Source organism: Dreissena polymorpha, chromosome 6 (assembly GCF_020536995.1).
Source record: "Dreissena polymorpha isolate Duluth1 chromosome 6, UMN_Dpol_1.0, whole genome shotgun sequence".
Taxonomy (NCBI): domain Eukaryota; kingdom Metazoa; phylum Mollusca; class Bivalvia; order Myida; family Dreissenidae; genus Dreissena; species Dreissena polymorpha.
Genome location: NC_068360.1, coordinates 33,573,725 through 33,637,251, shown reverse-complemented (window position 1 = coordinate 33,637,251; position 63,527 = coordinate 33,573,725). Strand labels below are relative to the sequence as shown.

General features: G+C 35.2%; 1 protein-coding gene and 1 long non-coding RNA gene across 3 annotated transcripts; one reads left to right on the top strand and one right to left on the bottom strand.

The window, feature by feature from the left end:
- Positions 1 to 20,240: 20,240 nt before the first annotated feature.
- Positions 20,241 to 23,173, top strand: LOC127834768 (uncharacterized). The gene is made up of 3 exons (XR_008028119.1): positions 20,241 to 20,363; positions 21,591 to 21,703; positions 22,614 to 23,173. It is a non-coding gene; the product is annotated as an uncharacterized LOC127834768 (long non-coding RNA).
- Positions 23,174 to 27,022: 3,849 nt separating this feature from the next.
- On the bottom strand, positions 27,023 to 56,864 carry LOC127834759 (solute carrier family 23 member 1-like). Of its 2 annotated transcripts, XM_052360792.1 has the most exons (16): positions 56,733 to 56,864; positions 55,046 to 55,115; positions 53,103 to 53,248; positions 43,973 to 44,083; positions 41,960 to 42,126; positions 40,495 to 40,625; positions 39,078 to 39,115; positions 38,377 to 38,558; positions 36,953 to 37,067; positions 34,519 to 34,672; positions 33,900 to 34,049; positions 31,324 to 31,427; positions 30,526 to 30,655; positions 29,602 to 29,745; positions 28,954 to 29,049; positions 27,023 to 28,370 (listed from the first exon to the last, which is right to left on the bottom strand). In XM_052360792.1, the coding sequence occupies exons 2-16, from the start codon at positions 55,083 to 55,085 to the stop codon at positions 28,069 to 28,071; spliced, it is 2,010 nt and encodes a 669-aa protein (XP_052216752.1). In that variant the 5' UTR covers positions 55,086 to 55,115; positions 56,733 to 56,864; the 3' UTR covers positions 27,023 to 28,068. The 2 variants fall into 2 exon arrangements, with proteins under 2 accessions (XP_052216752.1, XP_052216753.1); XM_052360793.1 differs by lacking the exons at positions 53,103 to 53,248; positions 55,046 to 55,115; positions 56,733 to 56,864 and adding an exon at positions 46,186 to 46,261.
- Between the last annotated feature and the right edge of the window lie 6,663 nt (positions 56,865 to 63,527).

The window sequence follows — 63,527 nt, the reverse complement described above, 5'->3', positions numbered from 1 at the left end:
TTTTTTGCTTGATAAAATGCTTAGAATATTTCGTACACGGTTTTGCACGTTGTTTAAGCTTTTTTAGATCTGTGGCGAGGAATTTGGAAAATAGAACATCGTCTGAACGTTTTTTGTTTGAGTACATCGTCTTAACGGTTTTGATTACATCATCTGAACTGCTTCTGTTTTTACTTTTGATGCGATGTTTGTCATAATAAAATTGTAATAGCATCTGTGATCAGCCAAACGATTTTTCGTCCAAATGAGGTTCCGTTCTATGATCAGAAAACACAAAATCCTGTGTTATTTTAATAAATATACTGAATTGGATGGTCGAGTGATCTAAGTCGCAGGCTGTTTACTCCAGGGGTCAGTGGTTCGAGTCCTGCTGAGGCATACCTTTTTTCTTTTTCTTTTTAAATTTTATTAATGATTTTTTACTGGAGCTTTTTTATATCCAATGTTTATATTTATCAATAAAAAACATTTAATGACACACTTCAAAACATGCCAAAATCTGTGAAAAGGCCCCTTTAACCGACATTTCTGTGAAACACCGACTAGATTTGTTTGATAAACTTATTTAACCTATTCTTAATTACGGTAGCGAAGGGGGATTGTCAACGCCGATGCTATAGAAGGCATTCATATGCAATTTTGTAAAAAAATCTCTGGGGTGTTAAAAAATGCACTCAAAATGATTTTATTTACGGCGAACTTGAGCGCCTTAACTGTCAAACAAATAGATTTTATAGTATTATACAATATTGGGTTAAAATATTACACACTTATAGTAATAAACATGGGCGTCCGCACATAGGGGCAAATGGGGTCGGTGAGCGAAAAAGATAGTTGAATATGGAAAAATCTATACGTGATTCCTAAATCGAACAATTTGGATCAGAATGACCCCTGGTTAGTTTCACACGAACATCAACTCCCATTTACATGTTAACAAGTCATGGATGCTGTTATTGCACAATTTATTAACTCTCAAAACAATGTTTTAAACATTATTCATTCGTGCGAAATCGAGGGGAGAAGTCAATCAATTAACATTTATTCAGTCCCTGAATAGGAAGTGAAGGCGTCGTGGGTCTCTGCCGAATTTCTTTTTTTTAATAAACATATTCTTTTCGGTGTGGATCCGATCCCTGTGAACGCTCATCATGCATAATCCTGAGAGCCTGTCGTTGGACATGGTGGATCTCAGCCATGTCTTGACTCGTCTCAGCGTGCTAAATGATCGTTCCACCGTAAAAGTGGTGGCGGGCAGGGTTAGTAATATTATCATGCCTCACGCACGGCCGGAAACAAATCCGTTTTTGACCTAGTCAACAAAATCATACTCACTCTGTTTGATGGATTCCCTCTTGTTCATGTCGTACCATGACATTGCCTCTTGTTCAAAATTATCAATTTGATAAAATTCGTCGATGGTTCGGACTATATCTTTATATTCTGTTCGATTTAAAGTTTTGATTAGGTTCGGATGGAGTTGATATAACATGAACGCAGGCATATTAGATTCTAAAAATCGGCTCTCTAGAGATTGGATCAGTGAGTCCATACACGGAATATAAATCGTGCGTCGATAGTATTCTTCACTGGTTCCACCAACATTTGCTCCGTGTACTTGACGGCCACATTGCCGTGGTATTGTCATTGCAACACCAATATCTTTGGCTGTTTTTAATGTGGACCGAATATATCCTCCTCGAAAATCGAATCCGCATGTTCTAGATGATCGGTGAACATTGATATCAGATTATCGACGTGTTTTTGAGACCGATCATGTCTTATTGAACAGCCTGAAGTGCTTATGTGATGAGCTCTAAAATGGACGAACATTTGGCTATTATGTGGAGCGTAATCTCAAATGTCGCCGTTCCACTTGCCGTCCATAGCTGATGATCGGTCTTTCGTCCTTTCGTATTCTTTTCCTTTTGCGCTAATATTCTAACTGACGGCGTATTTCAATTAAATGGTAAGCGAAGAATCGTATGCTTTTTTACTTTGCAGTCCACCTTGTTTCGCTTAACAATGGTGTGTTCGGAACTAGCCGTCTTCTCTTAGGGCTCTCTCTGAAGTACTTAAAAGGATCTTTTCACGTTTTGGTAAGTTGAAAAAATTGAAAAAAGTTGTGTCAGATTCGCAAATTTTCGTTTTAGTTATTTTATTTTTGAGGAAACTGTAATACTGAACATTTACCATGCTCTAATATAGCGATTATATGCATCTTTTGACGATTTAAAAAACCTGAAAATTTTTAAGCGTTGCAATACGAAACGATTGAATAATTTAGAGAGTTCTGTTGTTGTCGTTTAATTTTGTGAAACTACGAAGATTGCGTACCGGTATATATAGTATAAAATACGTCTCCCATACATATTTGGCAGGATGGCCGAGCGGTCTAGTTGGTTTTTACTCCAGGACTCCAGGGGTCACTGGTTCGAGCCCTTCTGCGGGCTACTTTGTTTTCTTTTTTTTAATTTCATTCTTGATTTTTTTACTGGAGCTTTTTAGATCAAATGTTTACATTTATCAATATAATGCTATTTAATGACAAACTCCAAAACATGCCAAAATCTGTGAAAAGGCCCTTCAATGATTGCTTTCACAGTTCCTATGGTATTACGTACGTAAGAAACTGTATTTTGATTCTATATGAGAAAAGTCACTATGATCAAAGGAGAAAAAAGGTAAAACCCACTCCAATACAGTCAATTTATTAATTCCAAATCCTAACTCGTAACCTTCCATATATACCTCATGATGCACCATGATCTGGCCTTATTCTAAAAAATTTCTGCCAAAGGGGAAAAACAACCTTGATCCCTCTGGGATCATTCATTAAAATACCTTACATTGTTGAATGATTGCGAAAGATATCCTTACAAAATGTTGGTTCTCCCTACTACGTGATTTGCTTGGTTTTTACGATGCCTGGTATTTTCAGGATGTCGCTCAAGATACTATATTTCTAGATGCTATTAAACAAAGATTAACATATCATTTTATCGAAAATAGGCACCGTCGATTGGTAAACTTGAGTAGAGCTCTATTTTATAGAAATATAGCAAATTTTCAAATTCAACCATATTTAGTATTATGCAATTTGAAAAAGTACAGATTTAGCTTATCTAGGTGACGATTATCTTCTCATAGATTAAGAATAGAAAGTGGCAGATGGTCTTAACCCAATCCTACACCAGTTGAACAATGGACATGTATTGCATGTAACCGTCTTGAAGACGGATGTCATTTTGTGATTGAATGCATCTTATACACAGATTTAAGATGTAAATATATGTCTTCATATTTGAGACAGAACAGATATACAAAAATATAGAACTTATGATTTCCGATAGTGAATCTGTGTTAAGAAAACTTAGTGCCTTTGTTCATGCCGCATTTTTAGTTGCATTAACTAACATGTGTCTGTCCATTTGATAAAAATGTACCCATCAAACATATTCCATGCAAGTCGTCTATCTATTAATGCTGTCGACCTCTTTCACTAGCTAAAATATGTAAATTGCCTTTGTTGTTTTTTTGTTTTTTGTATGTAAATGAAATGTACATATATTGTATACGTTATCCAAATGTTAAGTACCGGTATATAGTGCTAAAATTATTTAAAAATCGAATTGAATGAGTATCTTTAAACTTTTTTTTATATGATGCATACTTTGCATGTCATCTACCATGTATTTTTTGCGAAAAAAACACGTTATTTGTTCTGTTATAACAATGTAGCATGTTCATTCTACATCTCATTTAATGCATTTTTCTATAATTGTTAATTTTTACTGAATACAATGCACTATGGTATTTGTATTCCTCACCTTCTCCTGTATTTTCAGTAGTTTTATGTTAGCTCTTATCATCGTCTCACTATGGTTTTGTGCGACGAGTAAATGCACGTATTATTAGATGCAAATAATGATTGATTGATATTATTTATGTATGTAGTATGTCTAATATTCAACAACCTCGCTTACTCATAATATAAGTCATCACCAGAAATATGTTCATATTATTATTTACGTAAAATCGTTAGTAACAAAGTGGGTGTGTAATTTTAAGTGTACGAACATAAAATGGTTAAAACTCGGGTGGCCGCCTTGGAACGGGCAACGGTTTTGAGAGTAAGCCGAACCTCGCTCTTTCTCCAGAATTAATTGGAAACCAAACGATTTGAATCAATTGAACACAGAAAATCTGAACATTAATGCCAAAACGTGAAGCGCGAATCGATTATGACACACGTGTTTTTAGTGTACTAGTGTTTTAAGTATCAACAATATATTTAAACGATTAAGGGATAGGTTTTAAAGTTATTAGTATACAAAGAAATATGTCCCATCTAAGATATATTTGAATCTACTACGTTTGCGATTTTTCTGTACCTATAACTTTGCTCGTAAGTAATGATTATCACCCAGCCTAATTCTTCTCTCTAATAATTTTTTTTTAGAAATGTTAGTATATTGCTACCAATTACGCTTCATTGTGTGTCCGGTAAAGGTCTTGGAAAATTGTTTGCCACAAACCATACACAATATAAATCTGAAAAAGATTTGAAATAAAATTGTGATACATCGTTTATTAAATTTACATTAAACCTCTGTTGTTGTTTTCTTTAGAAAAAAACACACACTATATTTCTATAATCTTTGAATCATAATTGGGACTAACACATCGCCATTGACCTCTATATTACCTCTATCACAGTTCTCTTATATCTTCTGCAATAAATTATTGTTGAAAGTTTCACAGAAATGTCCTAATCTAAAACGAGTATATATACCAAGAATCGTATTTTCAATTATGTATTTTTACACAGTTCTGACTTTTCATTCGTTAATAACAACCAATCGCGCCATCGACCGTGGCAACTCTTATCTTGGATCATACAAATTTTGACAAGGTTTCGATGCGAAACTTTCAATTTTATGCGGCAAGACTTGGTGTTATAAACATGGTAGGTGATGTTAATGTTTTAAATAGGACTGGATGAAATTTATTGAATGAACGTACACACATTACGTAATATTAAAGGTTGCAAACATATTAAACAGTTATTTTCAATAAATTATTATTGATATATCGCAGTAATATATTTGCCATTTTAAGATATATTTTCTCATTTAAAATTTCGTAAATATAATAACTGACACAAGTTATTAACATTAATACGATTGCGTAAAATGTGCGAATGAGTTTTGCTTTTTATATCGGAAAGTTTACTTCTAAGCACAAATCACATAAAAAACTGTCGGAGAAACCCTCAAATGAAAATATGTGTTGGAAATGAACACACGTTACTGTACATAATACAACGAAGTCTGTTACTCACTGCTTTTTGTTCTACCACGCCATGTGCGACATGACGTAACTTTGCGTTCGCGTTCAAACGTTATTTGCAATGAACCTTGATGTTCTGCATCGCTTTGCGCCTTCTGCTCCTTGCATAATTCACCTATCTGCCATAACCGCGCCATTTATGACCATTATAATACTGATTGCTGTAACGGCTTGGTTTCGGTATAAAAATACAATATCTTGTGTTAAAACGCAAATACTCACTTTAAACCGAGCAAAGTGGCTAGGAATTACTGTCAGTATTGTCAATTTACTTGCTTGTTTAACGTCAATTATTAACGGGCGACTACAGAGTTTACGGTGTCTTTCACAATCGATACATTCAACTGCAGGCATCATTGTACTAGTATTTGTCTTTGCTGAAACTTTCATTTTAAACACGATTACGTGTACTGTCTACGGAAAAGACACTTGGGCTTCGATGAGTCTGTAAAAACCAGCCTGTTACAACCATCAACTCTATCACGAGAAACACAATGGTTATGACGGCTTAAGATAGTGTTACAAAATGCCTGTAAATCAAAAACAGACATGGACATGAATGAGAAATCTAATATACCCGCCCACCTTGTAACCAACCACTTCTAATTGGCATAGATAAAATATGCCTCTTATTTATACTTAAATTTACTACGCCAAATACGTTGTGTGGCTTTAACACGTTTCATCAAATAAGAAGCCGATTTAGTATATTTCACTTATTTAGGAAGCAAATAAAATAGAATGACTTATACAGCGTATTTAGTACGTTAAGAGGTTGTATATACATTCCGAGTGCGTTATTTCCAGTGAATGGATGCACAATTAATGGTAGAATTAGCCTTACAGATACTACTACTCATGTTTTCAACAATGACTTTAGAACATTGGTTGGTTTACTTAATAGTTTTGTTCGAGTTTCTAAATAATCTGAAAAAGAAACGTAATTTAGTTTTAGTATTTAATGATTAAACTTTATTTGATTAGCATACATATCATATTTACAGTTTTGCCCTTGCACTTTATATTGAGATTTTAAACCGTTTTGATAGCTATCATTGCTCGTAAAAGTTATAATCCAAGCCATACGTTGACTATGACGTTTAAATAGGGGTATGGTTCATGTGCAATCACGCTGTCCCTCGAGGCAGGCTGGTAACATAACTCTAATAATTTGACAAAGGTAATGCCCAAGATACAGTGATAGTGGTTTATTAAATTATTTGACCTTCGTCTTTGAACTTTTATCTAGGACATAGGGCCTGGATCTTGCACGTTACTCTACGTGTCAGCAAGCTTGCTAAGTTAGTCGAGTTATTTCAAAATCCATTATTGATTGACAAAATTAGGCTCCACACAGACAATGATCCGAACGTCAACGCGTCCACTTAAGGCGTGTCCTTGATACAGCAGCAAGGGTGTTCTTATTAAATACAGCAGCTAGCTATCGCGTTCTCATAGTATGACCAAATTTCAAAATGGCATATACCAATCAATAGTCTAAACTGATTTACAAACATGTCCGCATTTTTGCTGCCCTTAAAATGGACTGAACATAATAGGGTTGGTCTAAAGTAAAGTAAAGCTAGGTCGGGAAACAAGATACAAAACTATTGTTTATATATTGCCTTATTCAGAGTTCAGTATCAGGAAGGAAATTATTTTGTCACGTGATCAGTAGTTTCACTGTGTTCCACTCTTCCTCGCTGTTGATGAAATAGGAAGTTATGAAACCTTTGAAAGCCCACGATTCGATCATTAAATTTTTATACTTTGTAATTATTGTTAATTGTTTACTCCAGAGTTAAAGGGGCCTTTTCACAGATTTTGGCATTTTTTTAACTTATTCATTAAATGCTTTATATTGATAAATGTAAACATTGGATCGTAAAAGCTCCAGTAAAAAATCAAGAAAAAAAATTAAAAAAGGAAAAGAACATTGCCCGGAGCAGGTTTCGAACCAGTGACCCCTGGAGTCCTGCCAGAGTCCTGAAGTAAAAACGCTTTAGCCTACTGAGCTATTCCGCCGAGTACACATTCGTGACGTATTTTATACCTTATATAAGCAATCTTTGTAGTTTCACAAAATTTAACGACAAAAACAGAACTTTCCAAATTATTCAATCGTTTCGCGTTGCAACGCTTTATAATTTTTAGGTTTTAAAATCATCAAAAGATGCATATAATGGCTATATTAGAGCATGGTTAATGTTCAGTATTACTGTTTCCTCACAAAAATCATAACTAAAACGAAAACTTACGAATCTGAAACAACTTTTTTCAATTTTGTCAATTTACCAAAGCGTGAAAAGATCCCTTTAAAATTTATATGGATAAATTAGTTCCTTTGCTGAGAAATGCATATCGTATAAAAATGCTTAAGTACTAAAGCGCAACTGAAATACTGTGTGTTTGGACCAAAATGAAATTATAAGCCAATTTAATAAGTCAAATACGAGTTTTGTTCTAATATCGAGCTTTTACAAGCATTGCAATATAATGATAAATGTATGCATCAATCTCCAGTCTCTTATCGTAAATTGGGGGATCCAAAACATATAGATATATTATGATAGCATATGACTAAAATATTAATTTCGTTCAAAATCAAATACTTTCTTAGCATATAGTGCGGAGAATGTATGTTGTTACAAACATAAGTGTACACAGTAATCTTCAAAAAAGCTCTTTAAATTGACAGGGTTTTTTAACAATTATTAACTCCTTAGCTGTCGAATATGTTGTGATATGAACCGACGAATCTATTAAGCCCTACAGTTGAAATCGCAGATACACGTTCCAATCTAAAAAGTTTTCCATTCAAATATGGAGGAAACGCGCAGAATTTTGTTTCGCTTGAACACTTCTCATTGTCAATTGTCCAGCCGTCTATAATCTTACTTGTTAAGAAGAACACTCACAATAAATAAGTTCTTGTTTAAGTGTGCATGCATGGCTTGGTATGGAAGCGTCTTTGTGCCAAGTGTAAATTTAAAAAACAAACTTACTTCCTATTAAACAAAAATATCTTAATGACGACTTTGTATCTCGTAATAACGACCTTTTATCTCGTAATAACGAATTATTATTTCGTTATAACGGTTCAGTTTCGTTATGAGGACTATATATCTGGTCATTCCGACTTCTTATTTCGTTATCGCGACTTAATATCTGTTTATAACGTCCCCATATCATCATACATTAAAGTAAAACTGCCCAAACACGTGGCTGCAATGTTTTTTTAACAACCAAAGATCATTTTCGAAATCAGCCCGTATATACGCAATTCTTTTATATTTGAGGAATGTCAACGAGGATTGGGCAACAATTTAACTTCTTGAGTTTTCTAATGGTTTTACTTTAGCAACATAGGGACAACTGCCCGCAATGTTTTTCAATAAGCCGAATCATAATTAACTTGTTTAATAAATCATTACACTCTTTTGAACATGTTTCATTGAAAGTGCGCAAACAAACGTGATTTTTGCAGTAGAGCCTCTACCCAGGAGGCGGCACTTATATTATGAGGTGGAGCTAATGCTAGTGTCATGGAGGTTGAGCCAATACCAAGGAGTTGAAACCAGTGTCATGGAGATGAAACAATGTCATGGGGATGAGGCCATTGCTGGGTTTGTAGCCTATGCAATGTACGTGTGACAAATGCCAGTATTTATTTGTTGGCTCAAATGTCACGGTTCTCCAGCCAATATTGCGGGTGAATCCAATGTCACGTAGGCGTAGACAATGCCGAGGAGATGGAGCCAATGCCACGAAAATGAAGCACATGACACAGCGGTGAATGTGCCAATGCAATTGAGGTTGTACCAATGGCAGGGATGTCGAGTCATTTTCACGTATTTGGAACTGTGAAGGTAAAGGCAAAGGTTAAGGCATGATTTTATGGTCTTATTATGATACTAGCTAGACTCATATTCAACCGACGTTCACTTTTATTCCCCGATCACTTGGATATAAGTCGTCCTTTTACATTCGGCGCAGTATGCAGCCACGGTAAGTTGGCTTATTTTCCTCACAGATGCCTATTCATACTTCTGGTTGGAGAAAAGCAAGCAAGGGATTTTTTTTTGCTCAGAAAAATTCAGTGGAACTCGAATCAGGGACCTTCCGGTTCCTAGACCAGCATCCTACCACTAAACCGCAGACCCACCGATGTTGTATAGTGCCCGGTAGTATTGGGCATTTGACAGCTGACCATAACATACGTGCACGGCCAACTCGCCAGCGTAACATGCATTAACTTGCTAAGAAAAAATGTTTTGGAATGAACATCGCACATGCATTTATGAGCGAAGTACATGCAATTATATTGAGACTTGACAATAGTAAGAATTTCGACAAATATGGTTAAAAGCATATTTAAAATACACATGAATCAGCAGTCAATAATTTACGCCAATAATTAAGAAATAGTAAACTCCACCGAGGTCCCTATGGCATTATAGTGACCAGCCAGGCAACCACAAACCGTATATGGACCGAAGCCGAAGGCTAAGGTCCATATACAGTTTGTGGCTGCCTGGCTGTTCACTATAATGCGATTGGGACCGAAGTGGAGTTAATTATTTCTTATATAACACCGAAGAGTTTCCCCTTTACCATTGTACAGTGTTGTACGATTGTTTATGGTTTAGATCTAAAAGAGATAAACTGAAGAATTTCGCAGGAATAATGACGTCATTTCGTTACAAAATGACGTCATTTTACAGTAAAACAGTGCAAATTTAGTGGTGTGTAACCCCGAACGGTCCATATACAAAAAATAGTGACCGGTCCATATACTATTATATGTATTAGGTTCCTCTATCGCATTTTATAGACTGAAACAGGTCATATAGATATAGAAGGACCAATATCTCTGAGGTGTAATACTTAAGAAATAGTAAACTTCCCTGAGGTCCCTATGGCATTGGCTGAGGTCCATATACAGTTTGTGGCTGCCTGGCTGGTCACTATAATGCCATTGGGACCGAAGTGGAGTTTACCATTTCTTATATTACACCGAAGAGTTTCCCCTTTACCATTTACAGACCTGTACCATTGTTTCAGGTTTAAAAGTGATAAACTGAAGAATTTCGTTAAAAAATGACGTCATTTTACAGTCAAACAGTGCAAATTTAGTGGTGTGTAACCCCGAAAGGTCCATATACAAAAAATAGTGACCGGTCCATATACTATTATATTCCTCTATCGCATTTTACAGACTAAAACCGGTCATATAGATATAGAAGGACCAATATCTCTGAGGTGTAATATTCATAAATAGAGGCTTACAGACTTACATTTTTCAAACAATGTAATTGTTAATTGCTTGTATGTGTATTTATGTGTATAGATGTTGTTCTTGTATAAACCTTAGACTCCAACGGTATGACATAGTAATAAACATCTTATAATGCTATTTTCTAGTAGTTAATTTATAACAACGATGATTCTTTAAGTTCCATGGAACATGCAGGTTTAATAAGATTGTGAGTTGAAAGATGTACAATAAATTAGTAATATTGGCTTTATAAAACTGAAACTATCAGAATGTGTACACAAGAATGGATTTCCCTGTTTTTATTTGGATTTTTTATGAATGCAAGCGCAGGCGCAGGTAAAATTTAAATTGTTTGACGGTTTCATTTGTCAGTTATATGTATACAACAAGTCCTAATAACGAGACCCAAATTATCATATGCATGTTGCTAACTATGGACAACTTAACAAACAGCTTAACCTTTATAACGAATATTTTATGGTGTGCGTATATTAAAAAATAACAATAAGGATACGAAAAGTGTTCCATAATGTAGTAATGAGTGTGATAATGCGTGGAAAATTAAAAACTATACCCTAAACAAGTAGCATAAATCAAACCGCAAATATTTGGAGATTAAAGGTACAGAACAATATGCAAATGGAAGCCTGGTGACGTCAGCATGATCGATGTGCTTTGAACGTTTAATCCTGAAATATTTCTAGATACAATAATGAATAATAACATTTGAACACACATTCGATCAATTAGCAAACACTGGAAGCGAGAAAGTGTAATTTTTGTGTCAAAAATACATTACGTTATTTTATTTATCACACTGACAGCAAATCTCAGGCTACATGAACGGCTGAGTTTAAAAGAGTGGAATGTAAAACCTCAACAAAAACAAAAAGTGTGCAACCAAGGGGATTCTTAATTTATCAAAAGCAGTTGAAGTCTTAGCAAGTGAGTCTTTGATCTACTTTTTACACCATGAAATAATGCATTTAATGTTAAAATACTGATGATGACTCTTGAGATAGTTGCTATGATACACTGGGTGGAGAGGGCAAACATTTAGATGAGTCAGAAGTTGCAGTCAATTTTATGTCGTGTTTGTAATGTGGATTTGTATTTAATTTAGGGGACAAACAGGAAATCGAATAAAATAAAAGTATGACGTATTCTGAAGTTATGACATAAATGCATTGCGAAAGTTGTGGTAAATTTATGACTGCAAGCAACATTTTAAACACAATTATGTAGTACAATAAGATTTTTTATTATTTTGTTAACACAGCGAAATGGCTGGATAAAAATGATTTACACTTTAATTATTTCACTTGTAGATTGCTGATTTAAATGTTAAACTTTATAGTAATGCATAGAAAATGCACATTATTGTTTAAAGTTAGTTGTAAAGAGAACGATTGTTAAAATTTGATTTATTGTATATTTTTCATATTTTAATTTTTTAACAATGATGTTTTTCAATTATTTCAGGTACTATTTTGGTATGATGATTTGTTGTATGACATGCGTGTTTTTTTCGTCTTAACTGCTCAAACTAAACCTCATTTATAAAAGCCTTTTAAACCTCGGACCCACATCAAATTTTTGGCTGCCTTTTAATACCGTTCCTTTAAAAGATAGTTCAAAGTAGGTGTGACTTATCTATCAAATGTTGGCGGAGCTAAAATTGTGTTATCGGTCAGGGGTATAGAATACTTAAAAAAAATTGGTCAGCGTCTCTAATGCAAATGTGCACTAGTGGTATAGTAATATGTTTTAACATGAATACTATTTATCGATTTACTTAAATTTAATATCTGAATTGTTCAAATACAATTCAATTAGCAAAATTAATACAGAATTATTCTATGAGTATAATGTAATCATTATATATAATATAATGCAATTAGAGTATAGGCTTCAGTATAAAATAATAGAACAAGAAACCTGATGTAATCTAACTAAACTTTATGCAAATTGTTGCAAATCACGCTATTTCCCTTTGGTTCATATTCCATAGAATTAAATTATGGTTTGTGTTATTTTTTAATGATTCTATGCATCACTCTATTTATCAGCCATCACTTTTGTAAAACGCGTTTACGGTCTCTATTTTGGTAACACAATTATCAATAAAAGTTTTTCAACCACACTAGTGTACACTCAAATTCATTGAATGTGTTGGTAGACATTTTCAGAGACAGAACCAAATACTAGTATTATTTTTGTTCATAAACAAACTATAAACATATATAAATGAAGACGTGACTTTTATTAATAACACCTGTACTTAACGATACATTTAACCTGGCTATCGTTAATTTTCGTCCATCGGTCGACATTGTCCGAAATAAAAACTGGCAAAAGAGGACATACACAAGTTTTAGCTTCCGTGAAGGCGATATATATAAACTGGGATACAGCATTTAACCCTTACTGTAGTGATGCAGGCGATCAATGTGGGACTCGCAAACCGAGCTGTTCTTGCCTCTTTTTTACACGTTCACATTTGTTGACCGATTATTGTAAATGTTTCATGAATAATTTCAATTTTTGTAACTCTTACGTGTATATTATATATTGTTTTATTGTATTTTATATAATATTATATATTTTTTATTGATTTTTTACACAATTATATATATCATATAATTAAAAAAAGGTAATACAAGTTCATGTCTCATGAACTAAATAACAACCATTCAGTTGCTCTGTGCAGCCATCATCAGCCGATCGGTTCAAGTCGAATTACGGGATTTCTAAGTGTGAATATATACAGATGTCTTCAGATATCCGTATAATTTTGCAAGATATTTATTATCTAAATTTGAAATCGACCACGCATTTTCACGGAATATTTATGAGTACCAGATTACATATATTTTATAATATCATTGTATTGTCAACACTCTAGTTTGACAAGTATACTTTCACGAGCCTTTCTAAAGGAAGCTGTTGATTTCAACTATTTCATTATAATATTTAGATGTTAACGGTTTACCAGTGTTTACATATTTTCAATCACGATGCCAAAACGCGATATTTTTTAAATGACAATTACCAAATAAATTATACTGTAGCTGTATAAATATCGTGCAGGTTCCTATATAAATTTTCGTTTCAGTTGATTGTTAATTAGCAACATCTATATTTTATTTTATTAATGTAACTTATTACGATTACCGCCGCTTGATAATATCCGTCAATATAACGTGAGAAACCGATACGTTACTACGGAAGTTGATAATACCCGCTATTATCCGATTCCATTAGTGTAGTCTGCTTAAATGTTAATATTAACATTTGTTTCAATTTAGACCCAATCCAGATTCCTAACTCGGCAACCACTGTGACAACAAATGATTCGGCCGCTTTTGCTGCAGATAAAGTTAACGATGGTGTAGTGCAGAACGCGACTAAACAATGGGGTTCTGGCGATTGTGATTGTTGCAGCGCCCTACACAGACCGTCTTGGGTCCAGCTGACACTCGTGGAGAGAGTTATAGTTTTTGGACCAGTAGATGAGCTAGGTATGCAAGTTAACGGTGAATATTTTTTTAATCATTCTGAAGAGTTTAATTTCTAATTGCATGATTGTTGAATATACACTATCTTGTTGATGATTATGTCCGAGCTAGATTTGTCACACGTTAACAATACACCGGCACAGTTTAGATTTGACAACCGCGCCCCAATCGTGTATTTAAGTTGTTTCTATAACCTTTTTATACTTGAGTAACGCTGTGTATTTTGTTTTGACTGAACACATCGAAAAACATTGGTTGTCCCAAAGAGATATTTAAATTATTGTTTAAGGAATCTTATTTTTGCATAATTGACATCACGGATCAATTGTACACTTTTACGGAAGAGTTACAATTCATAAGATTTTCGGACCAAAACGTTTCTTTATTGGATAGACATTATTCTGCTTTTTATATATAAAATTGGTTGTTTGCAAACAGTTATGTATTGATAGCGTTCAATAGAATGAAAAAACAAACATTATCCACCGCCTGAACTAGAATGTTAGCACTTCAGAACACTCGCACATTTTCTTACTGATAGTGTCCTATGCATGTTGTCACCAGACTATCCAGTGACCAGGCCATGTTTTGACCAATAAATCAAGTCGATACTCCATGTTGTTACCAGTCCATCCAATTCCAGTCCATCCACTGGACAGTCAAAGCAAAGACCAGCATATACAACGACTTTTCCATGATTCATAATTAATTATCAGATGGTAAACGCTTAAACAGGCTTGAACTGACATTGATGTTGCACATTCGGTTTGACAGTTTTATTACTATAGTATATGTAGCACTGGAAGTCGGTTCCACATTCTGTGTTTGACAGTCCTGATAATATTCTTTGAACCTTTATGTCCCCGTATGGTGGCATATAGCATTCGCAGTCTCCGGTCATCAGTCCTGTTTTCTGTTCCAATTAAAGGAACCTTTTCACAGATTTATTGGCATGTATTGAAGTCGGTCATTAAATGATTTATATTGATAAATGTAGACATTGGATCTAAATGCTCCAGTAAAAAATCAAAAATAAAATGTAAAAAAAAGGAAAAAGAGTTACCCTCAACAGGGCTCGAACCACTGGCCCCTGGAGTTCTGGAGTAAAATTCTACCATTTACACCGCTCGGCCATCAGTGATTATACAATGAGTGATGAATTTTATACTGTATATAAGCAATCCTCGTAGATTCGCAAAACATAACGACACCAACAGAACTCTCAAAATTATTCAATCGTTTCGCGTTGCAATGCTTTATAATTTTCAGGTTTTTAAATCGTAAAAAAGATGGATACAATGGCTATTTTAGAGCATGGTAAATGTTCAGTATTACTGTTTCCTCACAAATATCATAACTAAAACGAAAAATTGCGAATCTGAAACGACTTTTTTTAATTTTGTCAATTTACCAAAACGTGCAAAGGCCCCTTTATGTCTATTGAGATGAAGCACACATGAATGTTTATGATAGCTATTATTATTTGTGTAGGTCTGTCAAGAGATTTGGACATGTGGCTTTGTTGGTTTGTTCTTAGAACTTATAATCATGTTATTTTTAGTGACTTTAAAAGATGCAACAGTACTTGATGGCAATGTGGGTGATTAAAAAAATGTCTGAAATGGGATTAAGTTACCATACCTGAAGATTTTTCATGTGATAAAGCTTCATCAAAACAGTTCCAAGCGACACGCCTGGCAGCTAGTAAAGATTCAGTCAGAACTACACACGACTCCAATAGTTCGTCTTCTACCAATATAGTAATGGTTGCATCTAATCTTTAGTTACACCCTTTAAGTTGGAAAGTTTAAAGCTCTTATTGAACAGAGACTTATTCCTTATTCCGAGTTCATACATTATTTAAACGCTATGCAGGCAAATTCGAAAGATTATTGACGGCTTCTTTATTTTTATCATCCGAGGAAAAATTACTTGCATGCCATATCCGAAGGTGTATGAAGCTAATCTGTAGCCTAAACTACGTCTTACAAGCTAGTTCTTTTTGCTATAGACATTGCACATATCTATGTGTCGTAAACATAGCATGTCAGATTCGTTATTATTTGTAAAGGGGCGAAGAAAGAGATATGCCGCTGAAACTCATTTTAAAATCTAGGCACGGGCTTTTTGCTGCTCTATTCGAAATGGTATTTACCCTTTATAGATCAGTATGGTCCAGAGTTAGATGATGAAGCTACACACCTTTTTTGACATGAAGCAGCTTATATTGCTAACTTTCGACCTCCTGCTGTTGACAATATACATGTTTTTGGTATATTGCCCCTTTAATCCCAAATCACATACTCACCATGAAATCCAAAATTATTGTGCCAAATCCAGGAATTTGTCAAAGAGCGGGTCTCTATTTTCGCAGTCGATGGCGACGTATAAGCAATTTATTCATGGGCTTTGGGCCATATTGAGAGCTGAGTCACTTCAACGTTTGTAAAGAACACAAAGCGGACAACTGCAAAAATACTTTGCCTTCTGAAGACATAGTTATGCTGCAGGAAGTTAAGAAATATGTGTAGTATTTTTATTAGGTGTAAATAATTCAAATGGGCGTATTCGTAAAGTCATGTTGCCATTAGCATCCTCTTATTTGAATTCAAATCGTAGGCGCTTAACGTCTTATTCACACATATATTAATTATTTTTGAACACTGAGGTATTTCACGTCGCAGAGTATGATTATAGCTTTTTTTCCCTACATTTCTCTTTAAAACATTAAAATGGACTTTGATTAATTGTCAAATTAAAATAATATTTTATAACCAAGTTCTTTGCATAACAACAGGAAAACATAAACTGAAGGTTTAAGCTATTCCAATTATATTTTTTATTGACAATAATTTAGTATGAAAAAATAAAACTATTTATACAATATTTATATATCAATAATTAACATCTTCAAAAATCTCTTGAATAGTGTTTAAGTCTCTCAAATGAGTACAGCGATGTTTTTATATTTAGGTTAAATATTATTTGAATATGTATCGTTTAAGTTGATGACTGATCAGTTGAAAATAATACAATCAGAATGGTCTCACACTTATACAAACTTAGATAAGACCCATTGAATGAACATGTTCTGCCTCTCCAAAAGCGCACAAACGATCTTGTGCAATTATAAGCGCACTTAATAAGGAACGCACATATTGCGAACAAGGAGTGTTCATCGAGCGCACAACAGCGCACAGCAGAATGTATTGTTCTTACAGCTATAAATGTCACTATTCTTTAAGTGAATTAAACGTGTTTTTTTTACTTCAAACTCATTTAAAAATTAGTCATATTTATAACAAAATTCTAAAATGTACAATATTAAAAACGACTTGACATTTGAGTGCAAAACTAATGCAGGAAAAAACAACAGAATTAAGTGATTATTTTAGATAACTGAACTATCAAAATACTCTATTAAGTGTAATGCACTCTTTCAATGATAAAAGAAGAGATTAAACGATAATGTTAATCTAATATGAGGAACATCAACATGGACGCTTTCACTGTGCACAATCTTTCAGAATTAAACTATATAATCATTTAGGGACACAAGTTACAATTGATTGTACTAATATCTTTAAACATGGCCGGTATATCACATTTTACACGTATACATGGCGGTAACATAGACATGAACTTACAATAATTCTAATAATTACAGTGATCAATCCACGCATGTATCAACTGGGGCAAGACTATTGTTTGAATTACAATTATTTTTCAGATCCGATATGTTTATTTATTGGATGAATGAAAGTATTTACTCACACTACAATTATGGTGAAATACTTTTTATAGTGTTAGCGTCATTCAATTTACTCCAGCATACTTATTATTTGTGTTAACTATTGTTGTCGAAAAGAGTAATTTGTGACTTGTGTACCAGTAGATATTAAATTCTTCTGCAACATATTTGGGAGATTTTTGGGTTTTTTAAGAGTAAAATATGAAGACGTGAAATGGTGCGAGTTAAAATGTTTGTACATTACTATTGAGCTGGATTATTGTCTTTCCAGCGCTGTAACCACCGGTTTTCACGATTGTTTATTTTAGTAGTATACCCCACATTCTAGAGTATTTTGAGTTGCCGAGTAAAAAGGTTGCGCATTCCTTTGTTTTGTATTTCGACTGAACACGCCAAGAACTAATGGTACACTAAAAGGCGTACTAAATTTCTTGTTCAATGAAATTTATTTTGAAATTATTTACTTTCGGAAATAATTATCAACGTTTATTTCCGTCAACCTCTTAGTACTTCAGTTACAGTAATGTTATTAAAAATGTATCCTACACTCATTATTTAATTACAGCGAGTTTCACTTTTGCCAGCATCGATCTGTCAGTGGGTCTTAGGGAAGAATTCCTTTCTAATGAACAATTTACTTCCAAGAAATGGATGATTATGGAGAAGCAGCTAACTCCTCAAAGAGAAATACAGATTGTGCGAGTTACGGGTAGTAACAGCGATGGTGGTTATATGATGTTGTGCGAAATTCAGATATACCGACAAGCAGGTAATGTACTAACCAGCTGATTTCAATTGCATGTATCGATTGATTAATGTTTAAGTGAGACATTAAACACTGTATACGACAGTATTTAGATTGGCGTTGTATGAATGACAACATATTTTAACATTTTATATTTTATTGCAAATGTGTTGGTATGATTTAGATAGCAAATTTACTATCCTAATGACCAAAGTGGAAATGGGTGAACTAAATAACTATAGCGTGAATAAAAATTCCATAGTTCAATTTGTGTCAGCTCCTTTTGCTTTTGTTGTTTACATTGAAGTCAATGTATTCGAACTTGTAATGATTTTAAATAATGCAGCTTGATTCTAAGATCAAACTTATACAATACATGTTCATAATAAACATATAGTGACCACTTCTATTTTACGAATGCTTTTTACGCTATTATGCCAATCTATTTCGCTCGACGACTTTCGCAGCTTGCGACCAAGATCATTTTGGTAAGAACTGCTCTCCCTGCCACTGTCTACACGGATCAAGCTGTGACCGTACTACTGGCTACTGTTTTGGGGACCAATGTGCGCCTGGGTGGACACATCGTGACTGTAGCGTGGGTAAGAAATTAAATTAGCAAATGCTACCAATTAAACTTTTATTTAAATTATATAAATTACTAATTGTTAACATACGCAACGCGCTGTATTGCCTCATGTACAACAATATATTTGTGCGGCTTATGCAGCTTGCGCCCCAGGCATGTTCGGTATGAACTGTTCCTCATCATGCCATTGCCTGAATGGAGCAAGCTGTGACCATGTTTCTGGCGACTGTCCTGATGACCGAATTGCGCCTGGCTGGACTCAGAGTAACTGTAGCGTCGGTAAGATTTAATATTAATCGATTACCGAAAAACGTGTTTAACGTAATTTAAGTTAAATTATTTAACTATTTCTATTCTTACTCAGTTTCGTATCCAGTACGGATAATAGTAAGTATACACAGATAAATCTTCACTCTTTCCTGATTTATTTCGCATTAGTAGGCGTTTTCTATAAATTGTCTAAGGTTTAATCATGTGACTTAACAAAACGATTGAATGTTGATATAAAAAATAGAAAAAATAAATAGTGAATATCTTACTCTTTATTTGTATAATTATCACACATTATGTATTACTTTCAAACCATTTAATTCGCGTAAATGTACTCTGTTATAAAGCGTTCAAACCCGGTTTCTACCAGCAAAGATGCTCCTATTGACCTTTCGCCTAATCTCTCATATATTGTTGATCACACTCATGTTAACCCATTTATGCCAAGCGTCTAGAAAAAAAATGCATTGGCAAACAGCGTAGACCCAGATGAGACGCCACATGATTGTCTCATCAGGGTCTGCGCTGTTTGCTTAAAGAAATTTCTGTAAGAAATATTCTAAACATAGAAATAAATATACTAGACATCCCTAATTTTGGAAATAAAGTGATCCAATTTAGAAGGATGGGAGAGTCCACTAGGCATAAATGGGTTAAAATCCTGTATGAACAGAACAGAACAACTCTTTATTTTCACCCAAGTATACAAGGTATACAATAAGGGCATGTGTGTTGCAGCTGAGGAGTGCCATTCTGAAAAAATATTACAACGCTTTATTAGCTGTGTCCACAGCCTTTGGCGTTGTTGTAGAGGCTGTAGCAGTATTTATTGTGGTGTTCAGCAGACGAATACATCGCCAGTAAGTTCACACAAATAAATTATTGCAAGTGATGTGCACAAATCCGTCACGAAAATACATGTAAATGAAAACGTGCAATGCAGAGACATTTGTAAATACAATTTTATTGCTAAGGATTGTTCATACAAATATACCCACTGTAACATTTTATAGTAATAATTAACAGGGTATTTATTTATAAAACACTTTAATATACATATTAAGGTATTATTTCAATTAACACAACATCATGACGACTTTGTTGAACGATATTAAAAGTAATACTGGTAGCTTTAAATACAGTACGTATAAATAGAAACCAGATTTTTATTTTAAAGACGCGTTTTAAATGTCAGCACATGTTTACATAGCTCTTAAGATATATATTTTCTTGTAATTTGTCTCACCTCTCAATAATATAACCATATTTGCAATAATTACATGTGTATACGTTAATTTACGTGGTTTTTAATTATTAGGCATTCTAAATGTACACTGTGCTATTTTGATTCATTATTAGACATAGTAAACTTGACCTAATTAACCCATTTAAGCCTAGTGGACTCTCCCATCCTTCTAAATCGGATCAATTTATTTCCAAATTTTGTTATGTCTAGTATATTTATTTCTATATTTAGAATATTTCTAACAGAAATTCCTTTAAGCAAACAGCGCAGACCCTGATGAGACGCCGCATTATGCGACGTCTCATCTGGGTCTACGATGTTTGCCTAGGCCTTTTTTCTTGACGCTAGGCAGAAATGGGTTAAATGTACATGATGTATCGCCTGAGGTCGTCACTTTATTGTTAAAAGGTACGGATACTTTTGTTAAAGCTTTCGTTTTGCTCAACAATGTAAATCGCGCCTTCAAACGTGCATGGCCTTGAAATCGTTGCATTGAATTTCATGTTTTTCATATCCAATCGTATTATCGATAATTTGATTGCTTATCTAAACATTCATGAAACAAATACACACCATTTGTTTCATTATTCATTAATATGCTACATATATGCTCAAAGATATTGTAAAATATTCATATTATGTCTTATAGAGCTAGCAAACGTGTATACACTTGTGTGTTCATTGTCGATAAATCAAATTGTCTAAATTATATCAGACGTGTCGAGTATTACATTACAAAGAAATCCATGTTATCACAATATTTAAAGTCCGGATTCGTTTTCAAAACATTTAATTTCGTTTGACATCGAAGAGGTTATGACTTACATATTTAATATTAAAGGTGTGTTGGAGGAACTCGTGCTAACATTGAATCGCCCTCTCACAATACGTACGACGACTTGGCACAAAGATCAATGAATCCCAGCCACTATGACTCCCTGCCAATGTCAACCAGTGAGTATAGCTTCTTTGTCTTTTAACACTCTTTATTCTTCCACCAAACGCTCTTACATTATATATACGTTTTTATTGATATTAAAAAGTCTTAAATGATAATAATAGGTACCTCCCTTCAACAAAAGTAATAGAAGTATGTTTGTCATGTTCATGGCACAAACTAATAAGAAAGAAAACAACCTGTTGTGAGAAAATAGTATTATATTACATCGTGGTATTGTATCTACAAAATACAACTTTATTGAAGTGCATTTTACATTTAATTCATAAAAATCTGTATATTATCATAGAGGTATTATATTATTAAATACGTATAAACCGAGGGAAAAATGAGCTGCACCATCTAGTGAAATAACTTCTATCAGCTCGAGGTAGTGACCAATTGTCAAACAGTTAAGCACATTACGCAAGTGTTAGACACAAGGCAAAACATTCTTTAAAAAAGGGACAAGCACCTTGCAATTTTCAATCGAAATCAAAGAATTGTTGGGGGCTAAAGTCGGGTTTCAGGGCCTCAAACCTCATACGTAGCCAAGAAGAAACAGCTATTTACGAACATGAATGCATAATACGGACAACACAATAGATACCAATAACGAAAATTGTAGTAATACTTTTAAATCTGAAGTGCAGACTTATTTTATAAAAAAAACAACCTGTTTTGGATCAAAAGCTTTCGTAAAACTGCGCTTCCTGCAAAATATGGGTCAATATAAAAGTTACGACATTATACGTACAGACTTATTTTATAAAAAAAACAACCTGTTTTTGATCAAAAGCTTTCGTAAAACTGCGCTACCTGCAAAATATGGGTCAATATAAAAGTTATGACATTATATTAAATGACAATAATTCATTCAATAAATTACAATAATTGTATGTGTAACATGAGTGTGTTTTTCTTCAGTTGGACAACAGGGACGTTAATAAAATGTAAACGAACGTCATCTCAATGAGTGATCGGCACTTACAAATCTGTGGACTTTTCCGCTCCCGGTGTAAACATTTTTTATAACATTTAGTAGTTTTGAAATGAGTCAGATTAAAATATCTTCTTAAAATATCTGAAATCTCGTTATCATAAAGCTGTGTCATCATATTTGTAATTGTTTACCAGATTATGGTCATTATACTTAAACCGACTAATAAAAGCCTAATACATTGAAACAGACGATGAACGTTAAGGAATAGAACAATTGCGAAGCTAATGTTCCGCGAGTCTGATGCCGACATTACTTCACGTTGCCATACAATTACATGTACCGAAACGCGTTTACTTTTTGTCTACTTGATTCACACATATAAATAATCGAGTTTTATCTAGTTAAATGTTGTTTAATCCAAATTCCATACAATGTGATTGTAGGCAGCTTGGCAATAATAATATTTGTATCGATGTAAGCATAAAGAACAAACCAAGGCATGAAATTGTTTTACCGTATATTATGTAAATATTCTCATAGTATCTACTCACACGTTTATTTTCTTTTGAAAGTAATTTATAGAATTATTGATAATTTATAAATTTATTTTACAAACATAATAGTTTTGTTAATTTAAGTTTGTTTAATCAAATTTCATGGCCTAGTTTTATTAATCAGTTTTCATTAACAAATCTTATGTATTTTCAGACTCTCTTTGTGTGTAAAACTGTTTCTGTTACTTAGTTTTAAAATGTTTGATACGTTAAGAAGTATTGATATTGTGTTTTTAATTACTAAATTATTGACTGAATTGTTAACAGGCCGAAGAATGTACAACAATTCTTAATATAACTATTTTTTATAAAACACAATGTATATTTTGTATCAATAAAATAAACATAAAGCGTATTAATACAAGAAGCAATTAATATGTCGGTCATTGGAAATAAAATCTAAAACCCATTTAGATCTATGTAATTTTCCTTATTTTGGAACTACTTTAGAAGTCATATTTAAACATCAAATGAAGTATTGTTTAATGTGTTAAGTAAAGAAAACTCAATATTATTGTTTAAAAAGAGAACTGTCTGCTTTTAAACACATTGTATCAATGTTTGTACACATATAATCATATTATTATTTCATATATTTATTGATACTTTTAGTGCGTCTATTCCTTCATGTGTAAATTTGTTCGTGCCTGTCCTATAGCACTTGCTAGGATCATTCGGGACCTCAATAGGTACATCATTTAGTGGCTGAGTGAGACTCAATGTTTCAAATTCCTTGTAAAAATTCCTGTAGTTCTTTATTTGTTTGGATAAGCACCCGTTTTGTAACATATATGTACTTAAAAATCAAATCTAAACATGTATTCGCTGTATAAATTAAATAAATTGCTAACATGAGTGATGTATGGTCATCTTAACCTATGAATATATCTCAGCCGTTTAGCGTTCTCAGTCTGGGATACAAGAACTTGTATTGCTCTCGTAAAATATTAACTGAGCTATTTGCTAATTATATTCAGGATATACATCTTTAGAAATGGAATGCGTAAGTGGTTGTTTTTGTGAACAATAGTATTTTTTCTTATGAAAATGTAATGAATAAACTATAGCGATTGAAGGATTTCAAAGCAACAACCGAACATAAAATAATATAAACAAAGAATGCCTTTTAAAAAGTTAATCGGCATTGAAATAATTACTGGGCATTTTGCCCTTCATAATAAATGTTCAATTACGGTTACGTGAACCCCGGACCCCAGTGTTTCGGCGTCACTAAGAAGACTTCCCGGATAACAGATTCATCAATCACCCTGCAACATATTGGACGAAGACAATATTTGAGATTAATGAACACAATCACTTGTGATCCTATTCTAGGATATTAGCCCATTTGTCGTCAGTTATACACAAGAACCCTAAAGACAAAAATATTCACGGAATCAACATTTTCAATTATTTTTTTCAGTAAGTTCTATGTGGACTATTTTTTTTAAAGCGTATTTTTTTTTAAAGTTATGTCAACAATAACGTCTGTATCAACAGTTTGATCTCTGCGGTTGGTTTATTTTTACATCAGATTCTCAGATTCATCATTTTAGCATCTGACGACGACTATCTGTTGTACATGTTATGTATTGCACAAAAACAACAAACATTATATCCATCGAATAATTTAAATATTCTGAAATAGAAGTATTCATCTCAGTCGAACATGGTTGTTTATTCAAAGATTTTTTTCTTCTGGGCAATATAAAAGAAAGCATCACAAAGCAAAGTTTATTGGTTGTGGTCATGAACAAAATAATACTGTACGTCCTCTATAAGGAACAAATAGCAAATTACTAAATTAGTTTTTCGAGTTGTTTCGAAATACATAACACGTATTTAGTATGCTATGTGTTGTTGTATGTTGTTGCTGTTTTCTTTAGCAACATATCACTTGTTTTGAATAACAAAGCCTTGTTCTAAAAAATAAGGTTGCCCCACTGCTGATTTCCCTGGTGTTTCATTGTATGAATTCAACGATAAGTTTTAACGCGAATACCATATAACAGTATGTTGTTATTGGACATGAAGGTTTCATGATACATATTTATTTTTTCAATTATTGTTTTGACGGCAACCCTTGAAAATATAACGCATTAGTCAAGTTAATCTACTTTTCATTATAACTAAATTATCGAGCTGAAAAGTCTTGTCTAATATGTTGCATAGGGTTTGTTGGTTTCACGATTTAGCAGTGTAAATGTCCATGCTACTTTAACCAACGAATTCAACATTACCACCAAGAATTTTTAAAATTACCAACACGTATTTTAATTCCGATAATCACAGGCCTACGGTAAATTTTGTAATTGCTCGTTGTACAGTTATCGAATAAAGCCTTTTTTGCTAGGAGAAACAAATTGAGCCTTGTTCTGAGAAAACTGGGCTTAATGCATGTGCGTAAAGTGTCATCCCAGATTAGCACAGGCTAATCAGGGATGACAATTTCCGCATAAACTTCATTTTCGGTAAGGAGGGACTTCCTTTAAACTAAAAATACCATAAAAGCGGAAAGTGTCGTTCCTGATTAGCCTGTGCGGACTGCACAGGCTAATCTGGGACGACACTTTACGCACAAGCATTAAGCCCAGTTTTCTCAGAACAAGGCAAAATTAACTATAAACATCTTCCTCATCACTAACATCATAATCAATGATGAAGTTCCTTTTGGTCCATGAAGTGGGGGGACCAAGGTCTGCAAGGTCGGAAGAGATACGGACACACGTTTGCAAAGCAAAATGTCTCTGTTTCTTGGCATTTGAACAAGCACAATGCTCACCAAATAAGAAAACACAATGAAATGTCATGATTAAAGTTACATCTATAAGAACAGTCAATAAGTTTATTACAACTTTAGCCTGCAAATGATCAAAATGAGCCTTTAATTCATCTTGAAAATATCGCATTTTCAAAGTCATTTCTTTCCAATTTGTTGGGACTATTATATATAATAGTATTTTCATTTACAAAATCCTACTTTATAATTTAAGAAATGCATTATTGATACTTACTATACCAGTGTTATTGTTATGAGTCTATTTATACTTTGCAAATATACCGTCAAAATGGCATGGAACAATTCTTTTGTGTCGTAAAACGTTCCGAAAATTGTGTGTTAACAACGTTATGCAGTTTTCAAATTATCTCTCTAACTTATCAAATTCTGGATTTTTAAGATCCTATTATACCCAATTTGAAGTGCTAATACAATTATAAATAATAAACATTATAAAGAAAATAAACATGGACACGAAATATGTTTGTTTCTTCACACAGAAGAACAATGCGCGAGTTTATCACAACGGATGCAACAAGGATTTGAAAACGTTCGTTATCTTAGTTATAAACATATGTTACTGCGTAGATTGTATTTACTAAAACTTGCATATGTAAATGCCATTAACAACCCATTCTTTTATCCCGGTTATGATTAGTTCTATAACTGTGAATGTTGTAGTATATTTCTTATCTTGCTATTCGATTTCAACACTCTGTTCATTGTTAAAACATTATTCGTGAATTGTAATCTATCAAAAATCTGTATTCAATATTTACCAAAATGATGTATACCGGCAGATGTCTGTATTCAAAGCTTAATTATTACAAATCATAATGAATCGAGTTGAAGCCACGTAGTCTATATAATATTTTATCATGCTGGTACCATACTGTACTACCAATCAGATACAAACATGACAAATCACAATGACGTCATTTGTAATAGTGCGTTATGAATTCAATAGACTAGTGGCTGCGGTATTTTATTCTTGCAAGTAACATTCTGCTAAACAGATACACAAATGACAAATCACAATGACGTCATTTGTAATTGTGCGTTATGAATTCAATAGACTAGTGGCTGCGGTATTTTATTCTTGCAAGTAACATTCTGCTAAACAGATACACAAATGACAAATCACATTGACTTCATTTGTAAGTGTGCGCTATAAACGTAATTTACTAATTGCAGTGATATTTTATAATTCATGTTAATAATGAAAACTGCGTATACTGCTTTGAAATATGAAACTGTATGTTTTAAATATGAATGTACATGTATTTGCACAATAAATGTATATTGTGCATGTATATTTTACACCGGTATAAAACATATACATACTTGAACTATTTGGCATATAACATGTTTACATGCAATAGTCTATGGTGAGAATACTATTTTGCACAACTTAAAGGGGTATTTTCACGTTTTGGCAAATTTACAAAGTAAAAAAAATGTTTTAGATTCGCACATTTTCGTTGTAGTTATGATATTTGCGAGGAAACAGTAATACTGAACCTTTACCATGCTCTAAAATATCCATTTTAGGCATCTTTTGACGATTTAAAAACCTGAAAATTATAAAGCGTTGCAACGCGAAACGATTGAATAGATTTGGAGAGTTGTATTGTTGTCGTTCTATTTTGTGACACTACGAGGATCGATTATATAAAGTATAGAATACATCACTGATTGTATGAGCACCAAATGGTTTTAGTGTTAGACTTTTACTCCAGAGGTCAGTGGTTCGAGCCCAGTTTAGGGTTACTTTTTTTTCTTTTATTTTATTCTTGTTTTTTACTGGAGCTTTTAAGATCCAATGTTCACGTTCATCAATATAAAGCATTTAATGACGAACTTCAATATCTGCCAACAGCTGTGAAAATGCCCCTTTAAAAACCCCAAAAAGCAATACAGCAAAACACAAACTTGGCACTACAACTACGTTATTGCAAATTACAGTCAACCCAAAATATAAACGGCTGACGTTTCAATCTCCAACACATGGTCCATTTAACCAAATTACACCAGTGACTATTGTAAGTAAGTATATCGTCAATCAAAACTTCGATAACTTGTTTTCTTTCTCTTTCATTTCCCCATTCACACCTTTGTCGTGCCGTTTTCCACACCTCCGTTATTGTCATTTTTCATTACCACTTCGAAGTCCTCAAGATGCAGGGGAGAACCTTTGCACGGGCACCGCACGCTATCGAAGCCGTCAAATGTTGGAAAGATGGGAACGTGCTTTCCCCACCGGAAGTTGCGTATAAGGTTCATTCCGAACGGCAGATCGTACGTTTTCATGGAGAGGTTCATATTGACCATATTTATATCTTCGCTATCATCATCGGTATCGCTCGGAACTTCTCGCCAAATTACAATGCCGCGTTCAATATCAGTCCCTTTTGGGAAAAAACAACAACAACCGGTAAATGTACAATCTATATGATAGTTTCGATCGGAGAAAAACAACAATATAAATATACATGACCATACCACGATATACGTACACATGTTCATTTGTGTAACAACTCTAAATGCTATTTTGATGTTCATTACCAAATAGTGTGCTAAGTAGCCAATAATGCAAATGCCTTAAAGCGCTACACAGATCGCCGATATTTACCAGCAAAGCAATATTGAAAATGTTGACTAGAACAATTGTTAACCAATTAGAAGGTTTACGATCGTTGACATTTCCATTTATAAAACCTGAACTGATGTATTCTCAACTTGTTCATGTTATGTCAATAACATTGGCGCACACAGTATGTGCCGCGTTCTGGGAAAACTTGGCTTAATGCATGTCCATAAAGTGTCGTCCCAGATTAGCCTGTGCAATTGGCCTAAACTGGATTTTCGTTAGGAAGAGACTTCCGTTATACAAAAAAGCAAACTGCACAGGCTAATATGTAACGACATTTAACGCACATGTATTTAAACTATTGATTAACTAGGCTCACATGTTCGTTGCCGGATGCTTACCGGGTATCACGTTGTCTAGAACAAGCGCTGAAAAGCATCCCATGAACATGTTGTTGGCTAGAAGGGCCTGTAGCACCTGGTCTAGGTCAGTGTAACCTGAAGAATATATGTGCAAGCTCATAAGAAATTTAGTGTAAAATACTGATAGGATGGAACTTTTCCTACCCGAGTAATCAGTCAGTACAGTAACGGTTCAATGGTATTTGTTGCATCTTTACATGTTTCTAATGCAGTCTTGTTTTAGCAAGACTCATTTTATTGAAGCTGAGACCTACGACAAAACCTGTAAAGTATACTTTATACCAGCCGGTTTTATTATGAAATGCTAGGGTTTACATGACCATGTTACGGATCAACTTGATTCAATAAAGTTCTATCAAATCTGTATATTTTCAAGTTATGAACTAAATGAGATAAGGGAAATTGCAGAACATTACACTTGTTTATGGATACACTTTATACAAACAAGTCTTCAAGTTTTACATCATGCAGAAGCAGTTGAAACATTCATGTAGTTACACGTAATACATTATGATTCTTAAGAGGTCATCGATTTGCTGGACTAAAATTGCTGGGCCAAACAGGATTAAGTAAGAAAAAGGTCGAGTCCCATTACAAATCAAATCTAGTTAAACGTATTTTACAAACCGGTTCTAATGAGGGCCTCATTCTTCATGACCCAGTTAGGAAAACTGAGGCCCAGGAAGAGGGAGATGCCGAATACGACGAGGTTCCGGGAGGAGTTGAGATCCACGTACTGGAGATTGGACGCGCCCACCGCCGTCAGGACACCTGCAAAGACACTTTTTTTATATATTAAACCCATTTATGCCTAGCGTCTAGAAAAAAGGCATTGGCAAACAGCGTAGACCCAGATGAGACGCCGCATAATGCGGCGTCACATCAGGGTCTTCGCTGTTTGCTTAAAGAAATTTTTGTAAGAAATATTCTAAATATAGAAATACATATATTAGACATCCCTAAATTTGGTAATAAATTGATCCAATTTAGAAGGATGGGAGAGTTCACTTGGCATAAAAGGGTTAATATAATAACAAAGTGCAAGCCAACATAAGCTGAACCGAGACGAGAACAACCGTATGAGACTTGTTCTGAGAAAACTGGGCATAATGCATGTGCGAAAAGTGTCGTCCCAGATTAGCTTGTGCAGTCTGCACAGGTTAATCTGGGATGACACTTTATGCACATGTATTAAGCCCAGTTTTCTTAAAACAAGGCTCATATGATAGTTGATTGTTGACAATTGCCGAACAGTCTTACATAAGACAATAGCATTGACTAAACATGCAACAATCACATCCAAAAATAAATAAACATGGTCATCGCCCTTGAACGGTCAATGTGTATTGGGATGCACAGTTTAGTCAATCAACTTGTGAAAGGCATTGCACTCGAATCAAACAATAAACTTAAATCTGTACTGTTTATAGCGATGATTTGGTCCGGCATAGAGATCTTTCGTCTGTTATAAGAATGCACAATAGCCTCAGTAAAAAGGCGAATTGAAAAAAAAGCTCGAAGAAATAATATGTGCCTTCATTATAGTTTTACCGAAAAGTACGAGGAAGGAAGCCCCGATGATCGGGTCCGGCATAGAGACGACGAGCGCGCTGAATTTTCCGAAGCAGCCGAACACTACCATGGTGATTCCCGCCACAATTACAACGCGGCGACTGCCAACCTACAAACAAAAGCATTATTAAGTGTAAGCCGCGTTCTGAGAAATTGGGGCTAAATGCATGTGCGCTTAAAGTATAGTACCAGATCAGCCCGTGTAGTCCCCACAGGCTCAGGGACGACACTTGAACTTGATTTTGGTATAGACAGACTTCTTTACAAAAAACAACAACAACAATATAAATGCGTAAAGTGTTTTCCCTGATTAGCCTGTGTAAACTGCACGATAATTAACACACATGCATCAAGCATTGCTTTCACAGAAAGAGGGACAGTATAGTTAATGATATTCAAAGATGTAAATCATTCATTGTTATGATCTCATCGCCGCAAATATCGCACGATAACAATGTAAATAAGCAAACAAATGGCTATAGAGTAATGCAATTCTGACTCGAAAAATTTGGTTCTCATGTTATCCTACCATAAACAATTACAAGCAATGTCCGTTTAGTTACATCGCTATCTGACAACGTTTTCTGTGACGTTTAAATAATTCTACACGTATATAAATAACTAAAGTTTTCTATAAGCAATGCGCATTTTGTTCATTTCGTTTATTTACCGGAAGCGTTCGCATTAAAATCTTTGCTTTGCACGTATGCAACAGATGTCCTGTAAGGACGATAGAAGTTCATTAGACGAGATAGAAAAATCGCTAAAATAAATTACCTTGGTGAGACTTATAACGCCTATATTTTGACTGCACGACGTCACTCCAAAACCCGTCCCGACGGCTGCCGATATAATGCAACCCACACCTTCCATAAATATACCTAGAAATATACATTATTGTAATATGTAGTGTTTTCTGATTGGACCGTCTTGGTGAATATGTTATATTAAGAAAATGAATGTCATACACATACTCATTAAGAATATCTCCAAATGCAGAAAACGGAGAGACCGATATTGATCTTTTAAAAAGTATTTCTTAAATAGATGATTCACACTTGGGTCACGTTTTTATTAACGTTCAATCCAATATTTATTTTTTGTCATTATACAATTTCTTCGGGATACAATCGAAAATCAGTACAAGTAATAGACTATACAAGAAATGTGCATCGAGTACCTTTAAAAGCAATAACACTATTGATAACGACACAGTTAGGTAGTAAACGTCTCATTAAAGTAGGCGATTGTTTGTAAGCGTTAGTTCGGTTAACAATAAACGCAAGTTTCGAATAGAAGTGTGCATTTTTTTTTAATTATTTCAACAACACTGTGATTGATTTATATCTTTGCTACGTAGAATTGTGAAATTTGTTTAAATCACTCCCCTGGGGTCCAAACTGGTCACTCTCGATCACTTTATGTGAATAGACTCATATAGTGAAGTAACTTGAAAAATCTTCTTTTACAAAACATCAAGGCCATGACGTGTACTGTTGTTCAAGTAACATAACAAAGCGGTCCTCTTCTTAGTCTGTTCCAACTATTACTGGGTTCAAAATTGTTACCGCCTTTGGTGTTTTGGGATGAAATATTTTGTTTTAATCTAAAGAGTATAAACGTGTACATAAAACCATCAATATGAACATAATATTACACCAAAGTCCCCCGATCATTAAAGCAATGTATCTATTGCCACCATTTACAAGATTTCTGAACATGGTCTATATTTCCAGGACACCACAAGGCAGTTAGACAGAGACACTACAAGGCAGATAGACCAACCCAATACTGTTTGAAACTAAATAGTAACAGTCAGGACTAAGGAGGGAATGCATAAATTAGGCATTTTTTGTTTGTGTTTCATAATTTTATTCGATACAAAAGGACCGGGGCTTTGATGAAACTGTAAGGCTTTGCAAGATGATTCTGGATCCATAATTTGGTTCAGTTTAGATAATCTATGCAAAAAATATTAGCGATTAAAAAACTATGAAATGTCTACCAATATTTGTTCTTAGTACTGAAGGCCATAGCTTAGTTAAGGCCTAGTATTAGTAAAAATTATCGATTGTATAAATTTGCATTAACTCAAACTCGGTTTTATACAGCAGCCATACACACAATCGCGGTTTTACCAAAAAAAATATCGATTTTATTTATCCAACATATAAAAACTCTCGGTTTTATTGATCCATCAAACAATCAATCTTGGTTTTATTGATTCACCAAACAATCACTCTTGCTTTTATTGATCCATCAAACAATCAATCTCTGTTTTATTAATCCACCAAACAATCAATCTTGGTTTTATTGATACACCAAACAATCAGTCTGGGTTTTATTGATAAACAAAACAATCTAATTCGGTTTTATTGATTCACCAAACAATCAATCTTGGTTTTATTGATACACCAAACAATCAATCTCGGTTTTATTGATCCACTATACAATCAATCTCGGTTTTATTGATCCACCAAACAATCAATCTTGGTTTTATTGATCCATCAGACAATCAATCTCGGTTTTATTGATCCACTTTATAATCAATCTTGGTTTATTGATCCACTAAACAATCAACCACGGTTTTATTGATCCACCAAACAATCAACCTTGGTTTTATTGATCCACTATATAATCAATCTTGGTTTATTGATCCACCAAACAATCAACCACGGTTTTATTGATCCACTTAGTAATCATTCTTGGTTTAATTGATCCACCAAACAATCAATCACGGTTTTATTGATCTACCATACAAGCAATCGTTTCTTTTGATCCATCAAACTATCAATCTTGGTTTTATTGATCCACCAAACAATAAATCATGGTTTTATTGATCCATCATACAAACAATCGTTTCTATTGATCTAGCATACACTCAATCTATTCTAATTATATTACAGAATGCCTATTCTGTCAGCAGACTGAACTATGGCTTAAGTTGAAACCTTTTTATTTTAGCTCGATTGCATCGACGGCCTCAGACTTATTGAACCGCTCTCGAGTCCTTTTTCTGGGCCTGGATCCAGTACTTGATGTCTTTGTGAGAGATCTAAAGAACGCTCCCACAGTGGGGATCGTACCCGTGACCTCCCGGTGGTTAGGCGGACATCTTATCCATTACACCACAATGCCTTAGAAAAGTGATCAGCACACGTAGCCAATTCACATGCGAACCATACCCAGTGCCCCAGATGATACCTATGTTTGTTAGTTGTTTTTTGTCCCCCCCCCCATTTTTTTTTGGGGGGGGGGGAGGGGGGTGGAGGGCTCTGAAATAAACAATAATTTAACTACCTAGGCCTTAATCAGCGCTCTAATATTTCTTTTTGAGACTTGGGTCTTATTACCTCTATTCATGGCGTGAGGCGGAGGCGGAAGTGCGCCGGCAAGTCGCGCACACGTGAAGTAGTCGCCGATGCTCTCGATGACGGAAGTGATCACGCCGGCGATCATAGCTACGAAGAAAGCCGAGTTGAACTTAGGTGTTCCGATGTTACCTGACACAGAAAAAACAATGTTTAAATGTTCAAATGACGTGAGAATCATGCAACAATTGGTTTCATAACAAATACCTAAGTCATTAAATACACGGTGTGCCAGTTAAAACAATGACACAATAATCCTGTAAAAATGGGAGTCAACAGCGGTGCCAGAGTAACGAGACTAAGTAATTTGGTAGTCATTACACTAATATGTTACGTTTAATAAATTTTTTGTATTGATACGTTATTCCGTCTTTTTGTTAAGAGCGCGTACAAGCCTAATTTAATCTTATTCTAATGTAGAAAACACGGTTAAACTAAGAATATTCCCTATAGTGACTCTTATCTCAAATAGATGACATGGTGATTTATAACGATGATTCTCTTCGTTTGACATTTGTACGTATGTGTGTGCATCAATACCACATTGGATCAGACCACTGCTTACGATTTGACTACCCCACATGCCCCTGTTGCCGCTAACCTGGATACGGGAATCTCACCCACGCAACCTCTTGAATGACGTCAAGGCGGAGATCCGTCCGGCCTTCGTAACCATAGTTACCCTTCTCCGGAAATGCGCCCGTCACCGTCAGGATGTAGCAGAGGAACCACATGATACACGTGGACAGAATGACCTTGAAACATGATTATGATAAGTAATCAATACAATTGATATAATGATATACACTTAATGCGCACGTTGGCAAAATAATATTTTAACAAATTTGATACTCAGTAAATTATATCCCCTACGAAATTATTATTAAAAATACTGGATTTAACTAAGAATACATTTAATTAATCTTGGTGTACGCTGATTTTGTTGATCTGCTTTACAATCTGATAAAATAACAATTTCATTAATTAAGTAAGAAAGTGTCATTTTTTTATATTTCCTATTGTTATAATTATTTCGGTTTAACCCATTGATGCTAAGCGTCTAGAAAACAGGCCTTGGCAAACAGCGTAGACCCAGATGAGACGCAGCATGATGCGGCGTCTCATCTGGGTCTACGCTGTTTGCTTAAAGGAATTTCTGTAAGAAATATTCTAAATATAGAAATAAATATACTAGACATCCCCAATTTTGGAAATTAATTGATCCAATTTAGAAGGATGGGAGAGTCAACTCGGCATAAATGGGTTAAGTTGATTGTGTCAATCTCGGCCAAATACAAATGGGTGAACGTTACCGAATCACCATAAGCCACAAACCGTGAGCGAGGTTTGATGTAATGGTATTTTTGTATTTACATTTATTGAACAAGCGGTACATTTAATTCAGTTCATTGTTTTATTGTAAATTATATGAATTTTGACAATTTTGTTTTTCAATGCAACATTATTCCGTTGCATGACGACACTGGGTGTTCAGAGAAAAACGAAATAAAAAAATAAATGAAGACCAAGCTGATGAACATGATATGACGTTTCATTCGAGAAAACAGAAAAATTCATACACATTCGAGTCATCGAATTCTTATTTGGTTTAAATGTGTTAAATCTATGCTCATATTTAAAAACGTTTGATTAATATACTTAGAATCTATGTCCATGTTGAATAGTTTGATCCGTTTTAATGCATCAGTTGTATTTAAGTTGATTAAATGAACCAGTATAGCCGTTGAAGTTGACTAGCGATAGCGTTCATTTGTGTGATCTTTCATTCATGTATGTGTGGAATACGGTACCACAATTTCTTGCTTTTTTGTTACACTACTCGAGAGCGACCTCTTTTCTCAGATTTTGTTAAAAAAAAACTCGAGAGCTATTTTATGTTTGTTTATAAGTAAATCAAAGTTGGATTTAATGCACTAAAGACAGAGAGCAAAGCATCACGTGAAATAAGTGACTCATTCAACACGGAAAAACGAAACACTCATTAAAAAGTCTTCATCGCAAATAAGAATGAGAACGCTAAAGTTTTGGTAGTGATTTAAAGTTTATTTTAACACGAAAATAAGAAAAACTAACTATATTAAGTACGAACTTCTGCGGACTGCACAGGCTTAACCCTTTCCCCGTAAGAAGCAAGTGAAAAGTGTCTATGTGCAAACAGCATAAAACCAGAACAGCCTGTGAGTAACTCGCAGTCTGTTCAGGTTTTATGCTGCTTGCTGCTCATCAGTATCTAAGACTAAGCGTTGGAAATGAAACCTTATTAACTTGAATCTAGTCAGAAAGGTCTTAAATTACATACAACTTTCTAAAGGATTACAATGCGTGAAAATACGTATATAAGTGGTGAACGGGTTAAATATCTTGGATGCAACTTCTCTCACACGCATTACGCATAGTTTTCACATTGCAAGACTCGATTTAACTTAAAGCTCCTTAAACATTAACTTGTCCTACATGAACTTGACCTACAATTTGATATTTGTGTGAACATTCTTAATAATGTACACGGACAGGAAGTGTACAAACACACATACATATGCAAACAAAAACCATTTTCTTTATATAACAGTCTATAAATAACTTTTTAGAAGCGCATTTTTCTCCCAACACAAAGTGTCTACATAATTAACTTGAATGAAAATATACTGCTTAAATGTTCGAAATATATCAACAAAAACAGCCATTTTTACTAACACATATATCGAAATCTCGCTTTTACCCAACTAGTGCATTATCAATACACAAGAAGAATCTCACTATTTGGATACAGAATAGAAGCCACGCACGTAATATTACAATCTATTTACATGTTGATGTTAGTCAAACAGGTTTAAATAAAATAGTTTGATAAAAAAATGCGAAACATAATAAAACAAAACACTGATAGTAGTATTGCACAATAAAGTAACACGGTGTCTATGTCATTATTTTATTACAAGTCTTTCGAAACAGTAGCTTGAAAGGGAACACATAACTTAGCTCAATACAAGTCTAAAATCCCTAAAAGAACTTACGGAAAACAACTTATGAAGGACGAATTCGATTTTATTGTCACTCTTTTTGTCGAACGGATTTCGGAATTTAAAGATTGGAATAATCTCTGAGAACAGGATGATCAACACAATCGTACTGAAAAACAAAAAAACAAGCATACAAGTACTATGACTTATTAGGACCGTGCATACAATTTTCAAAGTTATCAAAGAACTACGAATAATACGGGTATGTAAAAAAAATTAATATGAGCTCTCTTATTTTTTGTAACAGTCTGATAAACGCGGTTACAAGCATAATGAATTGTTAAGGATCGTATAAAACATTCAGCTTTTGTCCTATGAAGACTTCGTATAATAAAACACGTTAAATAGACAAATGTGTTTTGATTAACAACGACAAAGTGAATGGTTTTATTAAAGTGACATGCATTTCTCTTAAAATATTCCCTCGAGCAACGTATGCCTAACAATACATTCATTGCATTAAATCTTACCAGAAAGCTCTGTGATCGACGTTTTTATTGCACCGAGGAATTTTTTTCCCGTGCTGTATTAAGTGAGTGTTCTTGGGTGCACGTATTCACGTATTGTATGGTTAATATACGTTACACATACACACAAATACGCAAATATTGATGAAGGGAAAATAATATTGAAACAATACACGGAGTACTAATAGTGCAACATATGTTGATTAAGCTATTTATGTCTTCAGTAAAAAAATCAATACATTCTCAGTTCTGACGCTAACCATATTAAAAACAGTTATATTAGCACTTGGTGCAACACACGATGTCAACACTTCAGAGACAACTACGAATGTCCTACATACTCAATGTTTACGTTAATCCACATTGCAAGCAACTGTACTGATTAATAAAAAGACAAGTCTTTTAGCGCACACAAGAGAGATGCCCCAGTGTTTTCCGAATATATTCATTTTTCAAATAACTGTATTCATCACTGAGAAGAAAATTCCATTTCCTCAGCCAAGAGAGATATCCCAGTGTTTTCAAGACAGGTTGAAGCAACCATATCGCAAATAATTGTATTTATAACTGAATAGACAATTGGATTTCCTCGCCCAAGAGAGATACCCACGTGTTTTTCAGACAGGTTGAATCAACCATATAGCAAATACTTGTTTGTATCACTGAGCAGAAAATTTCGTTTCCTCACCCAAGAGATTTGTCCCCCCATTTCCTCACCCAAGAGAGATGCACCCCATTTCCTCACCCAAGAGAGATACCCCCCATTTCATCACCCAAGAGAGATGCCACCATTTCATCACCCAAGAGAGATGCCCCCATTTCATAACCCAAGAGAGTTGCCCCACCCTACATTTCCTCACCCAAGAGAGATTCCCCCCATTTCCTCACCCGAAGAGAGATGCCCCCCATTTCATCACCCAAGAGAGTTGCCCCATCCCCCCATTTCCTCACCCAAGAGAGATGCCCCAGTGTTTTCCTGACAGTTCGAAGCCGGTCTCGGCCACTGAGAGCCCCATCAGCATGATGGTAGGCGCCACGGTCAGCGGCCCTATGAACTTGAGAAGAACGCTCACCAGCCCCGTCACGCCGATCAACATCTCAAGAACCGCCGCCACCATGATTGAGCCAGTCAGCTGGAAACATGCTGAATAGTTTAGGACGAATATTTTCGAGACATGCTTTGGGAAATAAGTGTTTAATGCGTGTTCGTAAAGTGTCGTCCCAGATAAGCATGTGCAGTCCGCACAAGCTAATCAGGGATGACACTTTCCGCCTAAACTGGATTTTCGCTACGAAAAGACTTCCTTAATACGAAAAATGTCAATAAAGCGGAAAAAGTCGTCCCTGACTAGCATGTGCGGAATACACAAGCTAATATGGGACGGCGATTAATGCACATGCATTAAACCCATTTTTTTCAGAGCGAAGCTCATTTATTTTAAGGCAGATTAAATTTCTCTTACTGACATTGTATAGTCAAGTTGTCGTATTGCCTTAATCTTTCCATATCTGGAATGTTCTCCGTTTGTGACCGCTGCGAAAGAGCAAGATGAAGACGTATACATAGAATGTTGTTCATGGCAAAAAGGAAGAAGTATAAACTTTTGAACATTGACTAAATGATAAATGGAAGCGTGAGACAGTTTTCATACCAGGCTCATTCGTTCGGTATAGTCCACTGAGTTTGGAGCTGTGAAAGAAACGAAAGAGCAAAATGTCACAAACCTATTAAGATTGGTGATAAATACAGCATAAAATCAGTGTTACCGAACGCAGTTATTTGTCATGCACATTTGAATTAATCATCACGACATCTATATTATTTGTATGAGTTGTTTATAAGACCATACCATATTTGTATACATAATTATATATTTTACTGAATACAAAACATCAATTTTGTTTTACGTTTTTGTTGTTGAGGATACTAAAGCCCTGTACAAAACAATCTCCATTTTTTTAATTATTTGCTCTGCAATGATGCCCTTTCGAAGATTATTAAAATGTATAAAGCATTTATTTAAGGATACGTTTATGCAGAAAGCTTAAAATGTTGGAATATTGACGAACGTCTTTTTTTTGAATTTCGTTATTTTGTCGCATCCTTACAGGTATACACGTACATTTGCATTTGCGCGTAAATAACATCAAACACATGTATTGCCACGGTGTGCAAGCATAACTGAGATCTACTAAACATATACCATCATGCCAGTGTATGAGCCTCGCTTTTAGAAAATGGCGTTTAATTCGTGTGCGTAAAGTAAAGTCCGCACAGGCTAATCGAGGACACTTTCCGTTTGAATGGTACTTTTCGTTCCAGGAAAGTCTCTTCTAAGCAACAATCCAATTTAGGGTGAAAAGGTCGTCCCATATTAGCCTGCGCGGACTCCACAGTCTAATCTGGGACGACACTTAAAGCGCATGCATTAGGCCCGGTTCTCCAAAAGCGCGGCGCAATATTTGACATGTGATTTTAGCGCTGTCATACAAAAACATCCTTTTAATGAAGTTGTGCCAAATTCAGAATCATATGTTAAGTTAACACGGATGCAGACGGATATAACACTGCATTTAATGAATAAAATTAAACCTCAGTAAATTGATTGTTATGTAAACAGTAAAATGCGCATGCGTACAACATGATGCTGGCGTATGCTATCTTTCAATATGTGTTGTCAAAGTTTATACAGGATAATAAGAGTACATTATTAAAGTTAATTTCAAATTCCCAGATACTTTTTTTATGTCACTATACTATAGTTTGGTTATTGATATAAACATTTGAATATACGTTTTAACAATGCAACGTGAGAGGAATATTGAATGCTGCAAAGAGTTACATGTACTAAAACCTATATCATATGGAGTTGTTTTCGTTTAATGTTTGCTGATAATTAAACAGGTGACTACATCAACGAAAAGCCAAAATATCAAAGAAGCATTCGAATCAGTTCTGCGAGCTCACTCTGAACGCTTCGGCCAGTGGGCTACACCACACAGACGATCGCCGTTATGGCGGAATTGTCCGAGGCTTCCCGATTGCTGCAAGCTAAGCTATCGGCTTACGCTGTGTGAAGTTACTTGTGGCGTTGCCTGACGTCTCTGAAGACGAGGCGGGACAAGACCAGCGTTCAATTTTGACGAGAGCTAACATTGGAACGATGAAAGCAAATGCCGGACACTGAACGATAGGTAATCTGAAAATTATGAAATGTTTAGTGCCATACTCGCCTTTAAAAGAAAATGCCGGACACTGTACAATAGGTTATCAGAAAATTATGAAATGCATAGTACTCAAATCGCCTACAGCGAAACACAATATATTTAATAGGAAGACTCACAGCTTTTGGGTAATTGGATGGCGATTACTATTGGGTTACGTGGCAACACAACGTTGTTTTAAAGTGCAGAGTCGGGTCTTGGGATGCAAATAATGCAATGAAATAATTCGAACACAGCTGTTTAAAAAACTGGAAAAATGACGAATCATAACTACATATTTTCTTATAAAATGGTAGATCCATGCTCGTAAAAGGCTTATTAGAGTAAAACGTGTGATTATTTCGTAGATTCACTCTGCATTAATGGCATATTTTATATGATTCCAATCACTTAATCAGGCACAGGCTACTTGTGGAACATGATATCATGCAAACAAATAAAAACAAACAAGAAACGAAAATGCGCGTAAGGGCCTTGTAGCAGATGCGCAAGCTTGTTGAATAGTCGCAAAGCATCGTCGCAAGTTAGGACATTGTCGGCATGAAACAATTACTTCCTTTGAGCGAGGAAAAACAAAAGTAGATTTCAAGTATCTAAAAGTTAAGGTTTGGCCTGGGCCACACTTTCAAAAAATAATTAAACGGTATTTGACCGATGCAAAACGTTTATTAAAATTCAAAAGAATAACCTGAACAGAAATATAATCATTATCAGGAAAAGGTAATTGTAAAGTCAATATAAGGCTTCAAACAACAGGATATAATGGTTTTCGCCAGATGTATTTATATATACGGACCTGGGCTAAAAATAAAAAATATACCTATAGACTGTTGTCATGTACGATGACAAATGAAGCTGCCACAAATAAAAGCAATGGTGGATTGAATCATATTCATTTAGTAAGGATTTTAACACATCTGTTTAAATGGTTTTCAAATAATTGCCAAAAACAGGAGGGAACGCGACCTTGCTTTTGAAAAAAACAAACAAACACGTAGTGAATGTGAAAATATTGCATCTGATTTTATTTGGTTTTATTTGCAAAACCATTCGGCAAGATCACATATGAACACAAAATATGATGAAATTAATTCAGTGTTGTAATTTAAAAATGTATCCGACCTCGCTTCATCTATCATTAAATATGACAAGAAAACAAGGGCGAAAACCAGCACATAACAAATATGTGCCGACACAAAGGGTAACATTATATTTGGGACGCATTTATAACGAACCATCTAGAATCTTCAGTGTACTTTGTGTGGAAAACAAAGACAAATACGATTCTTCGGAGTATTTTCCTACCTACCTCACCCCGAATACCGTCTGCACGAGCGTGCATAGGCCGCACGCGAATATCATGTTGCCGAGCAAAATGGAACGCACGTGCATTGTTTCTGGAATATTTACGGCGCATATTATCGAGGCCATAAGGCCCGGAGTGGCCAGATTGGAGCTTAGCAGCATCAGGTAGTGCTGAAAAGAGAAAAAACAAGAGCTGTCTCCATAGGATGGCATATGCCCCCGGTAAACACTTTGATAGAAGTTTATAAGCATTTTTTGAAACCTAAACGCATTTTTCGAAACCTAAACGCGGACCCTAAGTTCAAGGTCAAGGTCAAAGGGGTCAAACTTGTGTGCGTATGGAAAGGCCTCGTCCATATACACATGCATACCAAATATGAATGTTACATCTGAAGCGACAAAGAAGTTATGAGCTTTTTTCGAAACCTAAACGCAAAGTGTGACGGACAGACGGACAGACAGACGGACGGACAGTGCGATCACTATATACCCTCCTTCGGGGGCATAACAACAACAACGTGGGTTGTAGTAACGAAGCGGATCGTTAAAGTAGTGAATTACATGCATTTAGGGATTTCGCGGTGAAATAAATGACCTTCATGAATATTTTGTATGTCGTTTAACATGACAATTGGACAATTAAAGAGCTTTCGCTTATTATTTAACTATTATTTAACTATTTAATAGTTTTTCATAGTTTTTGTTGCGTTTTGTGTCGTAACTATATAACATCGTGGTATCCACATTTTGGTTTTCGTGAATAAGATTCGTTTTTACAGAAATGAGTATTGTATTGTTGATTCCAAGTAATGCTACGCATATCTTAATATTGCCTGATATTAACGACTATTATGATGCTATAAAATACTATACCAGGCATCATTGTATCAATAGTATTCACACGCGTTTATTTAGTATTACCTCGTGACCTTGTTTTTGACCCTTGCTGACACAGTTTTAAACCAGAACTAGATATAAGGGGGGCTTATGTTCCGACCAATTTCATGAAGAATGGCCTATTCAGTGATCAAAAGGTAAATGTTAACGATGGACGATTGACGCCGCACGACGGACAAACGATGATCACAAAACCGCCCATCAGCATGTTGTGCTCAGTTGAGCTTAAATGCATCTGAGCAAATTTAATTATGACAATATGCAAACTATTGCTCAATATGTTCTAAAATTTCATTATTGTCATTAAAGGATATATAGCATACCATCTGGCAGCCGTTTTTAATGGACCGGAATTATTTTCATACTCAGCGAACATTTTTTTTAAACATAAGCTCTGAGCAAGTTTAATATTGATTGGACAAAACTGTTACATTTAACTATATAGCCAAATAAGAAAATACTGCCCACACCACCCTGAGTCCATGTTTGTCATTACACAGGAAACATATTTAATATTGACCAATATATTATTGGAAATGCTACTAAAATATGTGTAAATATTTCATCACTAAGCAGTAAATAAATATGTATCATTATTTGAGTGTATTTTTGTTAAATTTTACTACATATTACTCAATAAACGATAGCCTTAATAATTATCATCCACATTTAAACATACACCTATTTTGGAAAAATATTTTAATGGTTGCGACATCAAACATTGGTTTCCAAATAACAGACCAAAAGTGTTTTGATTTTTGATTTCAACTGAATCGATTTGAAAAAAATATCTGAGATAATATTTTCTCTTCACGTTAAGACGTAGATGGTTGACTGACTGTAAATTGGGTATGCGTGAAGACCGCAAAATAGAATATAATTCATTACATAATGACAATTTTGAATACACTCACACATTTTGAAATGTTAATGTAAAAATACATACATACTTTTTTTAAAAAACATATCTGGCGATTTATAATTTTTAAGAGTTGATTTGCAATAAAATGTGAAATCAATGATCCTACATGAGTGGTCTTACAATGTTCGTACCTGGAAATATATTGCTAAACAATGATTGTAAATTGTATAGTAATAAATGGTCCGATGATTTTCATACCTGGAAGCCAAGCAGGATGGTGGTGATCCATGGTGGGTTGTCATTGACCTTATATTGCAGCCCCGACAGAATAGCTTGCTGCATCTTCTTGCTTTTCTTTTCCTTCGGCGTCTGCAAAAGAAACGGTTTCCAGTATAGGAGAAAGCTCGCTATTTGAATACACCGTTGATAAATCTTTTTTTTTAATATGGGCCGTGCTCTGTAAAAGGGGCTTTAATGCATGTGCTTAAAGTGTTTTCCCAGATTACCTGTGCAGTGCGAACAGACTAATCAGGGACGACACTTTCCGCGTTTATGGTATTTATCGTTCAAAAAAAGTCTCTTTTTAGCGAAAATCCGGAAAGTGTCGTCCCTGAAAAGCCTGTGCGGACTGCACAGGCTAATCACGGACGACAGTTTACGCACATGGATCAAATACCCTTTTCATAGAGCACGGCCCATATTAATTCTTTGTGATTGGTGATGCGAACACTAACCGTCTGTTGAGTAAATTGTTTTGCAGACCAAACACCTGCAACCTTAAAGTGACTTCCCAAGTTGAATGTTACACTATACTTTTGGCGCTAACATTTATATTGCAAATTTAATTTAAACGCAATCAATGGGCTACTATTATTCTTTAATTTTTATGGTTTATTTAGAGGAAAATGCATCCTTTTAAAATAAAAACTGCAAAACTTCTTGAAGTGTCATGTTCAAAGATGTTCGTATAATAAAGATTATATTTAAATATTTATGTCCCCTGGATTCGAACGCTGGTTCCATGGAAGTAAAATCTTGTGCGCTACCAATGGGTCACGCTGGGTTTAATATTAACCTTCGAATTATACAAACTAGGTACGTACTGCACGAATGTTCCGAATTCTCGACAAAAAGCGTTACAAACGCTTTACGATTTTTACCAATTTCGAATGATGATTACACATAAATTAACCCACATTTAACCCATTAATGCCTAGTGGACTCTCCCATTCTTCTAAATTGGATCAATTTATTTCCAAAATTAGGGATGTCTAGTATATTTATTTCTATATTTAGAATATTTCTTACAGAAATTCCTTTTCAGCAAACAGCATCATGCGGCGTCTAATCTGGGTCTACGCTGTTTGCCAAGGCCTTTTTCTAGACGCTAGGCATAAATGGGTAAAATTTGTTTAGCAAGGAAAGTTATTTCGCTTCTTTAAACATACTATATACATTCTTTTTTTAAATCTAAGGCAATTATATTGAAAATCGTCATTTAACCGATTTATGAACGAGTCGTTCAAAAAACTGTGCAGTCACTTATATTTATAAACTTTTAAAGACGATAAAATGCTGTATTTTAAACCGTTTAGAATGACGTGCATGTCCACGTTATTTGTCCCATTATAGGTCTATCAGTGTAAGAGGTAGAAGAAGCAACTGCATATTGTAGTTCTTATTAAAGCTTCATAATTTTATATAAAGTTGAAATTTTGGATAGTAAAAAATGTTAAATTGTACGTAATCCGGATAGTGCCATCTATAATATCGCCCTTCTTCAAGGGCGACACACGACACACGAAGCGATACACGATATTTTGCGCGATACTCGACGCGACTCACGATATTTTGCGCGATACTCAAAGCGGCGCACGATATTTTGCGCGACACACGAAGCGACGCGCGTTATTTTGCGCGATACACGACGCGACACGCGAGAATGTACCACGAAATATCGCCCTTGTGTAAGTATCCATAAAGTCGATATATCGTGGTAAATATTGCGTGCCGCGTCGTGTATCGCGTAAAATATCGCGCGTCGCTTCGTGTGTCGCGCACAATATCGTGCGTCACTTTGAGTATCGCGCAAAATATGGTGCGTCGCTTTGAGTATCGCGCAAAATATCGTTCATCGCTTCGTGTGTCGTTTGTCGCCTTGATAAAAGAAGGGCGAGATTATAAATTGCACTATCCGGATTCCATCAAATTATTTGTTAAATTCTAATAATCGGCAAATCAAATCCGTTGCAACCGTAGCAGTTAACACTAATATTTGCGGTATAACAGCGTTAAGGTAAATACAAATCACAACACGATCAAACAAATTTCTCTTCCTGTCGATAGTTAAGATTGCACTTTATTAGATAAAATGCACTGGGCTGTATCTAAATACGCAATGAACATGTTTTGTACAAACAGACATAGAACAAATGCAGTTAAACAACTCACTCAAACATAAATTGGCTTACCCGACAAGTTTCAGATAAGCTAGGCTATACTACCCTCCCGAATCCGATGCTACCGTCAGAACAATTAAAGCAGAACAAACCCTACGGACTAATTTTCCACGACAAGGATTGCGTGAGTTATATTGGGCGGTATCTTAACATCACGTGACTCAAAACTTGTGGTCACCTCCCTATTTCAATACGATTCTGTGTCAAAACACGTCTTCGCAAATACGTTTAAATGAATTAAAATCTATTAAACCCGACTATATACGATTAATCGAACGTAGGCATTCTTTTAAGACGAGCTATTTTCCTACTTAATAATATGAACGATATTAAAGACATGAACGTGCAAAAATTTATCTAATGAACATTTATCGAAATAAATATAACAATGGCACTATTCGAGGTCCCAGGCCAATTCAGAAATATGGAAACTGTACTAGGCAGTTTTATGAAGGTGTCAGACAATTTCGTCAACGCTACAGTGAATAGGCTACACTTCGTTTTTAAAACAGCAACAACAACAACAACTATTGACAGACTCTCGGTTTAAACCCTTAAAGGTCTAATCGGTCTAAATGGTCAAAACGAAATAATTGCGTATATATTTGCATGTTTGGAATTTGTATTGCAATTATAGCAAAGTAAACTTTTTTTGTATTTTAGTTTAATGACAGGTTCGAACTGCACGAATTGTTGATCATACCTAAACGCTCGCTAATTACTACCATGAGGTTTTACATTTCATACGTATTTCGGTATGCGCTTAGTTTAATAACATACAATTTGTCTCATAGAACACATTATGGGACTATTGTGCTTCTCGTTTTCGTTGCTTAAAAAAATGTCATTATAAAAACAACCCAACTACAGTAATCACTTTACGGCCGAGCGCCATAGTTATAATAGTTCGATAGACGCGTTTCATATTCCCTATTTTAGCGAGTGTCATCACGCAATAATTTATCGATGAATTCAAACCGAGGCTCGCGGTGATGTGCAGTTCGTTAGTTCTGACTACCGTCTGCATGTATATATACCGGTAATTTTACGTTAATTATATATAAATAATCATTAACTTTCCTTTTTTATAAACATAATTAAATAATACATTAAATGTTATTATAAATTTCATTATAAAAAAAAGTGTCGCAAATGAAAAACAATGCAATTTAGAATAGAATTCGTTCTGCGAGACTCGCAGCCGACGTTTTACTGCCAAACAATGTCTTATAAATCATAAACTGGTATGAACAAAGGGCCACTTTGTCAATATAATGTGTCCTTTTGGGTCCCAAGTTTAAGATGACACATGTCAATAACGTAATGAACATGGTATAATTAAGAAATAATTCGTGTACGTCATAGTTTTGGTGTCGAATAACCCACAGTCGGAAGTTTAGATGCGTAGGGATTAAATCACGAGTGCGAATTATTTCGATTCTAACAAGGTTTTAACTAAAGATTTATACAATGTATCTTATTGTTCTTGTGTACTATTTTATGTGAAGTTCCGCCCATAAAAAAAACTTTCGGCTGTTCTGTCGATCAGGTCTCCGCCCTCAATACTTTCATTCATGAAATACCGGATTATTACGCTGGTGGAAAAATATCGGCATGTCTTGTTTAGTTACAGCGCGTGCTTTCAGTGTATAAGCTCCGCCCATAATTATTGCAGAATAGCCCATAGCCTATTTTCTTCTTTGTTTATATGAAATTTGGCACGTGCCTTGTTAGAATACCAGTTAGTGCCGTAAGAGTTCACGTTCATTAATATGCATTACAGAGGTCATGGCGACTTTTGACAAAAAAATTGTTTACAACAACAAACAGCGATCTGTTTTTACATTCGACTGATTGAATGTGATCAATCATGACTTTGCAATGCAATCTACGCATAATTTGATTTGTTTTAACATTTAAAAGTGCAGTCAGTAGAATTGACCTTGTGTTTCAATACTTGGAAAAACAATGATTTACTAATTTTTTTTTTTTAATCAACAGTTTGTAGAGCTTAAAGTTGTTTTCACAAGTTGACATAATTATTGATTAAGGCATCGGCACGCCTGATTTAAACATTACATTATAAAAAGAACATATGGCCCATGGTCGCAAATATAAGACAGTTCACAAATGTAAGCAAGTGCAATTGCGTGAAATATGAACCCTGCCAATTCAAGTGATTCCACAGTATATATATGTGTCTTTTTCTGAGAAAACTGGGCAAAATGCATGTGCGTAAAGTGTCGTTCCAGATAAGCCTGTGCAGTCCGCACAGGCTAATCAGGGACGACACTTTCCGTTTTATGATATTTTTCGTTTGAAGGAAGTCCCGTCTTACCGAAAATCTTGTTTAGGCGGAAAGTGTCGTCCCTGATTAGCCTGTGCGGACTGCACAGGCTAATCTGGGACGACACTTTACGCACATGCATTAAGCCCAGTTTTCTCAGAACGCGACTCATATATGTTATGCTTATTGCCAAAACTTACCAGACCCAAGTTTTATTCTCTTTGCTTTTGCGCATTAATTCTGTAAACTTCAATAAAATAGACCATTATCAATTTGCTTTGACAATCGTAGAATTATTATCTAAAATAGTATCATTAATAAACAACATCATGAGTTCATCACAGTTACGTTTGCAAAAGTGGCTATATTGTGATCGTTAAATATATTTTTAATATAAACAATAATTGAAAAAAATATCAAAATATACAAAATTAAGTTCCTTCAAGTGTGAAACGTCATACAACAAATACAATGTAAAACAAATATTGAAACATTTATAAATTTTATCAACTTAACATTATGATGCATCCAAGTGTGCAGCCTCGTTCTCGATTCGTTTTATGAAGAAAGACAACTCCTACAGTACTCAATATCGGGATTGTGAAAAGGTTCTATTGGTGTACATTTCGTATACCAGCTAAGCATTAACTTTTTTTCTTTCAAAACACTCACAATTTGTTAATTTTCTTCATCGAAGTGTTTTAATTGCATGCATTCTGTTTCCAATGAAGCCACCGTTGCTTTCACCATACAAAAACTAAATATAAGTTATTCACGGACACAAACTTACCGAAAATATAATGATGATTGTCCAATGCGTTCGTCTAAACTCTTTAATTGGTACAAATTGAAATATTGTTTTTCATAAGTCCCAGGCGGCAGCCAGTTGTAAAAATTTACCTATAGCTAATGTATCGATGAATTTCATTAGTTGGCAATAACAACTATGTATGAGTATTGGTGTTGCTTCATTCTACAAATTCAATATCTTGTATACCGGTATATATATATAATTAATTCTACCGTTCATACCCCCACTCTCACTATATAACATGTGTTGTTGTTGTAAAAAATATAGGAAGTCTAAACATTGTACTTAATATTGTACTTTGTTATATTGCCAATATTGTATTTCTTATATACGTGGGTGAAAATAAAGTTCTGTTATGTTCTGTTGAATGTATCTCCTTTAGCCTATCAAATAGCGCAGTTTTTCACTTACGGTCAATGAAGCGTGCAGTTTAGCTGGCGAAGGTTAGATCGTCTGCACACATGCCTGGGGCTAATCACACAAATCGACAGCTGTTTATGGCCTAATTAGGGGCAAATGACAGGAAATACACAAGTGGATTGAAACTGTAAGGGGCTCATTTTTTTAAAATCGTATCTAGCCAGCCAGCTGGGGGGGGGGGGGGGCTTTAGCCCCCTAGCCCCCCACCTAAATACGCCTCTGAACTTTTGAACGAATTGGTCAGGAAAACAAAACATTTAATGCACTCCACTTAGTTTTCATATAGTTAACGATTGTTAGTTAAATTGACATTCTGGTTCCCCGATTAAGATGACACAGTGTACGCTGACACAATCAGATACAAAACTTGGATTGAAGATCAATAAAGGGATGGCAATCGTTAGAAAATCACTTTTACAGGCAGAAACGTAACGGCGATTTGTTTTGATTTGTATTTTTAGGAATCATCTCCTGTTTGTTTTTCTTCTTACAATCCAATCAAATATAAACAAAAATTTTCTCTTTGTACTCATCACTTTTGAACTGCAAAACAAAGCAGAATATCTCACTGGGTCAATGATATGATTGAAAATTAATTTTATGCATATGAATAAATTAATTTCTGTGTCATTTACCAACATGGGAAGTAACCGATGCACTAAGAGGCAAAGAGTGATCTTCCTTCATTATGTAGGACGTTTTCAATTTCGATTACCGTTGAATAATTTTTTAGAAGTTAAAGAATACCCGTAGGTTCTGAATGGCTACGAATAATTGTTAAATAATATAATACATACATTGCATATTCTTAAATACTAAAATTATAAATAATTTAAAGTTCACGATATTAAGTGATTCATATTTTCATCTTACATATAAATCCCATTTAAAATTCAATGATATTACATATATGATCGATCTTAGTAGTAAATGATTTTAGAATATCCCAACTGTATTAATCATTAGCGTGTCCCAAGATGTGTCAGTTCCGATTTTAGGAATTAAATTTAATAACAAACATGACTCGTTTAAGAACAGTTGAGACTTCTTCTTAACGACTGTTGTAAACAAGATAAAATATGCAATTCTTTGAAAATAATAACATTTGAAACCAGTTCCTTAAGATAGTTATGGTTGATTGAAAATGTCCTCTACGTTAATGACATATTTATACATATATTTATTTGATTGCTTGTTTAAATTTAGGAAATGAAATGTACCAATCTCGTTTCCCGTTAAATTACCACGGAAAATTTCGTTATAAAAATATACGGAAATAACAAATAAATTGCGCTGGTGAATAATAAATTGTTAATAATTTTATATAATATGTTTTTGTTATTGTTGTTTAATGGCAATAACCATGTCTGAACAGTTTAGTGTTTTACGATTAATTGCAAGTTAAGTGCTAGGCCAGGCACGCCTTCCCATTGGTTTAAACCATTTATGCCTAGTGGACTTTCCCATCCTTCTTAATTCGATCATTTTTTTTTTGTAAAATTAGGGATGTCTAGTATATTAATTTTAATATTTAGAATATTTCTTACAGAAATTCCTGTAAGCAAACAGCGCAGACCCTATGCGGCGTCTCATCTGGGTCTACGCTGTTTGCCAAGGCCTTTTTTCGAGACGCTAGGCATAAATGGGTTAAACCGCGTAATGCTTTTCATGGACCGTTCCAACGCGATGAGTACTGTCGCTGTCGTAAGATGCCGAACGTATAGTTCTTTCTTGTATAGGTCAACTTCCTAAAATAAAGGTCTTTTGGTGACTTGAAGTTTCAATATTCTTCACATTTTACACAAATAGTATTCTACCAACATGTATGGTTGCAGAGTTCAACAGAATGCCAAATTTGTATCGATACAAACCTAATATTCCTTTTATGAAATTGCATTTATTAGAATTATGATTTCAAGCCCTAAACGGCGAAACTGTGAAACAGTACAATTAGCTGAGATAAGACTATGGTAAATAACATAATGCCATAGTGTTTTTACCTATATTCAATTTGGTTCATGATAATTAATTGGTCCTCTTAATGCAATCAATGCAATATCACTATCAATGATAAAAAAGTATATCCGACTGTTCGGAAGAATTAACTTTATCTTTGCTGCTATTTGGCGCGTTCTCTTCGCAAAGCATGTGTCATAGCAACAGACACGCGTGCTGAATGAATTGAACGTAAGCACTGGAAAGATCGTTTGTTCCGGTGGTAATTGAACGAATAACAAGGAATATCGCTGTCTCGGCGAAATACAATGTAATTATGCTGATCTACATAAGTTTACAGGGCAGCCTTTCTAACCCGGCCCACATACAGTACCACATTGAAGCCCCACTCGAAATGGAAACGCGCGGAGTTGCAGGAACTGTCTCCAGTCGTCGATAGCAAAACACTTCCGAGCAATAGTGTGATACTGTTTATGCACATAGTAGATATTTAGCTGACATAAGGTTCAGCTAAATAAAAAATCATTATCATTATCAGAAAAATCTTAAATTTGAAGAGATCGACTTTAAGAGAGGTACAGTATTGCTTATTTGCATACGTGTTTGTTATTGGACTAAGTGCGTTAACTGAACGTTGACGTCATTGGTTAGTGTTATCTTTTCCCTTTTCCAGAGAGACCCTTAAGATATGTGTACAAGCTCTAATAGATATAAGATCACAATTTCTCACACAAGCCACGATTTACACAAATAACATTAAACGAAGTAAAATTTAGTATTTTGATTGATATAGGAAGAAATAGATAATTTAAGATTAATTTCAGTTTATAAATTCATTTGAAATAGCAAGCTAACAATCTCCAAAATAATATGAATATTTTTTTAAATATTAAACTATAACAATCAATAAGATTTCCTGAAATCCGCATGATATGCTAGAAGAACAACTATTACGAAACAACATAACATTATTTGAGTCCATTACGGGTTCACATGAACTAATCTATGGCACTTTGAAACAGCATACTATATTTGTAACCTGTGAGGTTGATAGTTGTGTTTATTGTGATACATTCTGGGGAAAGGGTCATTTAAGGCAAGTCATCAACAGGTTTAAGCGCCTGATTCTTTGTATTAACGTTTCCAAGGCAGTGACCCTAGCTTTAATCACTCCATTATTCATGACGTTGTTTGGTATGTATCTTGTCCCTTTTTTATAGGCAAGTGGTCATATGCATTAAATAAAAGTCTAGAGGACATTAATTTCTATGTTGAACATTCTTCTGGAGGGAAATTGTTCCTATATATTTAAAGAAAGGGTCCAAATTTAGATCTTCATTCAGTTAACATTTATTATTTTCTATTTCTATGTTTTATTAGTGCTCCTCGTTTTGGCTCAGGTCTACTTATTGGGTTGTATTTCATCGGCGTCTTACGAGCAGGTAGCACACTTACTTGTTCACCAGGTTTAGATTCCACGCATGTTTTGACGACTGCAGAGGCATTGCCCTTGTTGCTGTCTCCAGACTGGTCCATGAAACTTGAAAAGGCCCTGTTGTCGATACCATGTTGTCGCAAAGGAGACTTAAGACGATTGTCAACTTCAAGAAAATAACATTATGCTTCAACTTTCGCGAATTGGGTCTAAATGACTACGGTTCAACGTTTAACAAGTACAAAACGTTCTGTTTATCTCATATAAAACATGAAAGTACCTAAACACGACAATGGCGTTAATATAGGGGCCAATGCTTTCACCATACAAAAACTAAATATAAGTTATTCACGGACACAAACTTTTGAACGAATTGGTCAGGAAAACAAAACAAAAAACAAAACAAAACAACAATAACCCGTGTACATACTCGTTAAAATTTAATGTCATCAACTATTTTAAGTTTATTTGAATTTATTGAAAGGTTAGAAGTTTATATAATTTAAAGATTTGACAACATCTAATGGAGAAGTTTATGATGCAAGGAATACTTATAAATAGTTCACAGAACACGCGTCAGCTTATATTTATTGATATACAAAGTACCGTAAGTTCTTAAATATAATTCCAAAATTATTGAACGCCTTCGAAAGGAAGAAATACGCGAGCTCAACATCCATTTTTAAATTTTGCTTGACATCGGTCCACTGAACTAGAACTTTGAAATGACAATGTATAGAGCGCTTATATAGGCTGAATATAATAATTGTTTCATGATAAGAATAAATGCACCATTTTGTTAATAGAGCGCAATCACTAAAAATGTTTATTGTAATATTCAGTACTAGTGTTTTTTAATATAGTAGAAACTTTTATAGACAACTTATAATGATACACAATTATCTTGAAGTGTATGCAACAATTATTGGTGGGCATTAAACCATTGTTTAAAGTTTTCATTAACTGAAATTAAAAAAATGCGTTATTGAATTATTCATTTAATTCTCTCGCTGCAAAATAATCTCTATAAATCTATGTCAAAACCCATCATAGACCTCGGCGTAGGAAAATAGTACATACACAAAGGAGCGAAATAGCATTGCGAACGTGTAAATTAGAAATAATTAGGATTATATCTTATGTTTTCCTATGTTACATACGAAAATCAAATACATAAAGTTAAATGCACGATGTACTATACATTTGGATGGTCGAGAAGTCAGAACGAAATAGCCTTTACATCCAGTAGAGCCCGGTTCGTATCCTCGCAGCCGTTGGTTCAAGTATTTAAATTAAATTCTGCTATCGCAGTTTAACTTTATGTGTCGATGTGAACATATATTACCATATTTCATGACAAACGCAAATTGCAAAAACATCCGAATAGTTCACCTGAAACCATTAATCACGAAGTGGATTATTATGAACGTAATAACAACCAGAGTAACGATTATTTGATCACACACATCTTAAAGTTTTTAATTAAGAGCGGTGACAATATTACACTAAATATTTACATTGAGCTATTGGTGATAGTAAATTTCTTTTTCCTTCGATGTCTAGAGGTTTTAAAGGAAATTTTCAGCGGTTTTAAATTACTACATCATTTTTTCAAGTACTGAACAAAAACTTTTGATGTTTCTTTTAAACTTCTTATATATTTGATTTAAAATAATACAGTAAACGGTTGGGAGTGTCAAATATGTTGCGCTCAACATCTGTGAAATGACGTTTTCTTTTATAGATATTATTACGAGTATTCTTTTAAAATTGTAAACAAACGGCGGAGAAAAACATAAAATGCATACAGATATTTAAATATTGGTTTCGGTAGACATTATTGATCTTTAATTCAGCTCTTGATAATGGACTTTGTTATCTGAACAGTTGTTATAAGAAATATGATAACCTACATAAACAAACAATTATTTTTCCTCATAATTGTGATAAAACATGTTTTTACCAGGATCCGTCCGTCCATCCTTTGCTACATGTCCAGTCATAGCTAAGTTTGAAGGGCTGCGATTCAATATCTGCAATTAAACCGTTTATAAAATCAGAAACATGTTTGATAAAGTATTGTTAAAAGGAGGGTTAAACAACACATCATTGCGTTTTATATACGTATTTTTGCTCCGCAAACGATTGTCTTGCAAGTTGTGTTCATATTTCCATTAAAAACACGGAAACGGACAAGAATTACAACATATACTTCATTGCCTAAAATACAACATTTATTTGCACAAAAAGTAGCGTCTATAGTTCCTTCAATCAGCCTCTTTTACTCAAACTGGAACTCAATATTAAATTTGAGAATTGTGACAGTATAGATTTTATCGATAATTTATTTGCAATTGAACTGAACATGACCGGATATTTTATTTTTAATGGGAAAAACAACAGCATTTAATGTGTTATCATCTTGACTTTTGTCACAACAGTTTTTGCAAGATCCCGCATCGCTTTGTTAGAAATGTGGAAGGGCATATCACTCAAGAATGTATCAATAACTGAGGACGAAACGACCGACCGAACGAGTGACTCTGGTTACAGCGAGGGTATATTAATGTCATAGAAATGGGTTTAACCGCCCATGTCTGTCGTAATGAGTCTTCCCATGACATCTTTTGAAGAAAGGCATCGAATTCAATGAAAATAAAGATAATGCATCCTTCCTTAATTTACTGCATAGCTCTTTTTTCATTGCACTCGTCTTTTATTTAGTTGTGCACTCCTCTTTTTGTCTATCTCGTTCCCTCGATTTAATTAGTCGTTCTCACGACATAGCTTACTCGTTCCCACGAGTTATTAAGTCGTTTCCTCGAGCAGTATGTCGTGGGAACGAGATGGATAAAAGAGGAGTGTATGTCACCTCTATGAAACCGTAAAAACGGGTTGACCGTTAGATGAAACATTTGTTTGTTAATAAATCTTGACACTTGTTTAGTTCTAAATCTATCTACCTCCGTCATTTAAACGCTGATTTATTGTTAGGTACAGCATGTGTGTTTACCTATATATAAATAAAAGACTCCATGGTTCACGTTTACCAGGTATTTAACAATTATGTTCCCCGACTTTATAACACTACTTTACACTACTTTAACATGTCTAATTTTTCAACTGGATACATGGTATCATTTCAAAGTTTTTGATTGTCTTATAAATGCAATTAACAGCCTAATTACACAATGACAGTTGACTTTTTAAATGTATTGCCACCCAAAGCAAATGGAACATGTCTTTCAATCATATAAAGCTGAGAAATGACACATTCGAAATAGTTGTTTTTTTCATTCAAAAACCATATATGGAATTTTTTTAACTGTATTTTACATTTTCTTAACCACGTTGACACATGCATTTCCGATGTTTTGGTTAAGGTGCTTCAGTTTATAATAGAAATGGGTTTTAAGACATTTGCTTTGAAAAATATAAAAAAGGAATGGGTATTAAAACCTTCAGCTATATTTAAGATGCCGTAAAAATATACGACTATGTCATCACAACGTATGACATATTATATTCATAACACAAAATATAGTGTGCAACATTATACTTGTATAATGAATATTGTGTATGTTTTACAAACCGTATTTACAAAACATATCCCATATCGGTTATAGAAGAAATCATTTCGCTGCACTTACCTAAGTAGAAGCAAAATGGGTCGCGAAGCTAGACAAACGTCGAGTGTTTACAAAAAACTAATGGTTCATGCTAATTAACCGAACCGCCGAACGTTATATAGTAGCAAAATTTCGTCATCAGCCTACATAACACCTGCCAAAATAACACACGAATGACGGTCACGCATGACATGTTTCTTTCGCATGCCCTTTAACCCTTTAAACCGTCAGCTTGTGAGTTTTATGCAAACGTTTATTCTACCTCACAAGAATGTTTAACGACGCAATGCACTTCTGCATCTTTTTTTCTCTCAATGTAATGTCAATATATATCTGAAAGTTAAAGCAGTCGATATAAATAAAGAAATATTTATATATAAGTGCGATCCGTAATTGTCATTGTAAAATAAGTACAATTTAACGCTCTCCAAATTATTGAAACAAGAAATGAGTAAGCTCTGTGTTAACTTGTTTAAACCATTTATGTTTATTTCGGAAGGCAGTCAAGCGAAACATCGAGTATTTATGAAAACTCACTACCGACTTAATTTGTCAATGACATTCTACTGCACACACACACACCAATACAAATCCTTAAACTGCATATTTTCAAACTATACCACATGTATAATATCTGAAACATGTAAATACATTTTTAAATACTTACAGTTGTTTAAAATCGTGCAATAAATCGGTTCAAGCAAATTCTTTGGTTTGGTGTTAAAGTTAAACCGTTAAATATCCGCCGTAAGCGGATGTATCACATCGTTAACAGGTAAGCTACGTTTTCGTATTATGCAACTTGCATGACAACAGCGAAACATACGGTGGCATAGAGGTGACATTCACTCCTCTTTTTTTTAAATTGCACTCCTCTTCTTTCTATCTCGTGGCCACGAGTTAGCTAAGTCGGGATCTCGAGATCACGAAACAGAAAAAAGCACTCCTCTTTTTTCTATCTCGTGGCCACGACATAGCTAACTCGTGGCCACGAGATAGAAACAAGAGAAGAGCAAAACTAAATAAAAGCGGAGTGCAATTAAAAAAAGAGCGGTGCAGTAAATAAAGGCAGAGTGCATAAAATAAAAGAGGAGAGAAATTTCGTCATCTCGAGATCCCGACTTAGCTAACTCGTGGCCACGAGTTAGCCAGCCAATCAAATACTATCTTGTTCCCTCAAATTTATCAGCCAATGAAAACGTCCCAAAAGCAAGGCTTTGATATAACATACTATTATTAGTACTACTATTACTCTTACTACTACCGTTGCTGATGTTGCTGCTGCTACTATTACTACTACTACTACTACTACTACTACTACTTCTATTACTACTACTACTACTACTACTACTACTACTACTACTACTACTACTACTACTACTACTACTACTACTACTACAACTACTACTACTACTACGACGACGACGACGACGACGACGACGAAAAAGACGACGACGCCGACGACGACGACTACTACTACTTCTACTACTACTACTACTACTACTACTACTACTACAACTACTACTACTACTACTACTACTACTACTGCTACCACTACTACTTCTACAACTACTACTTATACTACTACTACTACCACTACCACTACTACTACTACTTCTACTACTACTACTACTACTACTGCTACTGCTACAACTACTACGACAACCACTTCGACGACGACGACAACGGACGACGACGGATGACCAATGGACAACCGACCGTCGACCAACCGACGGACGATGGACGACGACCGACCGATGGACGACTGATGGACGACCAACGGAAGACCGATGTTTGGACGAGGGACGACCGACTGAAGACCGACGGAGGACGCCCGATGGCCGACTGACGGACCACTTTCGGAGGACGACCGACGACCGACCGACGACCGACCGACGACCGACCGACGACCGACCGACGATGGACGACTGATGGACGACAGACCGATTGACGACCGGACGGCGACCGTCGTACGACTACGACTACTACTACTACTACTATGACGACGATGACGACTACTACTACAACTACTACTTCTTCTACTACTTCTACTACTACTTCTACTACTAGCAACAGCAGCAGTAGCAGTAGCTGTAGTAGTAGGAGGAGGAGGAGGAGGAGCAGTAACAGAAGCAGCGATAGTAGTAATAGTAGCAGTAGTAGTAGTGGTAGTAGTAGTAGTAGTAGTAGTAGTAGTAGTAGTAGTAGTAGTAGTAGTAGTAGTAGTAGTAGAAGTAGTAGTAGTAGTAGTAGTGGTAGAAGTAGTAGTAGTAGTACTAGTAGTAGTAGTAGTAGTAGAAGTAGTAGTAGTAGAAGCAGTAGTAGTAGTAGCAGCAACAAAAACAGCAACAGAAGTAGTAGAAGTAATAGTAGTACTAATAGTAGTATGTTATGTTATATCCAAGCTTTGCTTTTGTGACGTTTTCATTGGCTTATTAATTTGAGGAAACAAGATAGTATTTGATTGGCTGACTAACTCGTGGCCACGAGTTAGCTATGTCGGGATCTCGAGATGACGAAAATGCTCTCCTCTTTTATTTAATGCACTCTGCCTTTATTTACTGCACTGCTCTTTTTTTAATTGCATTCCGCTTTTATTTAGTTTTGCTCTCCTCTTTTTTCTATCTCGTGGCCACGAGTTAGCTATGTCGTGGCCACGAGATATAAAAAAGAGGAGTGCTTTTTCTATTTCGTGATCTCGAGATCCCGACTAAGCTAACTCGTGGCCACGAAATAGAAAAAAGAAGAGTGCAATTTAAAAAAAGAGGAGTGAATGTCTCCTCTATGCCACCGTAGAAACAGGTTTATTCATGTATCTCAGCTTTTACATACACATGAAGTTAATGAGGGGTTGTTAAATGACATTATGAGCTAAAATGATAATAATAACTTGTTTAAAAAAATTTGTGCATTAGATTGTAAATAAATACATTGTTAACTCAGTTAATCCTGCGTTTATTGACTATTATTTGAGAAATAATCGACGAGTAACCGTTGGTTATTGCGGTAATGGCCAACGGTATGGAGTTCCGATGCGTAGAAATTAAACCACGAGGGCGTAGCCCTTAAATGAATTAACACGCGGAAACACAAAAGAAGTCTGTTTTCACGATTATTTTTTTTTTGACTCGGGAAAAAAGAAAACAGAACATGTGTTTTCCCGTCTTTTTTTGTGTCTTCCGCTCCAAAAAAAGTCGGAAAAACACAATTCCAGTTTCCAGAAAAAAATTACTCCTCAAAACAGACTTATTTTGTGTTTCCCCGAGTTAATTTTTTTGGAGACGGGAAAATAAAACTTGTGTTTTCCTGTTTTTTGTTTTTTGAGCGGTGATGTCACCTAAGTGCCACCGTACAACCATAGATAAATTTTATCAGGTTTTCGCTAATTTTCACCCGGCGGAGACGAGATTTCAATCACGTGACCAAAGGCTAGGTACATCGAATATTTCGTCTGTATCGGGATCGTCAGTAGGGTGTAGATAGAATCGAACAATTTTAACGGTTATAAAATCAAATGAACGTAACTTGCTTGTGTATTATGTCTTTGGTGGTACAGAATATTGCTTTATATAATTAAATGACCGATGTAATAAAGCTAATCTTTGAGGTAATCAAATTCTTAAATTAATGTTAAAGTCATTAAATCACCGGTTCAAAGCAAATATTCTCAAAAATGTATAAATTCAACAGTTTAAGTGTAATAAGCGCCCAATGTGGCAATCATTAATGCGGGAAATATTGTATTTACGCTGAAAAGAAAAGGCTTAATTGTCGTAGTTATTAAAAGCAAAGATCTATTCTATCATTAAACAATGTTTATTGGTGGATATTTTCGTAGCGATTAATAAATCTATTAATAAACATGTTAATTAAAGATCTGCGATCAAACAAAGAAGAAGCCTAGATTGTAATACAACGAAACGGGTAGTTACAAATTCTGGTTATTTAATTAACTTTTCAGACATATTGAAGGAGCATTCCCGGTAGTTTAACCGGCGCCAGTTGAACGTGAACTAAAAGCGAATCTTGAGAAGTCAGCAGGCTAGTGAATAGGTGTCAGATTATTGCATATTAGGTTGACAGATTTCGCACCTTTTTAGAACATGCTTTCCCAAAATAAGTCCCCGTGACTCCGGGACAGACCCCCGTTAATTAACTGCATTACAATCAAACGGGTAATTGTGCAATAATCAAACTGGCAAACTGGATGGCTTGGATGGATACGATGAATAATATGATAGGACTTGATTTAATATTATGCATAAACTTTTACGCATGTCATATGAGTACTTAATACACATAATAGTTCATTTGCTATGTTTTGCAGGGGCATTGGGCTTGTTGGTTGACTCGGTATTGAGGCGCAGAGGAATGTAGTGAAGTTCATAGAGGATGGAAGGTCTGGTCGTGGTTGTAGAGGGGAAGGAGTTGATGAGTTGTAGTTTGCTGGACTCGGGCTCTGGATTTTGATTGATGGCAATTCGCCGAACGACTTCATAGTTCATGACTAACATTTTGGCTTTAAGAGAAGAGACTTGGAGAATGGTTCCCGGGAGCACCAAAAAGTTGAATTTGAGGCGAAGAAGGATCCTTTCCATGGGATGGAAGCCGGTCGCTTGTTCAAGGAGATTTGCGGCATATTCAGCGGCAAAGGCTTTCAAGTCTGAAATGAAAGATGTCCAATTCGTGGGAGGCCATTTGAGAAAAGGGGTGATAGAAACAGATTCTTATGGTACAGAGGTCCATTGACGTCGTCCTGGAGGAAGGAACGGCATCTCGCCATCGAGAAGGAGGTTCTCTGCCATTTTTGCTGACGACTGAATGACTGTTGGGATGTATATGGTTTGGCTCGTGGGTTGTAGGTGGGTCTGTGTGTGGGGGTGTAGGTAGGTTTGTATGTAGGCGTGCAGTCGGGGTACGTGTTGAGCATGGTCATGGTTGGGTGATAGGTGTGTTGTGGTGAGTAAGGTGATGTTTGGGCGGGCTCGTGTTCGTATGAGGGTGTTGCTGAGGTCGGAAGGATTCTCGAGTCAGTTTATTCTGGATTGTAATATGGTTTTTCTGCGGTCCAGTTGCCTGAGTCGTGTGTGGATAATGTGTATGTCTTGTCGTCCAAAGATATAGGTGGGATCTGAGTGATGTTGACGAAGATGGGCATAGTGATGATGCTGGTGTCTGCTGAGCGGTTGTCGGTGGTTCAGTGGGTGATGGCTGGTCTGTTGGAGGAGTACTATTAGCTGCTATGACCGTGGTTGTGGAGGATGTGGCCGTCACAGTGGTCTTCAATTGCTGGTTGGTGGCTGATTCCGTGATGGTTCCCAATGTTGCTCTGAGTGGTTATGATTGTCTTGCGGATGATGGTGCTGAGGTGACTTCTTCCGTTGGTGCGAACAAACGATATTGTGGTGTCATAATCGAGTGAAGCTATGTGTCTGTTATTTCTGAGGAGTTGATGATGGGTTCTCGGTGTTGTGAATTATGAGGCAACCGAGTCCATGGTCAGGAGGGTGGTGTGAAATGGGCATCTGTATACATCATTTTGTGGAGAAGAGGTGTCGTTACACCAGGACTTGTGATTCCGGATTCCTTTATCCTGATCATGAAGACTTCGACTTCTGTGGTAATGTAGACGATGATGTTGGCGCTGGTGATGGTGATGCATCTGATGGTGAAGTTAGAGTTCTATCTGGGGCGTTTTGTTGGACGAATGCTGGGGGAGTCTGGGAGTAGTGACCAACCGGCACACCACTGGGATGCTCCAAGGGTGCGGTCAGAAGCCCAACAATCTACCGCATCTCGAGTAGCACTGGCTTCTTCAGAGTCGTAGGGGGATATGTTTGGGTTGATGGCGAGGTAGGCATAAGGATTCCGGGCATAGAAAAAACAGTTCATGGTGAAGAAAAATTTAGGTGGCAGACCATGGAAGATGGATGGATGCTGGCCGTTCACATGCTGAGGCAGGTCTTGAACGTGGCGAAACTCTCAGGAACATTCACTGTAGCACCAAGGGCAGATGACTGAAATCTGGGAGTGATTCATGATCATACGGACCATGTGGTTGAACAGATCTCTCTTGGTGATGAAAATGGCAGGACATTCTGAAAAGGTGAACCGATTCGAGCCCTTTGTTCGAGTAGAAGATACGGGCAATAGAATTGAAGATTTCGCTGTATATTCTCACAAAAGAAGGTTTTAAAACATGTTTATGACCTAAAAACATGTCAACCAATGCAACTTTTGGCTATCAGGGCATCTCTTGTTATCGGTCTTTCTTATGGAAAGATTCTTACGCAATGACCTTCGACGCGCATAATCCAACACGTAAAAAAATAATGGAAGAGGAGTAAATCGCAGGAGGTTGATCAGTCCATCTTCATTACTCGGTTGAGCTCAACTAAGGAATATTAATTTAAGGTACGTATACGCTTTTCACTTCTCATGCTGTTATTCGTAGTCTATTCCATCTCGTGTCATGTAACTTTGACCGGATATCGCAGCTCATATCAAATACTCTAAATTAAAATTTGTCGACTGGTTTGTTGTTGTTGTTGTGTTTGTGCGTTTCCGCAGAAATTTTCTATGATAAAAAATGTAATTATTTTTGTTTCATAAACATTTGCCAAATTATGGACTTATAATGGATTGTTTCTAATGTTTGCTTGAAGTGACGACAACCACGTTTGTAGTGGGGCACATTTGTATAATGTTAGACGGTCAATGTGTTTTGGTTTGCCAATGCATTAGATGATCCTTTGACTAGACATACAAGGTCATCCACTTTGTGGGTTATGATAAAGGGATCTTTCCATCTTGGCG

Bases quoted from the DNA above. Each gene is read 5' to 3' on its own strand.
- LOC127834759 (XM_052360792.1), bottom strand. From the start codon at position 55,085: ATGACTGGACATGTAGCAAAGGATGGACGGACGGATCCTG. The intron at 53,249-55,045 runs GTAAAAACATGT...ATTTTCTTGAAG, and splicing joins GGATGGACGGACGGATCCTG to TTGACAATCGTCTTAAGTCT. The intron at 40,626-41,959 runs GTAGGTAGGAAA...CATAATTTTCAG, and splicing joins CAGACGGTATTCGGGGTGAG to ATTACCTATCGTTCAGTGTC.